General features: G+C 37.9%; 3 protein-coding genes and 1 long non-coding RNA gene across 10 annotated transcripts in view; 2 read left to right on the top strand and 2 right to left on the bottom strand.

Annotated features, from left to right (window-relative positions):
• Positions 1 to 21,806: 21,806 nt before the first annotated feature.
• On the bottom strand, positions 21,807 to 24,740 carry LOC120073025 (thioredoxin reductase 1, mitochondrial-like). 2 transcript variants are annotated; one of them, XM_039025592.2, is made up of 2 exons: positions 23,612 to 24,740; positions 21,807 to 21,983 (listed from the first exon to the last, which is right to left on the bottom strand). In XM_039025592.2, exons 1-2 carry the CDS (start codon positions 24,738 to 24,740, stop codon positions 21,916 to 21,918), a joined length of 1,197 nt encoding a protein of 398 aa, XP_038881520.1. In that variant the 3' UTR covers positions 21,807 to 21,915. The 2 variants fall into 2 exon arrangements, with proteins under 2 accessions (XP_038881520.1, XP_090168500.1); XM_090312374.1 differs by lacking the exon at positions 21,807 to 21,983 and having other exon boundaries at positions 23,513 to 24,740.
• A 64-nt stretch (positions 24,741 to 24,804) lies between these two features.
• Positions 24,805 to 27,945, bottom strand: LOC120073026 (uncharacterized). The gene is made up of 2 exons (XM_039025593.2): positions 27,912 to 27,945; positions 24,805 to 25,526 (listed from the first exon to the last, which is right to left on the bottom strand). Exon 2 carries the CDS (start codon positions 25,500 to 25,502, stop codon positions 25,059 to 25,061), a length of 444 nt encoding a protein of 147 aa, XP_038881521.1. The 5' UTR covers positions 25,503 to 25,526; positions 27,912 to 27,945; the 3' UTR covers positions 24,805 to 25,058.
• Positions 27,946 to 37,375: 9,430 nt separating this feature from the next.
• On the top strand, positions 37,376 to 45,480 carry LOC120072937 (uncharacterized). 5 transcript variants are annotated; one of them, XR_016528305.1, is made up of 6 exons: positions 37,376 to 37,800; positions 37,898 to 37,976; positions 38,135 to 38,242; positions 38,802 to 44,487; positions 44,585 to 44,663; positions 45,170 to 45,480. It is a non-coding gene; the product is annotated as an uncharacterized LOC120072937 (long non-coding RNA). The 5 variants fall into 5 exon arrangements; XR_016528307.1 differs by lacking the exon at positions 38,135 to 38,242; XR_005480635.2 differs by lacking the exon at positions 44,585 to 44,663.
• Positions 45,481 to 64,363: 18,883 nt separating this feature from the next.
• Positions 64,364 to 72,089, top strand: part of LOC120073125 (Phosphoglycerate mutase family protein) — an 11,958-nt gene continuing 4,232 nt past the window's right edge. For both annotated transcript variants that reach the window (XM_090312432.1, XM_039025751.2), the window contains exons 1-4: positions 64,364 to 65,015; positions 65,177 to 65,276; positions 65,518 to 65,697; positions 66,235 to 66,352. In XM_090312432.1, the coding sequence (XP_090168558.1) occupies positions 64,781 to 65,015; positions 65,177 to 65,276; positions 65,518 to 65,697; positions 66,235 to 66,352 (633 nt within the window). In that variant the 5' untranslated portion in view covers positions 64,364 to 64,780. The remainder of the gene's footprint in view (positions 65,016 to 65,176; positions 65,277 to 65,517; positions 65,698 to 66,234; positions 66,353 to 72,089) is intronic.

The following is a 72,089-nucleotide window of genomic DNA, read 5'->3' as shown; positions in this document are numbered from 1 at the left end:
GGGTACTCGATCGTTTAGAAGCGAGTGTTTATCGTATAGCAAAACTCAATACACGATCATTTATGCTCTCAAGCTATTGTATAACTATTTGGTTAATATGCATACAATTATCAATCGCTTATGAAAAATGAAAACGATTTTCATTTTATCCGTCAGTTATCATAACTGATCATAACTTTCCACTAAGTTGGTTATTAGGAGAAAAAAAATCCCATAATTGATTTAATTATAAATAAATGATATATTCATAACATATAATTTTAATACCACATCTCATGCAATATATAAACCATAGTTCTTTTTCTCCTTTATGGCATTTAATATTAATTCTTCTAATTAATGTATCTAATACATCAAGTCAATTATATCACATATAATTGAAGCAATTTAATTATATCATATATAATCAAATTTCCTCTTGTTAATTTAAACACTTCAAACTAACCTAAAAACAGGTTCTCAACATGAATTCATTGAGCTACCAAGGGGACCTTATGGAGCGGTAACTTGAAGCTCTAACGGTAGGTGAGTAACCGATTAAATTTTTTAGTCACAATATCCACCATCTGTTAACTGTCGGGCACTCCACTAAAGACTAACAGCTGCACTATTTGCACTACAGATATATATCTATGCCCATTGGATATAACCAATCAACAGTATGATGACCCTTCACAAATCGCTCGTAAGTATAGCCGAGCCAATTTACCATTTTGCCTCTGTAATTACATCTAACTCCTTAAGTACCACTAATTCCTCTAATGAACAATACATCATAGTTCTACTATGAGTAAACCCTTCTCGGGCCAAGAGAAGGTGTGACGCCACATTGTTCAAGCCCTAAAATCAGCCCTTAAGGGAACAATTTATCTACTTACCCCTGGATTGGGAAAGAAGCGAATTTCATCTTGTGTAACTAAGTTCCCAGCTCCTCAATCAGATGAATCCCCAAAGTGGTAGGTTTGAGTCGGCGATCTGGCCACTCGCACCCATGCAAATCAAAGGGCCGCCCTCATAGGCAGGAGTTTCCAACTCACTCAGGATTAAGGTCATGTTACCTATGGTCATTCTAGAGAAATGAAAGTCTCTATCATGAATGGCATTATGTAACGAGACTAAACATTTCGTGGTCCGGTCTTATACAAACTCCTTTGTATAGAATATCCCCGCTCACATGTTTAATAGACGAATGATCAGGATCGGATCATTTGTATCACTTTACAACATTTGTAACACCTACAAAGCGAGCCATACTCGTAGTGTCACTAGGATATGGAGGATAAGGTATCCCTCCTTATCCATATACTACAGACTATTTAGGTTATCACTTAAAACATGATCCACTTGTATGTCTCCACATACATGTTTAAGTTACAACGATAACCATGGATGTTAGTTTATTGGTTCATCGTTAATGCAACTAAAATATCAAATATTTCATGGACTGAAGTGGATAAAATATCATATATTATAAAATCACAAAAAGTTTGTTCATACAAGTGTTTACAAACTAAAGGACCCTACAAGATTTAAGGCATCAACCCCAACACTGGGAACCTACCTGAAAGGTGAATTAGATAGATTTGTTACATGCATGCAAATTTGATGAAAGTCTGTTAAAGAGTTTAGTAAGACTTGAATCAAAGTTATTTAATCATCAAAAGCAAGTTTTATTTTTTAGAAAATTAAACGATCACTTAGATAAAATCGGTAGCCGGATTTTCTAAGTTAATGAACCCTAGATAAAACATTCAATGGGAGGTAAATGGAGTATATGATACTTCATTTTAACCTCTACATGTTTCTCCCTAAAATTCATACTGTGAGATCTATCCTCGGCCTCGAGGCACCATGTGTATTCCCCTACGGGTGGCACTTGGGTAGGTCAATACCAAGGTGAATGGAAAAAGTGTTCATAGTAAGTGGAAGTAGAACGTGTGACAATATATCCCTCGGTCTCTCTCATTAGGTTGGATAAAGTTTTTATGCATCGCCTCGTGGCATCATGGGTGTCCCCTTAAAGGATGTCAGTTCTGCAAAACTCTTTATTTAATCTCCATAAATGAATAGGTTGCTTTAGTCTCTTGTCCTAATCGGCTTTTCCCTAGGGTTGGCTCATTAGGGCAGGACTCTAGGACCTAAAATGAGAAGTTACACTTACACAGAATTGTTAAGTATGTTAACAAATTCTGGACCGAACAATAGTGACTATTAGATTCAACTATAAGGAGTTGTTTTCGTCTAATGGTTGAGAATGTCTCATTTCAGTGAAGAGGCACTTGATCACCCTACAGTGAATTTTGTCCTGCCTCACTGAAGCATCATTGCAAAATAGATGTCACTTAGGGTACACTAGACTATTTTGCTAAAACTTGATTGGTTTTATAAAACTGGTTTAATTCAAGTAAACTTAATTAAGTTTGTTCTTTTTTCAACAATTTAATTTTGGCTACTGATGACATGCAGAAATGCATGTCATCTTAGGCCTTTTACTTAGAATTGTGAGGGCTGTTAAGCAGAATATGCGGCAATTATGTTAAGAATTCACGAGAAATTGAGCTTGCGGCGTTCAACATTAAGAATCTCAGCTAACCCAATATTATGCGTTATTATGCGTTCAATGTTCTATTTTTGTAGCTAACACAGGAAGTAGACGCAAATGCGGAAACCGAACCACCGCATAGACGACCGCATGCGGAGAAACTCTTCATCGCAAAGGCAAACACGTTCAATCAATGCATGGATGTTACGATAATCAGTCGCATGCGTCCATCACATGGGAATTGCCCTCGTCAAGCGATTGCAACCATCGTGTAGAGTTGCAGCATTAAGTGAATGTGGTCACTACATGATTGCGGCTACACAATAACGCATGGTAAACGGGTCAACACAAGGCTAATGGAATAAACGCATCAACGCATCTACCTCGAGAAAATAAAAAAAATGATGTTGATTTCACCTACCACGCCGTTGGCAGCAGAGGTTCAGAAAAGACTAAACACACCGAATTTCAGAATCAGAGCATTCCATTAATGTTGTCAGTGATCTAGGCTCTATATAAAGAAGCCGATGAGCAGAAATTCAAGTATCCAAGGTTTTCGCCTGAGGTTTACCTAGGGCGGATCCTTATGATCTACACAACTTCATGAGAAGACGCTTGAGAGTTCTTCACCTCCTTCATCCATTTCGAGTGACGACCGAAGCCTTCGATCGGAGCTAGATCTCGAGAGAGTTAGCTCCACCGCCCATCCATGGCACCACCGGCAGCCTTGACGCACATTCGCTGGAAGCAAGTCTTTGTTTCAAGAAGATCATTTCATTTTCACTTATTTTTCTTATATTGTATTGTACTACATTTTGGGATTAAGGAATTAATACATTTTGTGTCCAATACATTCCTATATTTCCTTCGACTCCATCTCCATCTTCTTTACTTAGCATCTTTAACCTTCTTTGCATTACTTAGTGAGATTGCCTGAGTATCGCATACTTAATCATGTGGATTAGAGATATGAAGCATGTAGCAATCCACCGAGAGGTGTGCGTTGCGTGAGTGTGTGAGTAAACCTTATTTGCTTAGTGTGAAGCTGTAGTAATGTCTGTCTATAGGCCAACGCAATGCTTGTCTAGGAGTAAAGCCAACAACAACCTACTGCCCGGGAGGGTAAGTGGTTGGTCGCATTAAGCAATGTATGCATTGTTCACTAGAGATAGGAATAATCTTATGTCAGCAAAGTTCATGCAATTACCTTGTCCTATAAGTGCATCACTCATCATTTAGGCATATTTGAGAGAGTAGTCTAAAATCCAAATCTAAGATTCGAGCGAGCGGATTGGAACGCATAGACAAGAATGGGGAACTTAGAGATAAAGCTTCGTTTGCTGTCACACAGCGTATGCACCCTACGGATAGGATATTGCATGCGTCCAGGAAGTAGGATATGGTGGTTGCATGCGGTCATCTCAACACTTATGCATATCCACCGCATACGTCCTAGAGTTAGGCTCAAGTGTGTGTAGCATGATCGCATGGCTTGCATTTACTAAGGTTGCCCTTGCGGTCACTTTTAAATATTGCAACGAAAGCATCTCCGCATTTTATCTATCTTTCCCATTCATTTGTTTCATATCAAGAGTTGTCGTGTCTCTACCTCTCATTCATATTCACATTGCGTTGTCTGTTAGCTAGGAGTAGGAGTAGTGTTAGTGTAGAAACCCCTCCATCGTTCTTTTATTCAAACCGTCGCATGCACATTACTGCATTCATTTTGCTACAAGTCCCTGAGTTCGACATCGAATCACCCGAAAAACTTGCGTTCGCGTTATACTTGGCGTGAGCGTAAGAAAACTTGTGACAGGATGCATGGTCATTGTATACATTTATTAATGCATAGTCATTTCAACGCATGACCATCGACGCATGACTATCAATGCATACCTTAAGAACATGCATCGCATATTGCATCCAAGGGATTTTAGTTGTCGAGTAAATTGACATCTAATTTCCCGTCATTAAGTTTTTGACACCCACAAACTTAATATCATGTTTGTCCTTAAGCATGCGTTATACTCGAGAAATTCTAACTCACTGATGGCATGTAGAAATGCATGTCATCTTAGGCCTTTTTCTTAGAATTATGAAGGTTGTTAGGCAGAATATGTGTCGATCATGATAGAAATTCACAAGAACATGAGCTTGCATCCATCTTAGGCCTTTTTCTTAGAACTATGAAGGTTGTTAGGCAGAATATGTGTCGATCATGATAGAAATTCACAAGAATATGAGCTTGCATCGATCAACATGTTGAAACTCAGCTAACCCATTACTTTGCGTTAATTATGCGTTCAATGTTCTATCTTTGTAACTAATGCAGGAAATGAATGCAAATGCGGAAACCGAACCACCGCATAGACGACTGCATATGGAGAAACTCTCCATCGCAAGGCAAATGCATTAGAATAACGCATGGGTATTGCGGTGATCGGCCGTATGCGTTCATCGCATGGGAATTGCGCTCGTCAGGCAATTGCGGTCATCGTGTAGAGTTGCGGTATTAAGCGAATGCGGCCATTGAATGATTGCGGCTACGCCACAACACATTCTAATGGGATCAACGCAATGTAGGTGGAATGAACGCATCAACGCATCTACCTCGAGAAAATCCAAAGCTGATGTTAACATTTCACCTACCACGCCGTTAATGGCAGAAGTTCAGAAAAGAACTAACGCCCGAACGTTAGACTCAGAGCAATCCAATTAATGTTGTCGGTGACCCAAGCTCTATAAATTGAGGATGACGAGTTGAAATTCAAGTTATCTAGGGGAGGATCCTTGTAAACCGAGGACTTTCCCCGCGATCCAGACAAATATGAGAAGATGCTTGAGAGTTTTTCACCTCCTTCATCCATTTCGAGTGACGATCGGAGCCTTCGACCGGAGTTAGATCTCAAGAGAGTCAGCTCCTCCGCCCATCCATGGCACCACCGGCAGCCTTGACTCACATCCGCTAGAAGTAAGTCTTTGCTTCCAGCTGATCATTTCCTTTTCTTTTCTTTTCTCATATTGTATTGTATGAAATTTTGGAATTAAGGAATTAATACAATATGTTTTTCAATGTATTGCTCTGTTCCTTCGACTCCATCTCCATCTTTTTTACTTAGCATCATTACTTTCATTGCAACACTTAGTAGGATTTCTTGAGTATTGCATACTTAGTAATGTATATTAGGGACATGAAGCATGTAGCAAACCATCGAGAGGTATGCGTTGCATGAGTGTGTGAGAAAACCTTATTTGCTTAAGTGTGAAGCTGTTGCAACGCCTGTCTATAGGCTAACACATTTCTTGTCTATGAGTAAAGTCAGCAACAATCGACTACTCGGGAGGGTAAGTGGTTGGACGCATTAAGCAAGGTATGCATTGTTCATTAGGGATAGTAACAATCTTGCGTCAACCAAGTTCATGCATTTGTCTTGTATTATGTATGCTTCATTCGTCCATTAGGGATACTTGGGAGGGTAGTCTAAGGACAGGATCTAGGCTTAGGAAGGTCAGGTCAGAATCTAGGCTCGGGAGAGTCAGATTAGAACACATAATACAAGAGATAGGAGCTTAGGAATAAGCCCTGTTTGCTATTAACCCATCGCATGCATCCTAGAGATAAGATACGATTGAATACGGTCATCGCAGCATCGTGTGCATTTCGCATCATCGCATAGGAAAAGAGTAGAGAGTTAGGAATAAATTCTATGAACACTTTTGCATTCAACACATGCATCCTAGATTTAGAAGCACAACATCTCCATTGGAAAATGATTTTCTGTGCATGAGTGTAGCATGAACGCATTGGCTTGCGTTGACTAGGGTTGCCCTCGCAGTCACTCTTAAGTATTGCAATGAAAACATCTCCGCATTTTATCTATTTTCCCATACATTTATTTCATGTCAAGGTTTGTCCCATCTCTACCTTTCATGCATATTCTCTCTGCCCTTACTCTTATACAAGCGCTTCTTGTTAGCTTCGCGCTTCCTCCTCTTCTCAACCAAAAACAGCCTATCCTCTTCTTCCTTCTTCCTTCTCTCTTCTTCTTCTGCCTCTCTCTCTTCTCTCTCAAACTCTTCTTCAAACTGCTCAGAGGCCAGCAATATGTGTTGATCCTTCTCACGCTTCCATATCCCTTCAAGTCGGGAAAGCTTGTTATCGCTTCTCATCTTCTCAAATTCCAATCTTATTCTTCTATTCCCCTTTGCGATGATGAGCTTGCCCCGCTCCATCTTTTCTTGCTTCTCTTCTTCTTCTTTTCTTCTTCTCTCGTCCTCTTTCAATGCTAACATTAAACGTTGAGGGTCGATGTTGGACCCTTGCGGTGCATTCTCCCTGTGACACCGCATTAGGGGGTTCCCTCTGTTTCTTCTCTTTCGTCCATCGCAACCAATTGTGTTGCTTTAGGTTGCAGCAACTCCATCAATTGCGCCATTTCCCCCTATCCTCCCTTACGAAGGTCGATTCTCCATCCTTCTCAGGGCTACAAGCCCTCTGCCTTGCTTTTTCTTCTTCTCTCAGGCGCCACTTCTCCTTTCGGCATAATCTTTTCTCCTCTTTCTCCTTCTTTCTCTTCTTTTTGGCCTCTTCATCTTCGTCATCATCCTTTTTCTCTTTGTTCTTTCTTGACTTGCGATGATGCGAAGACTCTGCCTTTCCAGCCTTCTTTCCTTTACTCTTCTTCTTCTTTTTGTCTTCCTTCTCGGCCTCATCAACCTTCTTCTTATTTTCCTTCTTGGCCTCTGCTGCCTTCTTCAATCTGACCATCTCTTCCTTCTCTGCCTCAACTGCCTTCAACTCTTCCTTCTTGGCCTCTTCTGGCAGCACACCCCCTGCAACCTCCTCCATCGCAATGTCAGGGGTTATTAACGCTAGCTCCGCTTCTCTGGCCTCTTCAACTGCGATCTCATTTTCTTTTCTTTCAATGATCGCAATTTCCTCTTCTTCCATTTGTGGAGGCTCATAAAAAATCTCTGCAATAATGGTGGCCTCCGGGACTAGAACATCATTCCCTTTTTCTTCTTCTTCAACCACCACTTCTTCCACCACCACTACTCCATCCTTTATTGCTTCATCCGCCACAACCACCGTCTCCTCCTCCATAAGCAGTGGCTGGTTTACAACCACTGCCTCGGGCAGTCCACCTTCTTGCTCCAGAGTGATTAGGATGTTGTCAAACACCTCCGTATCGTCTCGCCTCTTCCGTTCACTTTCAGTGGAGACGGACGATGTTGGCGTAGGCATGCTCTCAGTGCTTTCTCCTCTCTTGAACTTCTGCCAAAGGATTTCTCCAGGTTCTTCCGGTGGGTCTAGGGACGGTACGGGCTTGTGCGGCAAGCCTACAACTAGCAGTCAGGAATGCTGCCTCTCGCATGGCTGCTTGGTCAGAGATGGAAGGTGAAACAGATTGGTTTGGTGTTGGTCGGCCATTGAAACGGATTGGACGGTCTGGTAAACTTCGAGCTTTTGGGAGAAGAAAAGGTTTTGAAAGAAAAACGTTTAGGGTTCTGATTTGTTGGTAAAGAATTTCCAAAGACGGGGGAGGGGTATTTATAGGTTGGGTCATGGTGGGGCCCAATGCGATTTGTGCGGCGACTAACCTTGAGCAGCTCAACAGGCGCGTCCACCTCCCGCATTTATGGATTTTTCAGAAAAAGTGTCCTTTCGTCTGCTAAGCCATAATTGCTAGGGATACGAATCGATTGGACTTCTTCTCGAATTACCAGATAAAATTTCTTTAATATTTTATTTGAATGGACACATGATAAGGTATAACGCATTGTGTTCACTTGTGCAACTGTATCTTTGCAGAGGACGGGCAATAACACATATATCCCCGCAACACACCCCTTAACCAACGCATTTCTGGAAGATACCTCAACATAGTGCATTTTGCTAAGGACGAGCAAAGACACATGCGAGCGCAACACACGCCTTAACTCAATACAGTTGAGTTAGGTGAATGCAAGGAATTCCTAGTTAGTTTGGGATGCGCCCATTGTTGTCTTGCTTTGTTAATTGTTTTCTTATCTTTATTTATATTTTGCTCACATTTTTTTTAGCGCAAGTGCTGTGACTTGCGGCATTACATTTTTTTCTTTATTACTCAATCATTCACAATTTAAAGCATACGCACTGATTACAAAAAAAGTCAAAGAATTAAAGGCGGGAACAAATTAAATGCACAGAAGTAAATGAAGAAATAAATTCAAAGAGTCAAAATTTGAATTAAATGAGTCATTAAAATAGGATTCAGAAATTAAAGAGATGGAATTCAATAAAGCAGATTAAACATAGTATTGAGATATGGACCGAAAATTGCATTGTCTTTGATGATTGCAATCCACATCTCCGCAGGCGGTCATGCTTGCCTGCTCAATGTCTTCACGGACATTTCTTCTTCCCTGTTGATCTTGGGGCTTCAGAATTGCTGGGCAGTGTTCCAGGTGTTTGACTTCTCAGCTCAAAGGCCAGCTGGCCTACTTGGATCTCCAAATTTCTTATAAAGGACGTCTGTGCTTGCATTACTGCATCATTCTTGTCCATGTACTATTTCAGCAGCGTCTCTAACGATCCTCTCGAGGCATTGGATGATGATGATGGTTGCTGGTTATACGGTCTTGATTGCCCCTCATTGTGTTGAAATAGAGGATTTCCTCTGCTGCCCGTTGATGGTTCATTGGCCCCCCTAGGTTGGGATTGCCGCCCTTCCAAAGTTATAATGGCTCATCTAGCCCAGATTGTAGGTGTTGCTGAAGGGGTTGTTCTAGATAGCACATACTTGCTGAAGATTCAATGGGCATCCTTCAGCTCCGTGAGCCCCTCCACAGTTGACGCAACCAATTGTGACCACTTGAGTCGGCGCAGCAGGTTGCATTGATTGTGGAGCAATGACTCCTTGATTAATTGCCATTGACTGGAGGATTGAGGTTACCGTGGCCATCTGGGCAGCCAATGTAGTCATTGTCTCCACAGGGACAATGGCTATTTCAGCTTTTCTTCTATCGGCACCTCGACCTCCATATCCGTCATCTATCCAGTCATCCATATTCCGCGAGATGCAGTCAAGGATGACTTTGGCTTCCGTGTATATCTTGTCCATAAAACCTCCTGCTGCGGAGGCATCGGCAAAAGCCTACATTGCTCTGTTCAGGCCATTATAGAATGTTTCCATCAAGACGCAATTGGGAATCCGATATACGGGCAGTTTTTCACCAATCTTCTGAATCGCACCCAGGCGGTGCTCAGGGTCTCATTATCTTTTTGTTCAAAGTTCAACACATTCTTTTGTCTTCTTGCATTGATAGCGGCGGGAAGAACTTCTTCATAAATCGCTCAACCAATTGTTCCCATGAAGTGATTTCGTTGGGCTCCAGTGAATAAGCCCACTTCTTAGCCTCATCCCTCAAGATGTAAGGGAATAGATATAGCCTAATATTCTCCAGGGTCAGGCCAGGTAGGGAGAAATTTCCGCACATCTCGACGAAGCTGGTCAGGTGGGCATGTGGGTCTTCACCTTGCAGACCCCAAAACTGCCCTGCATTCTGAATCATCTGTAACATGACTAGCTTGATCTCAAAGCGCGCATTCTCCTCGACAGTTGGCCTTGAGATTCTAGGCGAAAAATCGTACAGGTTGGGTGCCGTATAATTTCGCATCGAGATGTTGCAATCGGCCACTAGGAATACGGGATCCTAGGCCGGTTGAACAACCCCTAGGTTTACCATTGGCACTGCATCATCGTGATTATCTGCCATGTTGGCTTCCTTTTTTTGCCGATTTCTGTTCTGGAGTATCCTCGCGCAGAAGGTTTGCTCGATCTCAGGGTCAGCTACGAATTCCGATTCAGCACCATGACTCATAACCGTCAAGTTGCTCTCCACGTTAAATAGCCAGTACAATGAGATCTGTCCTGCAAAATACCAAAAACCACTCAAACAATAAACTGTTAACCATCCCCGGAAATGGCGCCATAAACTTGTATTGCATTTGGGATGTATGATATTAAGTGCTCATAATGATGCGACACTACTTCTATTTATATGTTAATTGTGGATGTTTATATAGTATGCTCTGCGTTGTCACAAGTTTCCTTACGATGGAACCAAGTGTAATTCCACTGCAAGTTTTTCAGTGTGATCCAAGGTCGAACATGGGGAGATGGTTTTGGTTATTGTGGTATGTTCATGGTATATGCGACCAGGTTTTCAATCTTTTAAAAGGAGTTTGTATAAGTATGTAATTGCGATAAAGTAATGGAAAGCAGTAAAGATGCGATAAAACATAAAAATACAATAAACCTAAGCTAGATGTTACAAGATATAGACTTCATGTACAAGATGCTAGGATTAAGGCTAGCTGTGAAGGTTGTGCAAAGACGTGGAATGCGGCGACAAGTCATATGAACAGAATAGAAAGAGAAAGACAAATCAACGCAAGTTCTTAATTAGATTGAAGGTACAAATACTGTTCTGCTCTTCTCTTGGCGTACACCTCTCAGTGATCGGTCGCGTTCCCCACATATCTGTGGTGAAACAGAGTCTAACGTAATGAACCCAAGTTTGCTTCCATGTCTGGAAGTACTACTCACTTTAGTTAACACACTCTGCTGACCTTCTCTCAATAGATCAGAATGACATCTTCACTTCTGCTCTCATAGGTGAAGATGTCGTTTAGCATGCTTTAGCTAAACATATTTTATAACTTTAATATAGATTAAGTTCTTGGTGATTCATATTGCTCATCGGGAGATTAAGAAAACACCATGAAGAAAGTGACTAATGGGTGAACGGAAATAGATAGAAATTGGTAAATGGAATCTATCGAAACATTTAATATTTCGCGTTTGATACATGATGTGTGAATGAAGAGATAAAGAAAACATGAAATACAATGAAAGAGAGATAGAACAGATACAAACAAGTGTCAATGTCTTGGCATAGATTTGATGGAGATCTGCTTGTTGGATAGGATGGTTTCGATGGCAAGAAGAGCTTCCCTCTCAGGCTTGCTCCACCGATAGCAGAGATCTTTACACAAAGATTCGATCGAGTATATGGCAGGTCGGATCTGAGATTCACCTCTCGGCCTTATCTCGTTCTCTTCCCGGATTTTTTTCTCTTTAGCACTCAGCTCAGCCTTTTTTCTCTAAAATCTTACTCCGGCCTTGTGGTTCCCACTTGATTGTTATGGTAATTCCGGAGATGAAGGGATATGATTCCTTCTGTTATGCAATCAGACCATGAATTCTGCACAACCGTTAGTTGTACACGTGTCAATGTGCTTGTATTTCTACAAGTTATCAAGAATGCCCAGGAAATTCGCAGTCAGTGTGCTTCATAAAGAATAATTCCTATTCTGATACATATAACCCCCGGTGGAGAAACCACCAAAATTTTGCGTGGAAAATCAACAACAAAGCTTTCAACCAGTGGCGCATAAAGAAGGGCCACCCGGATTTTTCTCACAAAATGACGGTCAGACAAGCAATCATGCCAGTAGTTCACAACCACCGCAATCTTCGTCCTTACAGAGTTTGTTGAAGCAGTACATTGAGAAGAACGAATCAGTGCTTCAGAATCAAGCAATGTACATTCGAAATATTGAAATTCGGATGGGACAAATTGCGAGCGAGCTAAAAAATAGACCGCAAGAAGCGTTGTTGAGCTCAATTGAGCTTCCTCGCAATGTTGGGGGTACCGGGGAGGAACAATTCTTAGCAGTCTCCGTGCTAAGTGACAAAATGACTACGGAAGTAAGGGAAGAGCCCATCGCGACCAACTTGAATGCGGTGACAACCGAGGACCCGTTGACTTATAATTCGAAAAAGCCCGAGAAGATGAACCCCGAAGTTGCGCCCACCCTCAAGCCTTCAAAACATGAGACAAAAGAAGTCCAACTAGCACCAGCTCCGCAAAGATTGAAAGAGAAACAAAATGATGAAGACAAGATCACAACAGTGGCGGTAACACAAAATACTATGATCCCACAAAAAATGTGCAACCCAGGAATCTTCATGATACCATGCTCCATTGGAAGGGTCTACAGTGGCCCAGCGCTATGTGATCTTGAGGCGAATATAAACATAATGTCGCTATCAATCTTCAAATGGTTGAATATTAGCACACTCACGCCCACGACAGAGACTCTCCTACTTGTGGACAAATCCCAAATACATCCTGAAGGAAAGTTGAAAAATGTCGCAATCTCAATTGATAAATTCATCTTGTCGGCAGACTTTCTCATTTTGGATTATAAAGCGGGCGAAGATGCACCCATCATATTGGAACGACCATTCCTTTCGACCGGTCGCGCTCAAATTGACGTGTGCAAAGGGGAGATTGTGATGAACATTAATAGGCAAAAGCACCGGATTAAGGCAGTCAAGATCCCAGAGGACAAAGAAAAGAAGAAAAATCCATCGTGGACGTGAAAAGCCCAGCTTGGAATAAGCGGTCCCTGAGTTAACTTAACCTTATCAGGGACACAATCCTTTTGAATATCCTTTTTCCTGCATCAATACTTCATGAACTTTCATCATCTTGTTATTATCTATTATCGCATATCTACTTCTGTTCTTTATCTTAAAAAAAAAAACAGCGATCGTGCTAAACGATTGCAGTGAGCAATTTTGTTAACATTGTTTTTTTTTAATATTCAACCCTCTTGACGTTTTTCTTGCAATGATCGAGGTGAACGATTGCGGAGGCGCCATACGAAGATGAAACTACTTTATTCTGTCACCGCAATCTAAAAGAAGCAGATCGCCGCAAAGTAGGATGCGTCAACAAACAATGCGGGCGACAACGCAAATTTGGGGGTTGTATTCTTCCTTGACTTTATTCTAAATTTTTCACTATCACATCACATTTTAATTTTGAAAATTTTATCACCACATCCTCTTTGTTTACCAGAATCATTTAACATCGATAAATTTAGTAAGTCACTACATGTTGTCTCTTTGCCAATTATGATTTCAATGATGAAACACATACTTCTATTTTTTCGTATATACTAGAGTCAACTTAATTTTAGGACAAGTTACCTCATGAAATATTTCTAAAAGTTAGTGGTCTGCTAGCTTTCTTTCAAACTGATTCTTTATGTAGCTTCCTAAAAACATCACGCAATGAGGACATTGTTGCATTTTTAAATTTAGGGATGATGTATTTATTTTTTGACCTTGCTATTTTTAGCTTTACAAAATATATATATATATATATATATATATATATGTTTTGAGAATAACAACTCCACTGTCAACGCAATGGGGAAACTTATGTTGATAAGAGTTAAGTTGTGAAGGGCACTTACCCGTAGTTGGATGTCTGCATGACACACGTGGAGGCAAGCCAAAATGAAAGTAAGTCGCCAGGATCAACGCATAAATAAATGACCGCAACTCCACTACCAAGTAGGTATGAGTTTAGTCTAAGAAATGGCGCCTTGCTCGTAGTTGGATGTCCACATGACACACATGGGGGCAAGCCAAAATGAACGCGAGGCACTTGGATCAACGCAAGGTCAGAGAAAAATAACAATGTCAATTAACACCCCAGGGAAAAAGTTTTTTTGAAATAAATCATGCGATTTCCTGGAATCTAGTAAAGTCCTTTTGAAGGTTAAACTTGCAGTCCCTAGATCTTAGAAATATTTTAAGAAGAGACGAATAAAAATTAAGGAAATTTTGGTGTATAGGATTTGAATGAAGTATCCTTGAGAAATCTAGGAAAAGATATTAGGGTCGACTTTCTAAAGGAAATCTTTAGCTTATGCTTGAGGACAAGCATTGTTTAAATTTGGGAAAATGATAACGGGCAGAAATGCACGTTATTATAGTGCTAATTATTAAACAATACAGATTTACGTTGATAAAATATGTTAGATTGCGTCCAAAAAGCATTAAGTTCATTACATTGCGGTCGCATGCGTTCATCGCATAAAAACAGTTAACTTTTGTATTTTTATGCGGAATATGCGTTGACGCAAGGTGGAAAGTGCGATCACAAGAAATCAACAGTCGAGCGCAGTGTTACCGCAAGACTTTGCGGTGATTTGTGCTCGCAAACAGCTGCTCAAAAAAGATTATCACATAGAGCCGGCGCAACTTGGTGGGCGCATCTGGGTGAAAAGCATAATTAATCACGATGGGACAGAAAGCTGATGACGGTCGAATCCAAATTAAGTTGACAAGCCACTAATAATAACAAGTACACTCAGCTTTTCGGTGACAAATATTCGGTGCATCAGTCAGAGAATTAAAGTCATCCCATCTGTGCAATCATAAGAGAGAAGCCGTCCTTCACCCCGGAGCTCTATAAATACCGAAGGCAACCTTCAGAAAAGGAGTTCAGCTAGTTCAGCAAGTTCGAAGAGTTAGAGAATTTTCCCTTAGATAGTTTAGCCTTGTTCTTATATTTTCTTTTATTTTAAGGCGGAAGCGAGAGAAGCGAGATTGGGCCGATAGATTGTTCCGGTGAACTTGGGAGAGTGTCGGAAGCTTCAAGATCAGAGAAAGAGCCAGCTTCTGCGGAAGTAGGAATATCTTTTGAACAGAATAGAGTTGACAGTGTAAAGGCCTTGGGAAGAAAAGAATTGCTACCATGCTCTCTATCCTTAACTTCCATTGTCATTTTGTACTCAAACTTATCTATAGAAATGGAATTTATTTCTTTATATTTGTTCACTCTCTGTTTATCACACATGAGTAGCTAAATCTATCGAATGAGTTGAGAAGTACTTAGCTAGCTTAACTGGGGATATTCACTCTATGCGATTATCTTGTATTATGTATGCTTCATTCGTCCATTAGAGATACTCGGGAGGGTAGTCTAAGGACAGGATCTAGGCTTGAAAAATTCAGGTTAGAATCTAGGCTCGGGAAAGTCAGATTAGAACGCATAATCAAGAAATAGGAGCTTAGGAATAAGTATTGTTTGCTACTAATGCATCGCATGCATCCTAAAGATAGGATATGATTGTGTGCAGTCACCTTATCTTACATCTTGTATCATCGCATAGGAAAAGAGTAGAGACTTAAGAATAAACTATATGGACATTGTTGGATTCAACACATGCGTCCTAGAACTAGGAGCATCGCATTTGCATTGGAAAATGATCTGTTGTCGCATGAGTGTAGCATGATCGCATAGTCTGATGCATTTCCAAGAAACACTAGCTAAAGACTTTCTCAACCCGTTCCTCCGCATACTCAATGTATCTACCGCATAATCAAACTTTTCTCAAATCCACCACATTTATTTATTTTATTACCGCAAACAACAAACCAAAACACTTATTTGATTTCTTTGTTACCACAAAGTCTTATGAGAAATTACCATCGCATATCGTTTTTCCAAGTCTCTAAGTTCGATCCTGGACTTACCAGGAAACTCAGTAGGGTTTATACTTGGATTCCACTGAGAAAACTTGTTGCTCAACGCATTTCCATCACCGCATCTCATTCCATAAATTCATCACATAAAGCAACGCATCAGTAAGCACTGAAGAGCAACCCCAATGACACTTCAATTGCATGAAGTTATTGAGCAATGTGTGTTAATTTTGGAGAAACATCTCCTCACTTCACCAAAATGTGGAAAAGTTCACTACCAGGTTTCAAAATTCCAATTTCCATTTTCAATCTTTAATTTTAATTAATTCAAAATTAATTAAAATCAAAACCAATATTTCAATTTCTGAATTGAAATAAAAATGAAAATTAATTTTGACTTTTAATTAATAAATAAATTTAATTAATTAAATAGTAATTTAATATCAAATATTAAATTAATCATATATCTAACTTTAAACATGAATCATATTCATGTAATTAATATTTAAATCTAATTAGATTATATATTCCCTCTCAACCTCTCCAAATTCTTGATTTTGAGTTTCATTTCTCTCTCCCCCACTCTCTCTCTCTATATATAACCCCAAATTTGTATATCTCTCTTCCACATATTCAATTCGTCCTCTCTCTCTTCCACATATTCAATTCGTCCTCTCTATCTTCCACATATTCATAAAAAAAATAAAAAAAATAAATTGAATGATCCATTATAAAAACATATTTTCCTTCCTTTATAGTTTGTTCATCTACAATCTTCATGCACGTAATTTTTAATAAACATATATAATTTTAAAAAAATAACAAGCCTCGCACACATTTAACAAGGGAGTTTTTTTTTTTTTTTTTTTAAATATTGTGGTTAGGAAAAGAATTTAGGAAAATATTGTGGTTGTGAAACTATTTAGAGATTTAGGATTGTTTTGGTATTTTCGAGGGCTTTTATCGAGGGTTCAACCCTCGACCTCCTTTAAGCTGCGGAAGAATCAAAGAAGAGGTCGAGGGTGACCCTCGACCTCCTTTAACCTTTTCAAATCTCTACAGTGTCTCGTCCCATCAATTTAATATTCCCAATGCCCCTCTGCTGACCGTGGGTCGAGTTTTGAAAACTCAACCTTTAAGGTTTTAACCCCGACCTCCTTTAAACCTTTTCGAATATCTGCAGCATCTCATCCCATCAATTAATATTCTCAACACCCCTCTGCCGACCGTGGGTTGAGTTTTGAAAACTCGGCCTTTAAGGTTTTAATCCCCTCCTCCTTTCCTCTCATTTCTCACAGCTTCCTTCATTCTCTCATTTCTCACAGAAGTTCTGCCTTCTTCATTTCATCGTTTTTTCATTTCTTCGTTTCTTCACTTCTTCAAATCATTTTGCCTTCTTCTTCGAACCTAATTAAAACTCTTCAAATTTGCCTCTGCCTTCTTCATTTCTTCATTGGCAAATCTTCTTCTTCTTCCATATTCATCCATTAAATTGTGAGGTTTGTAACTTTACTATACAAAATTTCATTTTTTTTTAAATAACTATAAAATTTGTTTCTATTCTCATACTATTATATTTTTTTTTTATATAGTTTTTGTTGCTGTTTAGGAAACAAAGAACAAAAAAGGTAACGTTAGCAAAAAATCCTATATTCTCATAATATTTTTTTCATAGTTTTTGTTGTCGATCCATATTCTCATAATATTTTGTTTTTTTCATAGTTTTTGTTGTCGGATAACAAAGAAAAGAGAGATCATTGTCACTTTGGGGGGAAAAAGTAAAAAACCATTATTAAATTTGTGAGTTTACTATTTATTTATTATTTATTTATTACTAGTTTATATATAGTAGGTCTATCATATTAATTTTTTAGTAGTTGTTGAATTCACTAATTTTTACATATTGATGTTAGTAGTTCTTTCTCTATTAGTGTTAATCTTAGTAGCTATTATTAGTGTTAATCTCATTTATATTATGTTATACCAACATGTTAATCTTATTTATATTTTGTTTGTTTTTGTTTGTATTTAAGTATAGTTTATTGTTATGTTTAAAAAGTTGATGTTTATGCTTTAATATTTTTAGTTTAATACAAAATTATTATGATTTTTTGAAATATATTTCTTATGATATTTGATTTTTTTAGTATTAACTTTGAAAATATAGTTTATTTTATTTGTTTATATTAAATTTGAAAAAAAAATAGTTTAAAAAGGTTTACCTCATTGTAATGTTTAAAAAGTTGATGTTTATAGTTTAAAAACTTTAATATTTTTAGTTTAATACAAAATTTTGTGATTTTTTGTATAAATTTCTTATGATATTTAAAAAGTTTAATTTGTTGTTAGGTTTAAAAATAGTTATAAAAAGTTTAATTTATTGTTATGTTTAAATAATAGTTTTAAAAAGTTTACCTTATTGTGATTTTTTAAATATATTTCTTATATATTTTTCTTATTGTGATCTCTATTGTGGTTTGTTTTTGTTTAAGTTTGATAATTAGTAGAACAATTAGTAATGTATTATTTGTCTTTTTTTTTTTTAGAAAATGGCGGATAATGTTTGGGATTTATGTTACAAATGGTAATATGATTGATGGTATTGATGGAGTTGACTATGACTAATCACCAAGTGGAGGTTTTAACATAAATGTGAACAGTTAAATTGTATTTGAACAATTCATTGAAATGGTTGGGATGTCACTTAGTGTAGATATAGGAACAAATCAGTTAAAAATAATGTATAGACATCCTAACCTAGAACCATTAGGATTAATAAGGTATATGTCATTCCCTATTCCGAATGCACAAATTATGAACTTGATGTTCTCAATTGCGATGTCACTGCCGAATTTAGTGCATTTGTATGTAAATGTAGATAGGATAGGGTTGGATATAAGCTTGAATGCACCATTTAGTCAATTTAAAGATCCAACTGAATGTATTGATCCTATCCGGAGTCAGTTGTATCGTCATGTGATAATGAAGATATAGCGGCTAACAACCAGTATAGAGATTTCAGAACTTAAACGGACGATGAATTTGAAGAGTTGGATTTCGATGGTCGTGAACATGAGTTACCTTTAGATACATTCAACAATTTGGATATGAATGTACTAAATAACATTCGAGAACATAACCCAATTGTAGCCTCTGTGGACGTTGACAATACTCAAGTTGTATAAAGGGATGATTTGTCAAGAAAAATAAATGTTATAACAAGCGGTCAAATATTTTGCTATTAAATATCATGCACCATATGAGGTTGTAGAATCGCACCAAGTGAAGACTTCGTGCAATAAAGAAAAAATCGCATGACTTGTTCGAGATCACTAAGTACGAAGACCAACGTACATGTTTTTATTCAGAACTGAGTCAAAGTCATGTGCAAAATTGGATTCATCAATGATTGCACTAGAGTTCTGTGATGCCGTAAGAGAAAAACCATCTATCAGCATGGCACAGTTGCAATCTGATATCAAATCAAAGTTTGGATATCATGTTCCTGATCATAGTGTACGGGAGGGCAAAAGAAAAGCGTTACTAAAGTGTTCGGTGATTGGGATTGGTCTTACAAATTGTTACCCAAGTGGTTGTATATGGTTAAGTAGGCCAATCCTGAAACACGTGCAGAGTGGAGAGTGAAAGAAACGCTTACTGGAGGCCATGTTATCCTAACTTATGTATTTGGTTAGGGACACAATTTCGTGAGCTCGCAGATGATGCAGACGAGGAAACCGTCATAAGATTATATGCGAGCATATATACTACAAATGATGGGTGGAAGTCTGTTTTCCGACAAATCAAGTCATTTTGTTTATTTGATGTTCCTGCCACTATTAGCTAACCTCTATGATGTGGGGCGTATTCGTGGGGTGAAGCCTGTTTGGCATGATTGTATAGACAACTATGCAAAGCAACAAGACCTGAGGTTCGTGAGATAGCTGGGACTCTCATACTTTTGCAACTATGGGTTTGGGAGCGATTTCCAACAATGGCTCCATAGATACAACATGTCAATGACGCTCAGTTAGCTGGACGAGCCTACGGTTCTCGAAATGTTATTTTAATTCAATTTAATGTTTATATCACTGATTTAGTTAATTTAGAATCTAAATTATCAATTTAAAAATTTAGGTGGAGAGACAAATTTTGTGTGACTAGGACAGCTACACATGTAGTCAGCCAGTACAGATACATGTTTGATCTGCTTCAACCTGATCAAGTACATTAACACTGAACCAAATTGACTATTTTATACTCATTGTCTTGTAATACTAAACCCCTATTGCATGATATCGACTTAAGAACTGTAGATTGGTCCGAAAAAGTTGCACATTTGGTAGTGTGATGACAATCGTGCACTATCGTGCAAGGTTTATTGCAGTGGGGGTTTCTATTGAACAGTTTGACAAGGATGTCACTCAAGACTACATTCATTGGTATAATAATATCACAAGGCACTACGTCACTCGTCCGGGAGTAGCTGTGGATCATCTGGTAAATGAATGAATATTATCTAATTATTTTTAATTTAAATTTATTTTAAATATTATCTAATTGTTTTATAATTCAAAGAGATCGAACAATAGTAGACTCCGTGATGTTGCAAATGATCTGAATTAGGTTCTTGTTATATGCAGTGACAACCAAAGCTATATGAAGGAGATACATTATATGTACAATATACTTATTGTTCCTCTTGCCCCTGTGATGCAGACGTAGAGTCAAACTAATTATGTTAGTCTGATGATGATGATGCCAGCATTTAGTTCAAGACATTATGACTCAGAAGCTGGTCCTTCATCTTCATATGTGTATGGACATGGTCGATGTTGTGGAGAGCATAATAAATAATTATATTATGAAACGCCTGCAGAGGTACCAGAGCAATATCAGGAAGAACCAGAGCACCCTCAAGTTCGAAGTTGACGATGACAACCAGCTCGAAATTGATGATATGCGCCTTTTGTGACACATTGATTTTTGTAATTATTTTTATAAAAATGAGATATTTTAATTTACATTTTTTAATTTTTATGAGATATTATTTTCTTTTAATTTGTTCTTTTTAGAGTTAAGTTAAATAAAATAAGAAAATAAGAAAATGTCGAATTAATAGAAAATTAAAAAAAAATATATGAAGGTCGAATCTTTAAAATTTGACCTAGGTTGGTCGAATTTTGAAGACTTGACACATTAGAAAAAACCCATATTTTTATATATAGTTTGAAAATAACCATATTTTTATAAATAGTTTTATAACAATTTTATTTCAATTTTCCCTTTTAACAAGCCTCACACACATTCCTGTTTTCTAGTAAATTTATTAGATCCCTAGAGTTATTTATTTATTTTTATTGATGTGAGCTTTGATAATATTTAGCAGGCAACTCAAATACTATTTTATATTTTCGAATTCATTAAGTTCAATAAACATACATTTAATTGACAATCTGAATTCTATTTTTGAAAACTGTTTTACGATGATGTGATTCAAATAATGCGAATTTTGAAAGCTAACTTTTTATATTTTAATGCATCCAACTCTTGAATTCAACATCTTAAAATACAAGATTATATTTAAAATAATAAAAACAATAACAAAATATAGCATTTCATGTTATGAACTCAATTATTTTTGTTAAATTAAAATATGTATAATATATATGTTAATGATATTACAAAAAATTATAAAAAAAATTAACATGAACGAGTTCATAAACTAATTGGTAATAGTTTATATTTAACCCAGTATTTAGTAAGTAACTAAATATATTTTTAAATATATTTTGAAAAATGGTTCAAATTGGAATTTAATTTCTGAATCTGCTACCAAACATATATCTGAAAACATGAAATATAACTCTATTATGTTTTTCTAGATTGTCTACTAAACAACACCTTCAATACCATATAAATCAAATCCATCAAAAGAACCATTAAGGATTGTACCTATGAAATAATACTTAAATGGGGTTTAGTGTTTGAATTATTGAGGATCCATTAATGCAAAAATCTCAGCTACATGATCAAAATTTAGAGTTTACTCTTTTCAGAAGCAATCTCTTGCAGGTAATGTTCTGCATCCAAAGCAGCCATGCAACCTGCATCATTTCAACATCTTGAATCAGCCCCAAACAATAACCATAGCCAATGCACTAGACATTACTTCCAATGAGAAACTGACTACAAAGACAAATGAGAATACGAATCCGAAGGAAGACGACAAAATCCAAACGTAGAAAGACTTGTAGAAGAAAACACAGACCGTGAAATCTAAGACACCATTGGATAACTATTTAATTTTTAAGTATTTGTTTTCTTACCACTTTTTCCAATGGTTGGATCATCCTTTCGTATTGAACTCTTAACCATTTTTTTTAGTTTTCAAAATTTGGTTTGAATTTTAAAAAATCCTTAAAAATCAGTTGACAGCAAAATATTCATAGATAGAAATAGTGTTTAAAAGCTTATTTATAAAAAGCAAAGGCTTATTTGATAATCATTTGATTTTTCACTCAGATTTATTTTGAAAATTAGGCTTATGAAAACTACTTCCAGCTATAAATTTCTTTGTTTTATTATCTACTTTCCACTCAACTTTAAAAGTTTGCTTTTGTTTTTAAAATTTGACCAAGAATTCAAATATTTCTTCAATAAATGTGAAAAATCATATAATAGAATTTAGAGAAACAAGCATAAATTAAAAAAACGTGAAAACTAAAAACAAAATTGTTACAAAACGAGACTCAAATGATTATCAAATAGGACCGAAACCGAATTTTAGTTCAATTTGAAAGTAAGTAATTGGCCTAGTAAGAATAATAGACCAAAGCCAAGTCATTAAACACAAAATGCAAAACCCTAAAGAATAGAGTTAAAGAACGCAATAAACCAGTTCATCCGGAGCACTTTATAACATAAAACTGCTATCAGATAGGGCCATCCTAATCAAGTCTATTCATACATGCCAAATTTATGTCAAGATATGGCCCCTGTTTTGCAAATATCATTTTCAAGATTAGAGGTTGTGTTCTCTCTAAAATATCTGAACTCTAAAGTACCAAATAAGTATAACTTCACTCTCGTTCGATATTGATTACAATCTTTTTTCCTAATATTCGCGAGTGTCTAGGTCAGCAACTTATACACATCCCGATTACAATCTTTCTTCCTGATATTCGTGAGTGTCTAGGTCAACTTAAGTATACATCTTGATTACAATCTTTTTTCCTGATATTCGTGAGTGTCTAGGTCAACTTATACACATCCTGATTACAATCTTTGTTCTTGGTATTCGTGAGTGTCTAGGTAAACTTATACACATCCTGATTACAATCTTTTTTTCTAATATTTGTGGGTGTCTAAGTCAACTTATACACATCCTTATTGTTCTCAAGAAAAATCACCAAACACTACTATATTTGATTGCATGCCTTAAACTCATTTTCTCCTTAAAAGCCCTTCCTTACTTCCATGAACCTCATTGATCACCGAGCCTAACCTCAACGACTCCTCACGACAAGTACATGATTGTCCTAGAAATTAAGGATCGGGCAAAGTTCTAAAGAGAAAAAAGCAAAGAGACTTTCTTTACTTGTCCTTATATCCATACCGTACCAATAACCTTTTTATCAACACCAAACTAGATTTGAGAAGTTTTGGATATTCAAATGCAAGAATAGGGAACAACAAGCAAGTCATAGGAAAAAGGGAGAGTGAAACCACTAACCAGTTCCAGCAGCAGTAACGGCCTGTCTATATCTCTTGTCCTGTACATCCCCGGCTGCAAAAACTCCACGAACGCTGGTCCGAGTCGACCCCGGATCCGTCACGATGTACCCATCAGAATCCAGTTGAAGCTGCCCATCCAAGAACTTGGTTGCTGGTTCATGCCCAATTGCAAAGAATAACCCAGAAACCTTCAAATCGGATACCTCTCCACTAACAACGTTTTTCACTTTCAGACCTCCCAAAACTCCCTTGTCTCCGTCGCCATAGGCCTCAACCACCACAGAGTTCCAAACCACCTCGATTTTCGGATTGCTCAGGGCTCGCTGCTGCATGATTTTTGAAGCTCTAAATGCGTCTCGTCTATGGATGATATGCACTTTAGAGCCGTATTTGGTGAGGAAAATCGCTTCCTCCATGGCTGAATCGCCACCTCCGACCACCGCCAACGGCTTATCCCTGAAAATGGGGGCGGCGCCGTCGCAAACTGCACAAGCCGATATGCCCCGATTCCAAAATCCTCCCGGTGCATCGCCGGAGCCTGGGAACGACAAACGCTTCGCAACAGCTCCTGTGGCGACAACTACAGAGTCGGCGAGTACGGCTTTTGAATCAGTGAAAATCTTGAAAGGATTAGTGGAGAAATCGACTTTGCTAACAGTCTCGGTGAAAATCTGCGTTCCGAAACGGATAGATTGATTGCGGCACCGGTCCATGAGATCCATTCCGAGGATGCCGTTTGAGAAGCCGGGGAAATTCTCAACTTCGGTAGTGGTAGTGAGCTGTCCGCCCGGCGCAATATCGTTGGCCATCCATCCTTCGAAAAGGATTGGCCTCAGCTCCGCCCGGGCGGCGTATATGGCGGCGGTGTGGGCGGCTGGGCCACTTCCGATGATGCAGAGCTTGGTCCTCAGGTTTTGAAGACCAAGATCGTCCATAGCCGCGATTTTGGAACCGGAACTCGCAGAGCTGGAAGAAAGCAACGCCGCCGCAACTGTGGTGGACGCTACGCCGATTAAATTTCGGGCTCTTCCGAGAAAACCCAAGAGCCTCTTTCCATTATTATAAGAGTTACCAAATTTCATCATGCTATGCTTTTCTTCTCCACTCGTTTTCAACCTATCTATCATAAGACTGAGAGTTTATTCGTTTCCTCAGACTCTCTTCTTGCTGCAGACTTAAAAAGGCACAAAATAGAAAAACTACCACATATCTTATAAAAATTAACCCATTTAATCATGAAACTTAAGATTACAGAAATGGCATTTTCAGAAGGGGGAGGAAAAATTATATTAAAGGAGCTTCCTTTCTTGTCTTGTTAACCTCCAGCCTACAATGGCTTAAAAGGTTAAACAGTCTTTCTTATATCCATAGCAGCTCCTAACAAAACTATACATGTTTTTCCAGCTCTACTTATCACAAAAGGTAGAAAATTAGCAACAAGGGAGCTAAAGTTGTGGTAAATTTGACTGGGCAAGCTGCAATTCTGAACGATCGATTAGTCCTTCTAAAACAAGAAGTTCATCCAACAGACTAAGCTTTTCTTCTTCAAGGGTCTTCACTTCATCTTCAACTTCTTTCAATTCTGTTCCCAGAGTAAAGCTCTCTTCCTCCAGGAGTAAATATTTTCTTCTTAAAGCACGGTACTCATTCCCAGATGCAGATGAATCAGGCAAAGAATCTGAATTCGACCTTTCGGGCTGCTGAAATGTTAGGGATGGTTCATTCTTCAAACTTCTTTTGGAGGCCTTCTGTGCTGTTTGTGCTGAAAAAGACCCCTTAATTCGATCGTTGGGATCTTTCGCTTGTAAATGAGATGCTGCGGAAGCTTTTTGGTGCAAAGCTTTCTGTTTTGGTGGCTTAGAATATGGTAAATCGTCAATCCGAGACATGGCTGTGCGGTTGTGCAGCAGATGCTATGTTAAAAGATTAAAAGTACACAATAACAGATAATTAGTCATTGTTTATTGTAGGGGTTGAGGGCCGCACATAAGTATAGCAATAAAGTTCATCACAGTGAGGTGCAAGGTGCGAGAGAACGTTCATCATAAACAACAAATATCATAGCAGGCCATGCACCTTCTCTTGAAAATTACTTCAGAGCATTAACTTTTAACATTAAGAAAAATAAATTCGCAATAAAATATCACAACGCTTTTGAAATTAAATGCGCAACAACAAAAAGTACCAACAGTCAATAAAGAACACGTTGAAGATACAATCATGAACATTCTGAATTTCATCATCACTAAGAATCATCTGGATCACTTTCACATAAAAGACAGTTTACAAATACTTAAGCTTAAAAGTTGTATCGAAGTCATTACCACTTGGTATAGGTCAACTTAGACTGTTTTAACTATATGTCCAGCTGATAAATAAGAAAGTACTCCACTTGTTCAAGTGATCGGAAAAAGATAGCAATACTAAAACTTCTAGAATAAGCTAACCAGGGTATCACTCAACTAGTTAAAGCATATATGATTACCCCAATCAAGAAGTTGGAGTTTTGAAACCACCACCCCACATGTTGAACTCCCAGAAAAAATCAAGAATAAAAACTAGAAGGAAATAAATAATGTTAACCATCAAGATGGGCAATGAAATAAACAAGACCAACAACTACAAGAAAAAATAGATAGAAAAAGGAAAACAGAAACCAAAATTAGCATTAGACAAGCTCATGCTGATTATGAAGTAGAGGAGTAAATTGAAAGGAACAAACAAAGAATAGCAATCAAACCATCACCAGAATGGTCTTCTCTAAAAAACCAATGACCAGAATGGATAGTGGCTGCCACCAAGAGGGTGAAACTTCTTAGAACTCAAAGACAGTTGTACAACCTTCAGAACATATCCTATTCAAGTAAGGTTATACCAAAGGGTGAAACTTCTGTATTGATCTTTGCCTTTTTACTCTGATCCTGTTTTGTGTTATATCTTACATCATTCATAGCCACACAATCAATTACTGTATTTTCACTCTTGTGCTACATATATCTCTCATTCAAGATACAATTCTGGTAGGCAATACACACCCATCAAACTCTCCTACCATACAATTCTTTCCAACTGATCCATCTTCTCTTCTTCTAGCCACAGAATCCTCAACAAGCATTATCTTCTCTTTGACCTCATTTGGATTGTGAAGAAAGGAAAATCAACTAAGATGAAAATGTGGCAGAATCCTAAGAAAAGGATATGTCTAGACGGGAGGCACAGTAGTTTGTCAATTTTGAAAGGCATATACACAAACAAAAACGCAGGTCACAACCATATTATCTAGGTCAATTACATAAAACAAAACAATAGAGTATCGCCGATGGAAGAAATCAAAATAGAAAATTATGCCTTAAATATCCAGTATTTAATTTTCAAAATGGAAACCTTAGTTTTCCATCCCCCCCCCCCCCCCCCCCCCCCCAAAAAAAAAGCTCTTAACATACAAAGGCTCAACCTCAAAAAAATCAGGATCCACCCCAAAATCAATGAATAATCCTATGAGATAACCATACATACTACATCAGACTGCAGTCCTGAATCCAAGAGCCCCCGCAACTATACAGAGAATTAGAAACAGTGCAAACGGTCAATTCCACTTTTCACACTGATCTTTTGAACGAACTTGAGACTTCTAATGGGGAAGGGAGGGAATTATAATATGGATGAAAAATACACTATCATACCAAATAATGGAAGTACAGAACAAAAAAAGAGAGACCACCAAAAATTACATATACAGCTGAACAGGGTTAATTTCCGATCAAAACACAGATGAAAATTATAATCATCAAAGATCAAACTATCAGTGTAGAATGTCCAATTACAGGATATTATTAAAACAATCTCCAAAATTTAGAAGAGAAAGAGAATCGAGACCATGTACAAGTAATTACTCAGTTAGATTAGATTCTAATTCAACAAAGCTCATAGTAAAAATTTATAAGAATTAACTACTCGTTCACCCTAAATACCAAAGGCTGATAAAGAAAACGTAATGGTTAAAAGATCCACAACCAAGAAAACTTTCGTCCATAAACTAGATACTCTCCAAAGTCAGAAAACCGTAAGAAATCAAAACCGACAATGCCATAAGAACAGGAAGTACATTAGACGTTTAACCCTGAATCCCAAGCTAAGCATAGGGATTGGATTGAAGGGAAATCCCACCATAAAGTCAAAATACATCAAACAACGAACATTAAACCTAGAATATAAAATCGTTGCTTCTAATAAAATTCGAAATCAAAGGTAAGACGGACAGACCAATCACTAAATCCTACTTAAATTGAAGAGTATACCCTGCTGGAGAAAATAACAAACAATAACAGAGATAGCCATAAAGAAATCCAATCTTACCTCAAAGAAATAGCGATTAGCCCCTTCCGGATTGAGGGACCCACAAAGGGTAATAGACGAGTGAGATTGAAAAGGGGCAAGTTAGATCTTTTCAAGGGAGAGAAAATGGATAGTAGCAAACTTGTGGTTAGGGATGAAATTGGGCGACGGTTGCTGTCGCTCTTGCCCGCCGGAAAAGCGCTGTAGACGACCGTCAAGCGTCAACGATGAACTGGAACAAACTTCTCGACCGCTGTTGCAGATTAGAGAATGAGAAGCGGAAAGGGAAAGAATTGCACGTCTCTTTCTTCCTACGAACAATGACGGAAGAAATTATTCATTGCTGCCACATACTGGCGGGCACTTCTTCGGTATGAGAGAGAAACGCATCATATATTGGGTAGTTATCAAGGGAGGGTGTATTGGGAAATTTGTATGGATGACTCAATTGTTTTTTCCAAAATATCAAATGACATATTTTTAAAAAATAATGTTAATTGATCCTCTGCTTACGTCATCACGAGATGAGATTACAAAATCTCCCTTTAGTCTATACGAGTGTGCTTAAACTCAACGGTCGTCCCACTCCGCTCAAAATTATCGTGCAAGTGTCGTTCAATCTCGTTCTACAAAACCATCATCCATCTACTGTCGTAATTGAAGTTCTCTACTGCCGTAATCGAAGTTCTCTATTGGATTAGTGAATTTAATTCTTGTTTTCCATGTTGTGTTGCGTCTGTTTAGGTTTGTTTCCTTTGATCGGTCGTCACGTTCATAACTGGTTTCGGGGTTTAATTGGTCGCGTCTGTTTTTTATTTTGGGTTTCGATGTGTTCTACATTGGTTGAGGACGAAGAAGATATAGTTAGAGTCAGACAAGATAGTGGACGAGTTTTGCGAGAGCGAGATTAACGAGATTAGCAAGACTTTAACAGTATGTTTTGTTAGTGATTTTTTAGTACGAACCTGTTAACTGATAAATTGAATGTTCATACAATGCAGAAGTAATTTAAGATGTCAAAATCTTTGAAAATTCGTGAAATTGATAGGTTTCCCGGGCAAGTAACTTGCCTGGCCCACGTTGCCAATGCCAACAAGACTGTAAAGCAGAAGCATACCGGAAGGCAGTTAGAGATATTCAAGAAAACAGTTTTTGGTCGCTTTCTAGATATTGAACTTGTATTCAACATCCCACTAATCTACCATATGTTATTGAAGGAAGTGAAGAAATCAAGAATGGACTCAATTAGTTTCTTTGTCCGAGGAAAGATCGTCACATTTTCGAAGGACGACTTTTTATTGATCATTGGTTTGTGGCGGTCTCCTATGCGAGTTGGACGGAGTGATGAGTCCTCACAAGAACTTCTTACGAGGTACTTTGGCAGTCAGTCGACCTCAGACGCATTCCACTTGAGTTTGCTTGAAGAAGAATACAAAAAATTGATATTTGAAAATGACGATGATGCTGTGAAAATTACCCTAGTATATTACACAGATGTTGCAATGATGGATAAAAACAAGCAAAAACATGTTGTAGATCATACTCTATTTAACGATGTTGAAGACATAGACTACTAAAGCAATCTTGATTGGGGTACAATTATTTGGCAGAGGACACTCGACGCCCTAAAGACTGCACTTAACGACAAGGTTGGTTTATACAAGGAGAGGGTGAGGGGAAATAAAAATTATGTTGTGAAGTACTCGCTCCGTGGATTTCCCCAAGCATTCCAGGTAGATGTTCCTTAACTTAACTTTATCTTTGGTTTAACATTAACATAGTTATAAATTTGAGTTGTTTGGATTTAGGTGTGGACGTACGAGATCCTTTCGTCAATAGTAGGGAACATTGCCACTCAAAAGAGTAAGGTACCCATTCCTCATATATTACAGTGGTCATGCTCCCACTCGGTGTCATTCAAAGCACTCGAAAGAGACATCTTTGAGTCTCAAAATGTAAGTGTAATCTATGTAGCCACAGTATGTTTATTCGGTAGTTAAATGTACACTAACCACCTTATTAGGTTCCTTAATGCAGACAAAAGTCAAAGAAGGTCTTGTTATGTCCGATGTTGAGAAAGAGTTTCGGGACACCCCAATTGATAGACAGGTCGTAAGACAAGCACACTCCGACACCGAGAGTTCAGGGAGCTCTAGTAGTTCAAATAGTGGCAGTAGTTCAGATAATGATAGTTCAGAAGGTGGGGAAGGTGAACAGCAGTGTAATTCAAAAGGTGGAGTGAGGGATGACGAATCTAATGGGGACCAAAACATCCACCAGCCTACTTACACCCCTAACGAGGATACTTTCATGATGTGTTGGTGGGTGACGTATGTCCTGAGCCTGAGGAAAAGTGTTCTGTCCCGGAGGTTTCAGGCCACAGGGAGGGAGGCAATGTTGATCCTGGTGTATATGCATACTTACGAAGCATTGACAGCTCAATATCGAGCTTGGATGCCCGTGTATCGAACCTAGAGACGGACACGAGAGACAAGAAAGCATTATTGTCAATCATTTTGTCTCTATTACAGTCTATGAAGGGTTCCATGGTGTTTAAGGCGACGAGGACTCCCACTCCACAAACAGGCCATGATGCCACTATATCCCTCATCCCGACTGTACGTAGGTCACCTACCCCACTTGTACATAGGTCACCTACCCCACCTCCATCTAAGTCACCTACACCACCTCCATCTAAGTCACCTAACCCACCTCCACCTAAGTCACCTAACCCACCTCCACCTAAGTCACCTACACCACCTCCACCTACGTCACCTACCCCACCTCCACTTAAGTCACCTACCCCACCTCCATCTCTCAATTCATCTGTACAGCTTGATATCACGACCTCCTCTACCACCTTACATCTCGATTCACAGGTATGATCATTATGTGATTCGAAATTTCTTTCTTCATATTTGTTATTCAACATGTTCAACATTTTGTTATATTTCTGTAGGTTATGGTCAAGAGTAGAAAAATAATACGTAAGAGGAAGGCCGTTGATAAGTACACACCTCCCGTTGAACCAAAAATGAAAATAAAAAAAGAGAAGAAAATTAAGGTTCAACTTCCTTTGGATCATCCAAATATTAAGTACCCTCTCCCTGAGGTACCTACGATACAGTTTAAAGCGACGATCCAATACTTCTTAGAGCATGAGATTCCAACGGCTATATTGAAGGAAATGGAGAATTGGATTGCCATAAGAATACGGACAATGAGTTCGAGAAAATGTAATTCGGCCATTATCCAAAACCTTTTTCCAGGAGTTGACTGAACCGAGTTCATGAGTTGAGTGTGACGTAAGTTTACGATCCTTGTCCTTTTTACCAAGTACATATAGTTATAAACCTCTCTTAACATATATCTTCTTCTGGATGCAGACCCTAAATATCCTATTTGAGTTCATGAAAGATAAACTCTATAGGCGATCAGACATGTGTATGGCTCGCTTCACCATCCTACAAATTGGAATAATGGTAACCATTTACTACATTTTTTAATAGGAATACATTGGTTGACTATTATGTGTTGTAATGTTCTTTTCGCCGTGTGGAGTCACCTAAATTCTCGAGATGGGGTCTACAAACATATTAAGAACAAGTCGACCTTGGATGTTGCCATAGCATGGGCGGATGAGACGTTACCAGATTATGTCATGGGTAAATTTGTTGTCAAGTGGTCAGATGTGGACTTCGTATACACGAAAACAAATATTAATCAGTATTGGATGTTGATAACATTCGATCTAAATAGAGGTCGGTTGTTCGTATTTGATTCATTACCATCCATGACATCGAAGAAGAAGCTGGAGTCTTTCCTTGAACCGTTGACTTACACCCTACCATCGCTTCTCCACTATTGTGACTTGAAATGTTGGAAGTCGGATATCGAAATGTCTCATTGGAAGATATCCCGACCTACCTCTACAAATACACAGCACGGGTCGTTAGATTGTGGAATATTTATTGTAAAATTCTTAGAACATTTAGTTACTGGTAGTGCCCCATATATAATAACTCAAGATAAGATGAAAGACTATAGGATGCAATTGGCATGTCAATTGTGGACGAACACACCATATTATTGACGTACATGTATATTATGTATATTATTGATGTAATTTTACCAACATGTTATTTAAATTGTTAGTGTAGAACTACCATGAATATAGAAGATTCATTCATGAATAGCTAACAAGTTAAATTAAACTTATAAAAGGGAGAGCGAGATATCTGAAGGGATTCATGTATAGACAAACTAGACGATCGTTTATAGTCTCTATAAAAGAGAGAGCGAGATACGGGAGATGGGCTTACAAAATACTCCGCAATCGCTTACAAACCCCTACACGATCGCTTATAATTTATTACATGATCGCTTATAGATTACAACACGATCACTTACAGATTACAACATGAATGCTTACCAACTACTACACGATCACAAGGCTCTGCTACACGATCGCTTAGAAGAACTAAACGATAATCATTAATTACACTTATAAAAGGGAGAGTGAGATACGTGAGATGGCCTTTTTTATCCAAATAAAAATGCTAATTTTATTTTATTAATTTTTTTTTTTACAACCATTCAATTTTGATTCGGAAACTTCTTTTTAAAAATCTATTTTAGGCTCTAAAGTTTAAACATGAACATGAAAATTATAATTTAAGTCAATTAACTTTCAAAAATATTTATTTTAAATTTTAAATTCTTAATTTTTTTTAAAGAAAATAGCAAAAACCACCCCTCATGTATGGTAGTTGCAATTATACCCTTGAACTTTTAATAAAATTGAATCCTCAAAATTATATAAATGTTAAAATTGGGTCAAATTAGACCTTCAAACTTACATAATTTTATAAATTTTAACGTTTATATAAGTATAAGAGTTCAATTTTTAACATGTTTGGTTAATTTTCTACGCTTACAAATTATAACACGATCGCTTATCAACTACTACACAATCATAGGGCTCCGCTACACGATCACTTAAAAGAAGTAAAGGATAATCATTAATTACACTTATAAAAGGGAGAGCGAGATACGCGAGATGGGCTTACAAAATATTTCGCGATCGCTTACAATCCCCTACACGATCGCTTACAGATTACAACACGATCGCTTACAAATTACAACACGATTGCTTAGCAACTACTACACGATCACTTAGAAGAAGTAAATGATAATCATTAATTACACTTATAAAAGGGAGAGCGAGATGGGCGATAGCGAGATACGCTAGAGCGAGATATTTCCAGAATGGTTCACGAATAGCCAACAATTTAATTACACTTATAAAAGGGAGAGCGAGATATCTGAAGAGATTCATGAATAGACAAACTCTAGTAATCAAACTTATAAGCGAGAAATTTTAAAAGGGATTATAAGTGATAGCGAGATTAGCGATGGCAAGATTAGTAAGAACGAGATTCGCGAGAGTGAGACGTTTCCCGAATGGTTCGCGAATAACCAACAATTTAATAAACATTTGAAGAGATTTATGAATAGACAAGTGACACATAGAAAATTACAGTTTTGAGGATTAAAGTGGCACATAGAATGTTACAATTTTGAGGATTCGTGAATAGACAAGTGACATATAGACAATTACAAAGACAAATGGCACATAGACAATTACAATCGACCGACATTTGAATCATTTGTATTAGAATCAATAGGTCGCCCAAACGTCAGTGGTCCACTGTAATTTTGTCGATTATGCCCCTAGTTCCCACACCTGCCATATTTTATTTGTTTATGTTGTTCTCCTCTTGATGGTTTTCTTTGTACTATTTGTCGCCCGACCTGTACCACTATTCTAGGAGGTGCAATATGCTTTTCCACATATCTCGGAGGTCTCTTCCATTCAGATATGTGACCAAGTGGATTTACAGGCTTTGCATAAGCAACCATGAGGGAGTCAATGCTATAGAATGGACTGCACAAACCATGGATGGGGATGTTTGGTTCTCGCGCAGCCACAATCGCATACGAACATGGGATACCGAGTGAGTTAAATTCCTTGCATGTGGATTCCTTCGTATGGAGGTTCACAATACCGTTCAATCGATTATCCCGCACATGGATCCTATAACAATCAATCACTCAACTCGATATCGTCTTCCTTTGTCACAATTAGTTGCTAATCGATTTTCACAGTAGTCCAAGTGTGACGTCGTTCGAGATGCCCAATAATTTCTCCATTCATAAAACCATGACTGAATGAGGCCTCGAACGTGTTCCAACAATCACATTATGGGACAGTTGTCTATATTCTTTGGTCAATGAATTGAAACACTCTGCACTATTGGACGTCATGTTATCGTATTTTCGTTCTGTTTGGTAAACACGCGCCCACCTTTCAAGACCAATATCCTCCAAATATTTCGATATTGCACCGTTCGAAAAGTACATAGTTGGTCCCAGTGTGCTTGGAACTCTGACATGCGAAATGCCCTAGCTGCATCCTTGAACATCCCAACAATCGTGTTGTCCTTAAAATTGGAAGAATATTATTTTCAAGGTGGTAGGTGCACAATCCATGAAATGTTGTGGAAAAAACTGTACGAATGGGATTGTCAATAGATACCACTCAATCGAACACAAACATCAAGTTAGGGGGTTCTCCAATGGCACACTTCAAGTTCGACATAAACCACTTCCAAGCTCGATTAGTTTCATTGTCCACTATGACACATGCTGGTGGGTAAACTTAGTTGTTACCATCCGTGGAGACGCCGACCAACATGGTCTCTTTGTATTTTCCTTTCAGATGCGATCCATCAACAATTATCACATGCCGACAACTTGAAAAACCTCTAATACAAGGTCCTAATGCCATAAACATGTACTTGAAATGGACATCATTTTCAAGTTCGATTTCAAACTTGTACCTGGATTCTCCATCTTTAACGCTTCACCATATGCATGTAAAACAGTGTACGACTTTTCTGGAGTACCCCTGGCGAGAGCATAAGTGGTTTCCCTTGCATACCATGCCTTATCGTAATTTATGTTTACGTCGTATTCTTTCCTCATATCCTCGACGATGTGACGAGGTTTATAAACACATCATATGCCTGTAAACTTGTCTTTGATTAGTTCACCAACTACCGCAGTCGTTGCTTGTCTATGGTCATGATTTAAAATTCCAATAAAACATGTGTGCGACCGCATATACTTCGTGATCTTAAATATATCACACCCTAGAATTTTAACTGCATGAAGGCTCCACTTACAATTATCCTCTATACATTTAATAGTAAACAAAGACTTAGTTGACTTCCTTACCTTATATTCAAAATTATTGTTTATGCACAGAATAGACAATCTCATTTTTAAATCACTCTTACTAAAAAAAAATCTGACCAACTTCAACATCTGTCTCGGATGAAGAGGTGCCAAGCACAATCAATTCCCCTCTACGACATGAAGACATGGAATTCAATCTTGTTGATCTCTCAGTAACAACCATGCAGGTTTATGCACCTCAGGACCACAGTCCATAGAATTTAATCCTACTGATCCTTCATTATTGACTACGAAAGGATTACGCTCTTCTGAAGGACCACAATCCATAAAATTCAAACCTGTTGATCTCTTATTACCAGACAAGGCCTGTTACATTGAGTTTCTCTTTCCAAGTTCACTGCATGAATGTTGTCATTGTCTATTGATAATGTTGATGATTGAGTATTCATAGACAATGGAATATCACCCTCTTCTCGATTAAGCTCATATGATGCCTCGTATTGTCTGTCTACACCTATACCATCATCACTCATATTCACATCTTCATCGTGGTATGATTTTAGTGTTACATATAGTTGAATTGTAGAAATATCGTCCTGGAAAAGAAGGAAGTAAACATCACCGTCATTCCGTATGTACTGTGGAGGGGCTTCAAAATCAAGCTTATATTTAACTCTCATAACAACATCAAACTCTGAGCAACTTACATTTGCAATCCTGTAAATGTGAGCTTTAAGTTCTTCGTACTTCAAAGTAATAGACACAACGATTTCTGTTAGCTCGCCTTCAACATACAAATTTTGGTTCTCATCCCAATGGCCTCCGTATCAAATTAGTACACACTTTTGTGTCATCCTACAAAGCAAGAGAACATTTTTTATTAAGCAGATAGTAATACACATGGATCTCTCTCGCTGTCACTCCCACGTGTTCTCGCTCTCGCGGCTCTCACTCCCAATTTCTCTCACGTCTCTCGCTCTCGTGCTTCTCGCTGTCGCTCAATCTCACTCTCTCATTGTCGCTCAATGTCGCTCTCTCCACCTTTCTCTTTGTCCCTCTTTCTCACACCTCTTTCGTTATGCTATTTAAATGTCCATTTACATACCTGTTTTGAGACCATGTTTCTACAAACATCAATGAGACCAAGTTTAAGAAAAGTCTGTTCCGTTCTGAAAACTCTGTTTGGTTTCGAAAAACTCCGCTATGGAAAACCTCGTTCAATAAATCTCCGTTCAACAAAATGACAGTTCAAATGAAGTTTAGATTTTAAAGAATACACAATTTTGCTATGTGTTGACGATTTTAAGTTGTAGACAAATTTCGTGAAAATTGTCAAATCAATTGTACATTGACAAACAATCACATCACGATGGCAAGATTAGTGAAGCGAGAGCGAGACGGTTATCAGGGGCAATTTTTGTAATCTCATCCAGTGATGACGTAAGCAGCGGGTCAATTGACATTATTTTTTTAAAAATGGGTCATTTGATATTTTGGACCAAAAAATTGGATCATCCATACAAAATTTCCGGTGTATTTCTTAGTAAATTAAAAATTTAAAGAAAGTAAGAATTTTATGTCGAGACGAGAATACGGATATGGATAAAATTATATAACTAAAATTATATAAATAGGATAATATGAAAATTCAAAGTGAAAATTTTGTGTTTTCAATATCCACTAAATGCTGACAAAGTGACAAGTAGGATGAGGTCTTACGTGCACACCAAACATGAATAACTACAAGCCATATGGACAACATGAAGATTGAAACATGGGTATTAGGACACTAAGCATTGGACATCTATTATTATAATAGTTATAATATTCTCTCTTAAATGCCCATATATATATAAAACATGTCTCATTAAAATCTTACTGTGACGTCAAAGAGTTTCAAAGTAATTTCAATTTGTTAATTTGAAATATTATTGTTGGATATTAAAGAAAAAAATAGAATTAGATTTTTGGGAATTAATTAAAAATATATATTTAAAGATTTGGAGTGGTTTTTTGTTTTATTGTGGGGGTTATTAGGGAGTTTTAGAATATATATAGTTATATATATTTATTTAAGGAAAACAAAAGGGAGTTAGTGTTTGTTTGGGAGAGTAATTATTTATAAATTAGGATTAAAGTGGCTTCGTTTTGCGTGTAAATAAAAATAAGAGAATTTTTTTCCTTCTTCTCTCTTCTTCCTTTCGTGACCGTCGACAGACCTCTCTGTCTCTTTTTCATCTCCTCACGTGAGCATCGATCGGGCTTCTCCTCCCAGATGCCAGTTGTCGTTGCCGCCCTCGCGTCGTCGGAGAGCTGCGCCCGACGCCAAGCATTCGATTGGTTTCACGTTCGACAGCTTTAGTCTATCGCCCCAGCCATGCAAGTTGCGCCTTTGCCCAGCGCCGTCTTCAGCCACTTTTCCAGCCAGTCGCGTTGCACGAGTCTAGCGACACGTTCCCCTAGTCGTGCGACTCTTTGACCACCGTTCACCACTGTGATTCGTCAGCCTTGCAGGTCCGTGCGCGAATCATTGTGAAGCTGCCACTGCCATTTGTTCAGTGGCTCCGTTAGCCGGAATCTTAGATTTCTGGGGTGAGATTTAAGATTTATTTGGTTTTTCTTGAATGGATTTTGAATGCTCATTGGATTGCTCTGATTTAAGTTATACTCATGATGTGTTGATGTTCAGATCGGAGTTTCGAGGCATTTTGTGGCACTGTCTAGCAACTTCGATGGTGAAATCGGGGCATTTTCGGTGCACTTTGTGGGTAAGATTGTGATTTTTGGGTTGTTGGAAATTATGTTTTAACCCTTGGAATTAAGTGTCACGCATAAGGTTGAGTTTATTGTTTGACAATTGGAAGTACTTGGGGGTCACTACATACTGGGTAGTTGAATTGAGGATTTTTGGATATTTCTTTTGTAGGGGTTTTAGCCTGAAAATTTAAATTGATTTTGGTTCAAATAGTAGTTCTTGTCTCGAGGTCTTTCAAAGCAAAGAGGGGATATCAAATTATTTACGCTAAATTTTGAGGTAAGTTACTTACTACCGGTTCGTCTCCGAACTCAAGTTGGAGTAAAGTATGAAATTGTATTTTGTATGTTAGATTGAAATATTATGCTACGCCTATTAGGATGTTGGTGGAATTATGAAAGCCTATGTTTATGCCATGGAAATTTAGGTATCGTGTTGTGGTGATGTTTGATTGGTAGATGGATTTTGAGACTTTTTTTGAAACCTTTAAAGCATGATTTAGGACAATGACGGTATGTTTATGATTATGTTAGACTGATAGTGATTGTTAGCTTTTTTTTCGGGCTATGCACATCGCATGTTGTGAACGTTCGAGTTTACACCTTATGTCTACGTTGTAGTGCTCCCTTGGGATCAACACTTATACTTATGACTGTGTCCCTCCATGGTCACTACCTATAAAAGCATGCCTTTGGGTTCTCCGCTTATGCTTATGCCTATGCCTACGCCTACGATGTGTAATGTGCACTTGGGTCTCGATAGGAAGGTCAACACTTCAAATAGTGGGTCGTTTACTGAGTATATTTCATACTCATTCTTTTCTTTTCATGTTTTTTAGGCAAAGGTAAGGACCAGATGAAGAATGATAAGAAGAATCGTACTCGGTCGTTGGGACATGACGTCGCTTTCGCATTAGTTCATCTCTTTAATTTGACATGATTTGGTTTAGGAGTCTGTTTTTTTTTTTTTTAAACTCTTGGTTCTTTCATTTGTTCATTTATTTAATTGTTTATTTGATTGATTTAATCTTAATAAGAGACAGTGGTACCTCGAATAGTATTTTATGATTTTATTAGAGCTTCCTTTATTAAAATAAAAGTTTAGTTTTTTTCCCTTTAAGAACTATCTCGTCAAAATTTATGCATGTGTGTAGTAGTGTCCTGAAAGTATAGTAGAAAACCGGGTCGTTACAATTGGTATCAGAACCTAAGTTTTAAGTTCTATAGATTGACTTACTAGTGAGTCCAAATTGTCCCATTGGCCATAAGTGGATTCTTCGTCATTGCTAGGTATGTCCCTCGAGGGAAGTTCTTTAAGATTTTATTTACAAAAATTTACCTGAATTATAGCTGTTATTGACAAGATTTCTTGCAAGGGTTTTGTTAAAGTTGATTATGTGTAGTTATCAGGAGATGACACCATGGATAAGGAGGGGCGGTCGAGGTAAGAATGTTAGTAGGGAGCAGGACCCTGATGTACAGGACCCTGGGGTGCAAAACCCAAAAATGTAGCACTTTCCGCCTCTTGACCCTTCTGGGTCAACTTGGCAAAGGGTCAGAACAAGAAGCGGGCCTCAAAATCCAATCGTACCCCCACAAGTTCAGACACCCCCAAAGATCCCGACCAAGTATACCACCATGGTTGTAGCAATTGGAGAAGTTGTTACGAAGGTTGTAGTGGGACAACTAAAGGACATTAAGGCGGAATAGATATCCTGGGCATGTTTAGTTGCAATAGGTATCTCCTCTGCAGGTTTCAATGTTGCAACTGTAGAATCAAGACTAGGCTTTGGACAAAATTGTGGCAAGCATTTCAAAGGTGGCTAGGCACTTGCGAGACTTTAAAAAGTATGACCACCTGACATTCGATGGGTCGCTGAAGGACCAGGCAGAGTTGTGGTTGTCTTCCATAGAAGGTATCTTCCAGTACATGAGGTTCTTAGAAGAATAGAAATTACAGTGTGTCATATTTGTGCTCGTTGATAATGCCAAGCGTTGGTGGCACTTAGCAGAGTGAACGATAGATGCCAGTGGAGGGCAAACAATGTAGGACCAATTCAAAGAACGATTCTACGAAAAATACTTCTCTGCCCACGTGAGGTACAACAAACAGACTGAGTTTATGAACCTAAAGTAGGGGACCATGAAGTTGGAAGAGTATGAGGAGAAGCTTGACAGGTTGTTTTGTTTCGCCCCCGACTTTGTGTCCACTTAAGCAAAAAGAGTTGAAAGATTTGTTCAGAGACTTCGAGATAGGGTAAAAGGCATTGTGCAAGCATTTGAGCCTACCACCTATGCAACAGCATTTCGTGTGGCAACACGAGTAGGCTGTCCAGGGCTAGAGTTTCTAAAATCCTTGGTAGTAGAACTCAAATCGGCCAAAAGAGAAAAGCATACCAAAGAGCTTCAGAGCCTCCACCAAAAAGCTAGAACACAAACAGACTTCTAGGGCACATCATGCCCCTGTAATATTTGACTATGGTTTAACGCATTCATTCATATCGTTTGTGTTTGTGAAGCATGCTAGTATAGAAGTAGAGTCATTCTGTTATGTATTGTCAGTTTCTACTCCATCCGAAGATATCATTCATGAGATACAGAGGGTAAAAGCATGTCAGTTTGTGACAGCAGAGCAACATCAAATGTGACCTTGTTAGTCATAGATATGGCAGATTTTGATGTGATTTTAGGCACGTATAGGTTGGCTACCAACCATGCCATCACAGGTTGTTTTCGTAAAGAGGTTGTCTTTAGCCCGCTTGCGAGAGCTAGCTTCAAGTTCAGATGGGCTAAGACTAAGGCTTTGCCTAGGGTAGTTTCAACTATAAGGGTTAGGAGGATGGTTAGCCAGGGTGCTTGGGGCCTATTGGCCAGTGTAGTTGATACCGGAGATCCTGAAGTCACCTTGTCGCTTGAGTCAATTGTGAGGGATTATCCAGAAGTTTTTTAGAGGATCTCCTAGGGTTTCCACCATATAGAGAGAGAGATTTCACCATTGAATTGGAACCAGGCACTACCTCGATCTCTAAAGCCCCTTATAGAATGGCTCCAGCAAACTAAAGAAGCTTAAGGCCCAGTTACAAGAGCTGGTTGACAAGGCTTTCATACGTCCAAGTGTGTCATCCTAGGGTGCGCCAGTGTTGTTTTTGAAGAAAACAGATGGTTCATTGCATATACTACAGGGAGTTGAATAAGGTAACCATAAAAAACAAGTATCCACTCCCTAGAATTGAAGATTTGTTTGATCAACTGCAGAGAGCTACAATATTCTCCAAAATTGACCTCAGGTTAGGTTACCACCAACTGAGGATAAGAGACAATAACATCCCTAAGACTATGTTTCGTTCTAGATATGGACATTACGAGTTCATTATAATGTTGTTTGGTTTCACTAATGCTCCTACGGTATTTATGGACTTGATGAACAGAGTGTACAAGGATTTTCTTGACACTTTTATGGAAGTTTTTATTGACAATATTTTGGTCTATTCTAAGACAGAGGCAGAGCATGAGGAACATCTTAGGAAGGCCTTGGGAACCTAAAGGAGAATGAGTTGTATGCCAAAATCTCCAAGCATGAATTCTGGTTACGTAAAGTGACCTTCTTGGGCATGTGATGTCGAAGGATGGCATATCTGTGGACCCAGCTAAGATTGAGGCGATTAGGACTTGGCCTCACCCCACGAAAGTTAGAGAGGTGCATAGTTTCATGGGGTTGGCAAGTTAATACCATCAATTTGTAGGGAATTTCTCTTGCATAGCCACTCTTTTGACTCAGTTGACCAGAAAGGGAGCATCATTTGTTTGAGCAGGGCTTATGAGGACAATTTTCAGAACCTCAGGTAGAAGCTAGTCTTTGCACTGGTTCTTACAGTACTAGATGGTTCTGAAAGTTTTGTGATTTACAGTGATGCTTTTGAGAAGGGGCTAGGTTGCATGTTTATGCAACACGGTAAAGTGGTTGTCCATGCCTCCCGCTAGTTGAAGAACCATGAGCGGAACTATCCTACGTATGACTTAGACCTGATGGCAATAGTTTTTGCCTTGAAGATTTGGAGACACTATCTTAAGGGGAAAATATACAGATTTTCATCGATTATAAGAGTTTGACATATTTCTTCACTTAGAAGGAGTTGAATATGAGGCTATGTCGGTGGCTCGAGTTGGTTAAAGATTATGATTGTGAGATTCTGTATCACCCTAGCAAAGTAATTATGGTGGTCGACGCTTTCAGTAGGAAGATGACTCACTCAGCAACCTTAGTCACCACACAGGCTCAATTATGTAAGGATTTTGAGTAAGTTGGGATCACAATAGCAGTAGGGGAAGTCATCTTACAACTAGCACACTTGAGAGTGCAACCGACATTGAGGTAGAGAATTATAAATGCACAACAGGGAGATTTATACCTTGTGCAGAAGCTCCATCAGGTGGACTTAGGACAGGACAACGAATTTTTGGTGTCCTTGGATCATGCTCTTCTTTATCAGGGACGTTTGTATGCACTTACAGATAGTGTTCTTAAGACCTAATTGTTGGCAGAAGCTCATAGCTTCCCATTCTCGATATACCTAGTAGTACCAAGATGTATCAAGACTTGAAATAGTACTATTGGTGGTTTGATATGAAAATGGAGATAGTTGATTATGTCAGTAAATGTTTGGTCTATCAGCAGGTGAAGACCTTGAGATAGAAGCTAACATGTTTGTTACAGCCTTTGAACGTACCAAAATGGAAGTGGGACAGTGTTTCCATGGATTTCATTGTGGGTTTATCAAAAACAACGAAAGGTTATACAGTAATTTGGGTGTTAATAACAGGCTCACTAAAGTGACACATTTCATTTCGAGGAAGCCCATGTATCCAGTGAGTAGAGGGCGCACCTGTATATGAAAGAGATAGTGAGGTTACATGGGGTGTCAGTGTCAATTATGTTCAACAAAGATCCTCGCTTTACTTCCAACTTTTGGAAGAGCCTTTAGGAAGCGTTGGGACTCAATTGAATTTCAGTACAGCCCCCACCCTTAGACTCACGGGCAAATGGAGCACTTGAATAAGATCTTGGAAGACATGTTATGCACCTGTGCTTTGGAGTTTTCAAGGAGTTGGGATACTCATCTGCATTTGTAGAGTTTGCATATAATAATAGTTATTATTAGGCTACTATTGGCATGTCACCATTTGAGGCTCTGTATGGCAAGGGTTGCAGGTCTCTTGCTTTATGGGGTGAGGTTAGTGAGCGGAAGTTGATGGGAACTAAGCTCGTAGGGTCAGATGACAAATGAAGCCATGCATAAGATTAGGGCCTGAATGCTAACAGTGCAGAGCAGACAGGAGAGTTACACTGATGTTAGGCGTAGTGATGTTGAGTTCAAGGCGGGGGATAAAATGTTCTTGAAGGTAGCACTTATGAAAAGTGTTCTAAGGTTTGGAAGGAAGGGAAAGCTAAGTCAGTGTTTTATTGAGTCATTCAAGGTCTTGAAGCGAATTGACCCTATGGCTTACCGGTTGGCTTTGCCACTGTCTCTCTGCAGTCCATAACATTTTCCATGTCTCCATCATGAGGAAGTATATGACAGATCCATCCCACATGGTGAACTTCAAGCCTTTGCAACTGAAGGAGAACCTGAGTTATCAGGAGAAACCTATCCAAATCCTAGCTAGAGAAGTGAAGACTCTGCGTAACCATGAAATGGCATTGGTGAAAGTTTTATGGCGGAATCATCAGTTTAAGTAAGCAACTTGGAAACGGGAGGACGAGATGAGGACTTAGTGCCAATAGCTCTTCTAGGATTAAAAAGGGAAGAATGTGACGTCAATAAGTTTCAAGGTAAATTTCAATTTGTTAATTTGGAATGTTATTGTTGGATATTAAAGAAAAAAATGGAATTTATTTTTGGGATTTAATTAAAAATATATATTTGGAGATTTGGGCTTATTTTTAATTGTTTCATTATGGGGGTTAGAATATATATACATATATATATATAAAGTTATATATATTTGTTTAAGGAAAAAAGGGAGTTACAGTTTGTTTGGTAGAGTAATTGTTTATAAATTAGGGTTAAAGTGGTCTCATTTTACGTGCAAAGAAAAAATAAAAGAAATTTTTTTTTCCTTCTCTATTCTTCCCTTCGTGGCTGCTGGCAGACCCCCCTGTCTCTTTTTCTTCTCCTCGCGTGAGCATCAATTGTGCTTCTTCTCCCAGTCTCCAGTTGTTGTCATCGCCTTCGTATCGTAGAAAAGCCACATCTGTGCCAAGCGTTCAATTGGTTCCACGTTCGACAGCTTCAGTCAATGGCTCAAGTTGTGCAAGTCGCGCCTCGCTCGACACTGTCTCCAACCACTCTTCCAACCAACCGTGTCGCATGAGTTTACTAGTGGCATGCTTCTTTAGCCACGTGAATCCTTCGAGCGCCTTCACTGCTGCGGTTTGTCAGCTATATAGGTCCATGTATGAATCATTGTGAAACCGCCACTACCATTTGTCAATGTCGCCGTTCGCCAAAATCTTGGATTTTTGGGGTGAGATTTAAGGGTTATTTAGCTTTTCTTGAATCGATTTTGAATGCCCATTGGGTTAGTCTGATTTAAGTTATACCCATGATGTGTTGATGTCTAGATCGGAGTTTTGAGAATTTTTTCAGCAATGTCCAGTAGCTTTGATGGTGAAATCAGGGCATTTTTGGTGCACTTTGTGGGTAAGATTGTGATTTTTTTAGTTGCTGAAAATTATGTTTTAACCCCTAGAATTAAGTATCACACATAAGGTCAGGTTTATTGTTTGATAATTGAAAGTACTTGGGGTTCACTACATATTGGGTAGTTGATTTGAGGATTTTTTTAATATTTCTTTTGTAGAGGTTTTAGCCTCAAAATTTAAATTGATTTTGGTTCAGGGTAGTGTTTGTCTTGAGGTCTCTTAAAGCAAGGAAGGAAGATTAAATTACTTAGTAAGCTACTTACTACCGGTTCCCCCTCGAACCCAAGTTGGAGTTAAATATGAAATTGCATTTTGTATGTTAGATTGAAATGTTATGCCATGCTTGTTGAGCTCTTGGTGGAATTATGGAAACCAGTGCATATGCCATGGAAATTTAGATATTGTGTTGTGGCGATGTTTGATTGATGGATGGATTTTGAGACTTTTTTTCTTTTGAAACCTCAAAAGGATGATTATATTTTATACTCATTCTTTTCTTTCTAGGTGAGGGTAAGGACCAGGCGGTGAATGACAAGAAGAATTCGTGATTCAGTCGTTGGGACATGGTGTCACTTCCGCATTCGTTCACCTCTTTAATTTGATATGATTTGGTCTGGGAGTCTAGTTTCTTTAAAACTTTTGGTACCTTTTCATTTGTTAAATTGTTTATTTGATTGATTCAATCTCGATAAGAGACAAGAGTACCCCAAATAGTATTTTATAATTTTTGTTGGAAAATGTCCTAGAACTCGCAATTCATAATCATGAAAACATATTCTATTTATCAATAAAAATATTGTTTAAACATTTATTTAATAAAAGTGTTATTTAAATTTCATTATGTAATAAAAATCCAATAAACGATTCCATGGCTATAATATGAATATTGTAACTTTATGTAGAGACATAAAAGATGATCAAGTTATAGTATATAACCAAAAAGGTCTATAAGTATATGGATGAGATTAGATACCTCGTCCTGGGACATTATGGATGCGGCCTACTTTGTATAATGATACAAATAACATGATCTTGAAATCGTTCATGTAGAGACATGCGAGTAGGGGCATCCTATGCAAAAGAGTTTTGCATAAGACTGGATCACAAAATAGTCACTTTTTCTTTATAATGACTGTTTACTGTTAAAACTTACTATTTCAATTCGATGACCTGGGGTAACTCGATCTTAATCCTGAGCTAACTATGGACTTCTGTTTATTCGGGATTATCCTTTGATCTGCATAGGTGAGAGTAGTTCAACAACAATGCTTAACAAACCTCCCATTTTGAGGATAAGACCGGATAGATAGTTGGGGACATAGTCTTGCAAGATGGAATTCACTCTTACTCGTTTTAGAGTTAGTAGATAGGTTGTTCCTTTAAGCACTTATTCTTGGTCTTGAACAAATGGGCCCATATAAAACCTGAACCCTATTTACTTAAAAAGTATATGTAACTTATGTGATGTCTTCCAATGAGTTATAATGAGATTATGTTTTGATTAGGAGTGATGGAGGAAGGAAGCAAACTAAAGAACAAGAGAGCTCTCGGGTGGCTACGTAAGAAAGGATGGTCAAATTTTGGCTAGGTATGGGAAACCAAGAGGAGGCATTGGCGATGAGAAGTGTGGGCGGTAGTGTGCAATTAGATAGCAAGCCAAGCATAAGGTGGAATGCTGAATTAACACTATGAGTGGAGTTAGGAAAGGAAAATTGGTTAATCCTAGCCCTTCATCACATTAGTGGGCAAGGTGGCACAAGGAGTTTTCATGCAGGATTTTGGGCGGTGATATAAGCAGGAAGGTTGACTTCATTTGGTTGGTTTGCATGACCACTCATGTTATTCATGTAATTTCAATGGCATTCGAAATCCTTCTGTGTCTACTTTATGTGGTCGGGCTTTTGGAGGAAAAACTCATCGGAATAAAGCTGGAGGAGCAAGATATGGACGAAGGGTTTGTTTTTCGGGTGAATCAGGGCCATCGGTGAAGATTTGAAGCTCCAGGACGTCACAAAGATTTTTTAGCTGAAAATTTGTGGTAATATTGTTAACTCAATTATAAACAATTTTGTAGAAGGAAATTTCTTAAGATGAGTCTCGAATTCGATTTAAATATTTTTGAAGTTTAAACAAGAAATTATTGAATAAGCAGGCAGCTGCTTGAATTGGGGCCAATGATGAAGGTTTGAATCTCCAAATCAAATGACGAGCAATTTTGAGCAGAAATTTTAAGGTAATATTGTTAATACAATTATAAACGACTTTGGAGAAGAAAGTTTCTTGAGATAAGTTCTGAAAATTTAAGTATGAATTTTTGAAGTTGAATATGAAATTTGATGAACAAGTAGGCAATGCTTGGTATGAGTAAGCAAGTAGCTTGATGGGAATGAGCTTGGTGAGCAGGCTGAGCAAGGACCACGTGAGCGAAGTAGCAATCGCCAAGTCTAGGCGAGAGGGTCGGTTGATTACGTGAGGGAGGCTGTTGAGCGAGGCAAGCTGAGCGATTAGCATTGTACGAGAACAGTCGTGCGATTAAGAATCATGTCGGGGCTAAGGGACACTTTGCAAATTGCCTAAGTGCTTGAAAATTGGCGATGAAATGCGATCGCCTAGGAGCCAATCCTCTAAATTTTGGCAAAGTGTCCGAATCTCAAGGTGAGGGTAGGATGCACCATGCAATGGTTTGGCATAAGGGCTTGATTTATATAATGAGTCTCAAAAGGAAGGCTAATGAGAAAGCTAAAAGGTACCTTTATATGTGTAGGTGCAACCCCAATTCACCAAACCCTAAAAAAGCAAACTTGAAGGACCTGTGAGTGACTAAATATTCTCAAATGTTTTCAATGTTTTTAAAAATGATAAACCATGTGATTTCAATGCTATTTGATGATAAGTTCATATGTTTTCAAGCAACTAAGTTTCATGAGATTGCTTAGCATTTTCCTCAAGTATATACTTGTTTTATCGCATGCCAAGATGATATGTTAGTTTTATTTCAAATTAAGTATTTTATGTTGAAGCATGTGTTTTAAAAACTATAGCTAAGTTTCTATAAAATGCTAAGCTAAAAGCTATGTTAAGAAAGATTCTTAATGTGTATGATTTAAAGCATGATATGTTTTTAGTAAGTCGGATTACTGAAGGTATGGAAGGTATCCAGGAAGTACCTAAGGTGTTGACGGTATTTAGTAACTCCACGTGCACGTAGGTAGTTCTGAATGAAAGGCCCAAATAAGGGTCTCTTCGTGGTATTGAGCATTCATTCATAACAATAGCATATAATTCAACATATGCTACTCACCGCGATTTGTTGGGACTGTTCTCTCCTCCCAAGTTCACCTGCTTTCCTCTGGCCTCCTATCGAACCCTATTTCAGATTCATTTTGAAGCTCAGATTTCTCATTATTCTAGACCTTATTGCAAGACACTTCATTCTACAATTTTGTTTAAAAATGCCTTAACTTGCTTACCTTAAAATTTAGCCTTGAAACTCCCACTCGAGACTTCTGAATCTCAAGTTTTCTTCACTGGCCCAACTGTCACTTAGAATTTCCTTATAGTAGCTCTCATATAGAAACTACATTCAATTTAAGAGGTTTTAGTCCAAGAATCATCTGATTTGCACGAGTTGTTTGAGAGAACTCTTCGTTTGAACTTGGTGTTGTTGTCTGCCCGCACAACCCTTGCATCTTCTGCCTTGATTAACACAAAGATTCCTACTATCAACGCAACCTCCCTTCTAATTAATGCAAGGTTTCTTCCAATTTGCTCTCAAACTCTCTTTTTAAGTGACTCTTGAAGTGGATGTGTTGTTAATTGAACTGAAGTCCTCAGGCGTTATTTATAAGCACTTCAATTCCTCCTGGTGTCGACACCTCTTGCTGTCTGCATGCGCAAGTGTTCCCTACCTAGGCTGCCAATGCAAAACTTAGCCACGTCCAGCCTGAAGTGTCTGCACCTCCTTCATCCAATGCAACACCTTCAGCTTGCATGTTCTCTCATGCGCCCACCTCAAATTGCATGAACTCTAAGACATCCCTTTGGTCGCCATATGTCCGGATAAGTTCTCAGCTCCATCTTACTCTCTTATCATCATATACCCTTCATGGTCATATGTCATTTCACACAATTTACCTTTGGCGCATGCGTTCATTAAGATTTCACGTCCCTTATCACATGCCTCTCATACTAACCTTGTCCTATGCGCCTACATGCCCTTCCTAACCTCGAGTGTCCTTGGCACATAATTAGTCATAGTGTGTAGCATATCATCATTGTATGGCCAAGCTTGTTAACGCATTATTAGGTCTTTCAGCACATAACCAATCTCGGATATAACTCTTAGCCAACAACTCCATGCGCCCAACATGTTTCTCATGCTTCGCCTAGTCATATGCGTTCAACTAGCTTCCCAAGGCACATGCTTAGTCCAAATGACTGTACTCTTCTTCCCATGCCCAACCTTATGATTAGCGCATCCCTCATAGACCATAACAAAGCACCTTCAATGCATGGTCCTTCAAGCCTTGCCATCGCATGAACATTGCACAACCTTGTCACGCTCATCACATAGCTTCAGCGCCCATCGTCTTGCTTCATTGTGTAATCCTAGTGCACATCGCATGCCCATCGTCGCATGCCTCATCGCCTACTCCCTCGCTCCATCGCATAGCTCTAGCGCATATTGAGTACCCAACGCCTTGCGCTCATTGCCCCACACTGGTCCGCACATATGCCTAGCCTTAGTCGCTCAGCTTTGCGCTTATCACTTATCGTCTAGCGTTATTGTGCAATCCCACAAGTAGCTATGTGGTCACCCACGCGCAACGCCCCAACGCCTAGTGCTCACGCCTTGCGCCAATCGTCCTACTCGCGCGTGTCTACCGTGCCTTCCCTATACTTGTTGTTCGATGGTCTTTCCTCGCTGCTCGATCGCGTTAGCCTCTTGCTAACGCATGGCCATTTGACATGTCCCTCGCCTATGCTTGGGCAACCCCTTCATGCATCACTCGACTAACATGCGTCCTTCACTTAGTGAACAAGACATTAATGTCTGCCTAACCTCTAAATCCAAGACCAACGCCTAATAATGCCACACATTAACGTTCCCATGTCTTAGCCTCACATCATGCATCATGGAAGTTTAACCTATATGTCAAAGCCTGCATTTTAACGCCTAGTCTGTCCTTCGATTCAATACAACCTTATACATCCTTTACAAGTCTTAGTCGCTCCATACATTAAGCCCCATGCGTCCAAGCTTCCTAACACCAATGCATGTCTACTTTGTGTTGGATTTTATGTCCTAAAACTCATGGTATGTAAACAATAGAACTTATTCTGATAATTCAATAAAGGTGTTATTGAATAAATCTATTGCTTGAATAGAAATCCAATAAACCTAAAAGTCCCTTGACTATTGGATGAGTACTCAAACTTTATGTAGAGATATAAAGGTGGATCAGGTTCGAGTAAATAGTCAAAATGATCTATAATATATGGATAAGGTTAGGTACCTTATTCTGATAACACTATTGGATGCGACCTGCTCTGTAGTTGTTACAAGGAGTTGTAAAGTGCTACAAACGAAGTGATCCTAATTCGTTCACGTTGGACATGAGGAGTGGGGGTTTCCTTGTGCAAAAGAGTTTGTACAAGATCGGACCATGAAATGAATCATTCATACTTTATAACTATCACACCCCCTCCCTGATCTTAATCCCTAAGACTGGGAAGGGAGCGTGAGGGTAAACCAGTAGTATTCCAAGACAACATTTATATTTAACATTCCCCTCATATCCATTAAAGACTTTGGTATGTTTACAACACTCTATCTATCTTTCATACATATGGTTTAATTTTCTCTTATTCTTTGTTACATAGTCTGAGCCATGCCCTGAGAATTTACCAAATCCTGGTGTGATAATGGGTAGTGGACTCCTCCTTGACCGTTCCGCTTTGCTACCTAGGGGGGAGGGGGGGATATAAGAAAACATTTGGAAGAGTGTGAGCTACTAAGCCCAGTGAGTTGTTCTTTTTAAAATAGAAATCACTTCGCAAATCATAATTTTTGGGAAATCAATCACATAATAATTTCAGTATAACTTATGCATGATCATGTATATGTTCATTCAATCAACATCCTTTATCTCATGCTACACGTGGCATGCTCATATCATTATCAATCATCACAACCACTTATGGAAACCTCCTATAACCCACTTTCCGCCAATGTGCACATCGACTATTTCTTTATCTCGTTATGCTTAGGTACTTGACTATATTTCCCGCCGGTCGTCACCGACTATTATTTTTCGTTGACCGAGGTCAACTATATTTTCCCGCCAAGCACCTTTTGTTAAGCATGCTAACTATGTAATCAGATATAATCTCAGTTTTCATAGCAATTCTATAAATAATATCATGGCAATCATCATAACATCATAAGCATGTATTTTGCACCTACATATGCATATATTCACATATCAAAGCATAAAGCTAAGTAAACACTCACTATCAGCACGTTTTCCACTAAAATCACCTTTGGACTACTTTCCTGTGAATTTCTCCATATTAATGGAAATTCCTTAGTTAATATTTGTTATATAAATATGTAATGTTAAACTTAGCCAAAATATCATCATTTATTGAAAATGCCAACTTACCCTACTCAAAATCTGCCAAAATACCAAAGTTGGCCATTTTAGAGGTTATTTGATCCAAAATGGGCAGTTGGGTGTTGAGTAGTAAGCAGGATGGGCGTGGGGTGCTGCACAGGCGTGTGCTGTGCGTTGAGTGTGCACGCTGGGCGTGCTGCACGCTGAGCGTGCGCGTTGGGGATGCGTTTTCACGCTGGGCGTGCCCACTGGGGCTGGGCGCTGCGCGCTGGGGATGCGTTGCACGGGGAGGCAGAGGCGCCAGCTGGCGCACGAGATGGGCGATACGTGTGTACAGACGAGCTGCTGGTTGGACACAGCGTTGCGTGTGTGCAAGGTTGTGCGTTCGGCTGCCTTAGGCTGGCTTATGCGTCTAGCTGCCTCACTCTCTCACCAACACAACCCTATTTCTTTTGCTCTCAATTTAGCCTAATAACTCAACTTCACTTTCTAAAATGCTCTCAACACACGACTTTGAGGTTGGTATGAACGAATTTCCCTTGCCTAACTCCCCTATTTATAGCCATTTCAAACTCACCCCATGTTGACAACACAACCTCCATTTGTCTAACTTTGAATCTCTTAACATGAAATCTACCCAGCCTACCCCTAGACTAGCCTTGAGTTGTTTTCCCTTTAGCTTGCCAGCCAAAACCCCTTAGTTGCATGAAATCTCCTTCACCCATTTCATGCTTGGTGAACCGCATGAAATTTCCCTTAGCCACCTTCTACTTGAGTTTTATGTGATCCACCTTTTGCCACCTAAATCCTTTAAATACCTCACATATTTTCCTACTAAAAAATATTTAAGTATTTTATTCGTAACCCTTGGCATTCTCCCTTGTAGTTTTCCATCAATTAGCCTAACTTTGGATCCTTAACGCCTAGCAACTCACCTTTCTTCAAGCTTCATCTTAGCCAACGCATGAGTTGGTCTTTACCAATGCATAGGGTGGCCCTTCACCTTCAACGCATGGGCTTGTTAGGTGTGCTTGCTCGGCCTACTAGGCATGAACGCATGTGCTTGACCATCAACGCGTGGTGTGCTGCTTAGGTGCTTGCATTGGTTGGTCGCATGGCATGCTTGGCCGCATAGGCACTCTTGGCCGCATGGGCGTACGTTTGGCCTGGTGCATCGACGCATGGTCGCTCGGCAGTGCATAGGATGGCTCGCTCGCTCGACGCATAGACAGGCGCTCATCAACGCATAGGCTGTGCGTCCTCTGTCAACGCATGGGCGTGCGCTATTGGCGCATAGGCACGCATTTTGCATACCCATCGACGCATAGGCGCGCGCTTGGCGCACGACCTACACTTTTCCTCGTCGCATGGCCTATGCGTTGGGCCTTGACGCATGGCCGGTGCACGGCTTGTGCGCTTGGCCTCAACGCATGGCTGACGCGCCTAGCATGCTCCTTCGACGCATGCTTGCTGCCTTGTCCACATGGCTCTTATATTCGTTTGCTTGGTGGTTTGCAACCCTTAGCTAATTTTTTCCAAGTTTTCTTGCCTTATTTCTCCTTGCGTCCACATATGTGTTAAGTTTTTCCTAGGCGTTTGGACCCTTAGCCACTTTTCTTTGGAAAAATTTGGATGTTTTCCTCCTACTTGATATTTTTTTTCTCTATTTAACTTTAGTTTTGGTGTTAGGGTCTTACAATAACGTTGTTTACTGTTTAAGACTGGCTATTTCAAAGCAATGACTTAGGTAACTTGACCTTAATCCTGAACTAATTATGAACCCCTGTTTATTCCTTAATCCTGAACTAATTATGAACCCCTGTTTATTTGGGATTGCCCTTAGATTTGCATAGGTGAGGGTTGACTCAACAGTGCCAGTTCAATAAGACTGCCATTTCAAGGGTAAGATCAGATAGATAGCTGGGGACATAGGGTGCAAGAGGAAATTCACTCCTACCCGCTTTAGGGATAGTAGAGAGGTTGTTCCTTTAAGTGCTGATTCTGGGGCTTGAACAAGGGATCCCGCCCTATCATTTGGCATGAGAAAGACTCGGTCTTATGATTGGATCACAAAACAATTTTTCATCAGGGGATCAATGGGGATTTAAGAAACAATAGGTAATTTCGGGGGTAAAACAGAGATTTGACCCAGCCATTATTGCGTACAACCTGTGAAAAGTTAACTTACTAATCATGGTTATATTGAGTGGACATAATATATCTATAGTGAGGGGAGTTCAACTATGAGCTTTAGTGGAGTGACCCATTAGTTAACGAATGGGGGTTAGATCGATCTAATGAGTTTAGCCGATTAATCTCGGATCGTTGAAGCCCATGATCTGTAGGTCCATGAGGTCCCCCTACTAGCTCGGAAATGGATTAGTTCTAGAGTAACATGATAAGTTAATTTGAAACGTTCAATTTAAAATCAAACGGAATTGGAGAAAATATGATTTAAATATATGAAGATGAATTTGTGTAAAATAAATTTAATATTGGATATTAAATTAATTATGATTATTTAAATTGTTTAAATAATTATTTATTAATTTTATTAGAAAATTAATTTATGAAATTAATTTGTAAAATTATTAAATTTTGATTTAAAAATAAAATATGATTTTAAAATCAATTTTAGATTTTTGGAAATTGAAAAATTACACAAACTTGAAAAATGGGTTTTTCAAGTTCATCTTCAACTAGCTTACAATGAACCCACCTCTTCCTTGATTTACTCTAAGCATGAGCTACATCCTATGCAGTACATCTCTTTATATGATAGCTTGCAATATATTGAAGAGATTGGAATGAAGAAATGATTGATGAACCGATTGAATTTTTGCTGAAAAATTTGAATGAAGAATGTGTTATTCATTGGGTTGGTTCAGTGATCTTTCTCCATATTCCCTTTGATTCCAACTTATTTTGAGTCCTATCTAGAGCATCAAGAGGATAGTAGGGAAGATCTTGTGGTGGTCTACACAAGGATTTGGAGGATTTTGCAGCGGGAAATAGAGATTTCAACGGTTCGACCAAGGTATGTTCTTGAAACCTATTAAACGCTCTTTTAACATGTTTCTTGTCAGCTAAAATTAATCAATTAGAGTGTTTATGGATCCTGATGTCTTCTGATGTGTGCTGGTGTTGATCCAACACTTTGTACTTAGCCAATTTTACTATTATACTTAATCATCCTTTCCAATGCATATCTTAACAAATTTTCCCCCTTTACGTGTACTCTAAGCTACTTCCTATATCTTAAGTATCATTAATAAGGGGAGGGTGTCACATTAGCAGAACAAATATCGATACCATTTTTGTGAATAAAACACTTTATTTACATTAAACGACAAAGTATAATTTTGTTCAAGTAAACACTTTACAGAAATTAAGTTCTTCTTTAATTCAGGAACGCCATATATATTTTCCAATAAAACATAACTATTATGCAAATTAATATGGAATCCTTCCACTATTGAAGCTAAGACAACGTGCTCAGTTCTAACACACATCGTCATCTCCCCAACCTCTAATTGTCGTCAGGAGCTAATTCCCTTAAATGAAGAATAAAAATGATTAATGACGTCTGAATCTATTATCCAGGTTGAATCATCATTCTCCACTAAACAAGTCTCCAAAACAAGTAATTATTTACATTACTTGGTCTTCTTCTTTTCTGCCAAGTACTTAGGACATTTCTTCTTCCAATGTCCCTCTTGGTTGCAATGGAAATAGACCCCTTTGCAACTTGGCCTTCTTGCTCTTCTAGGCAGTAGTTGGTGGGTTAGCTTTCTCCTTTCCACCTTTCTTCTTCTTCTTCCACTTTTTGGTATCGGAAGAGGAAGGAACAAACTTAGTTTTAGAGGTCGAACCTATGAAGAACTTCTTAGAGGATGAGGTAACATTTGCCTCTCCTTTCTATTCCTTGATTTTCATCAAGGACTGGAAAGTCTGCAGCTCGTTGAGCAAGGTGGTCAAGTTGTAGTCAATTCTGTTCATAACATCATTACGACAGAATTGCAGGACACTTTCAAGTAAAGTTTACATGAGGAAGCTAACCTAACTGGCCGCATCGATGACAGACTCATTCATCTCCACCACGTTAAAGTAGACCATCATATTGAGAACGTCTTCTCGAACAGATGCCCCTTCTTGCATACAAGCATTGAAAATATATTTTAGAGCGTCATGCATAAGCTGAGCAGATGGTTGTCCGAAAATTCCCCGCCGAGACTCCATGATCTCACAGGCAGTGAGCATGGGCTCGTGCTTCTTGGCTAAGACTTCAGAAAAACTTGTCAAGATATACGCTCAGGCCTTTTCATTTACCCATACCCAACGCTCTTATGGCTTTCAAATGTTTCGAGCGACATTTGGAGCTGGGACTAGAGGACATTCCTCCACCAAGACAAATCTCATCAATGATTAGAATTATGTTGATCGTATTTTTCCAGGTGATGTAATTATCGTCTGTTAACTTATCAGCGACGAGCAGGTTTAAAATAGCGAAAGTCATATTGAAATTTGCTGAAACATACAATTTATTATTAGTATTCAAGCATTACCATTTGGAAAGACCAACCAAATTGAGCATATCTATTTTACAATGATGTTTAAGTGAGGTAGGGTAAAAGCTACCATAGAATGATTAGGTATCCCTTCACTAAAATGAGACGATCTCAACCAATATACAAAACAATTCCTTATTACTATAAATATTAGTCACCATTGTTTGATAGAAACTGTTAACTAGCTTAACATTGTCTTGTAAGTGTAACTCCTTACTTTAGATTCTAGAGTTCTACCCTAATGAGCCAACTGTAGGGAATATTTTATTGGGGCAAAAACTAAAGCAATCCTATCCATTTATGGAGTTTGAGTAAAGAGTCATGAAAATGCAATCCGTAGGGGGACACAAGCAAAGGCGCCTTGAGGTTGAGCATGAAAATTTACTACAAATTAATAAGAAAGATCGAGGGATGTGTTGACACATGTCCCGCTCCCACTTACTATAAACACTCTCTCCATTCACCTTGGTATTGACTTAAACAAACACTACCGTAGGGAGACATAAGCAAAGGTGCCTCGAGGTCGAGTATAAATCTCACAGTGTGAACTTTGAGGGAGAAACGTGATAAACAAAAATGAAGTATCATATACCCCATTTTCCCCTTACTAAGTGTTTTACCTAGGGTTATTTAACTTAGAAAAATATGGCTACTTATTTTTACTAAGTGATTGTTTAAATTTGTCCAAAAGTAACGCTTACTTTAGATAGTTAAACAACTTTGATTAATGTTCATTAAACATTTTAATAAACTTTAATCAGACAATTGCATGCTTATAGCAGATCTATCTAATCCACCTTTCCAAGTCAGTTCCCAGGTAGGGATATTCCGTTTCCGTCAACTTAAATACCCCAACCTAGATAGAACTATCCTTAGACAAAAGGTCCCTTATAGATACATTTGTTACAAATTTAATCTTTTAATTAAAACCAACTTAATCTTATTAAAATGATTAAAAGATCAAACTAATTTCTCATCTCATTAGAAATTTGTGATCTTAGGTCTACATGAATCATATTTTAAAAACAATTTTGAAAATGATTTGAACTTAAGTTTGCATGTAATTCTAAATTATTAAATTTATTTTCTAATTTCATTTAATTATAACAATTATAAAGTAAATTAAACAAATTAAAACCATGCATTGCATTGAATGACATACTTAATAAAATTATCTAAAGTAGTGTTATGCTTCATGCAATTCTCATTTCATTACTTAATATACATAACTAAAGTAATGAAATACTAAAATAACATTCATACATACATCCAACTATATATTATAACTCTTATAATATACATGATGCATGATAATGTTACTATGCATGAAAGTATATGTTATAACACTTATATTATATGATGCATAAGCATGCTACAAAATTAACTCATGCAACTATATATTATAACATTTATAATATAAATGATGCATGAATAATACATAATCTATGGTGGAATTTTACTATATGGCATACATTATGACATATAATTAAAAAAAAAAACTACATCAAATGCATAATTTAAACAACAATTTATGGATTGGGATTGGACTCCTAAACAATTAATTAAATTAATATAACAATTATATTGATTTAATTAATAAAAAATAACTATTAAATAAATAATAGCTTAATCGGTTCAACATAGACGAACTAGACCTTGAACTGCACGAACCGGATCGGCCAGCACCCGAACCACCCACGAATTGCTCGAATCAAGCGAATCAGACGCTAACCAGTTGAACCACGAAACAAATCGCGTGCGAACCAAAAAAAATCTTTCTATCTCGAAACGTTGCAATGCTACGAAGAATTTTTCTGTTTCGCCTTTCACAACATTGCAACACTAAGGCACACGTTGCAATGCTACTATAAAAACGTGAAATCCTTTGATTTTTCTCCGATTTGGTCCTTGTTTTTTCTAGAAAAATGTTGAAATCATCACGAACGACACAGGACTATGAATTTATAGACTCTTTACAATTAAATGCCCAAAACAACGAACCCTTATAAATCAAATTTGTAAAAATAAAGCTATAAATCTAACAAATCAATCCTGAAACATCCAAAAATTGCAAACCATTCACAACTATTTATTTATACGAACAATACAAAATATAAACCCACAAATTCTATAAAAGCAATTCTGGAAAAAATAAATTGGGTTAAGAACCTGTCTCTGATACCAATTGAAGGAACCGTGAGGTCTAATGCAGAAGCGAAATCGATCCCGATGTCGTTTTTCATAGTTACAAAATTACATAACAACAAATTTATGCATTAAACATAAAATTACAACATGCAAAATAAAAGAGGAGGAAGGGGTTAGGGATTAACTTACCCTTGAAGAACAAGTTCTTCACGAAATCCTCCTTTCTGAATTGACCACGATCAAACATGAACCAAGAACCAACCATGAGGATACCACCATAAAAGCGACCTCCGTATTCTCCTTAGGATGAGAATTCTCATGAGTGTGTGGGCTCTGAGTTTTGGAATGGAGAGAGTTTGAGAGAGAGGAAGAATAAACTCTACTAGAAGATTTTTTTTAGCAGAGTAGTAGATGAGACACAGCCCCAGAGAGGCTATCTAAATCTTTTGTGAAGAAGATTATTGTCTCGTGGAACTACCCCTCATCACGATAGAGATTGAGAGAGAATTAAGGGAAGGGAAATTATTTCCCTTCCTTTAATTTTGAATATATATATATATATATAACTATATGTTATATCATATATAACACACAACCTATACTTTTTATATTGTTTCAAATACATTATATTAATTATATCATATATAATTAATTTAAATTAATTATATTACATAATTAATTCCCTCAATTAACTTGAGCAATTCAAATCATTCTACCTTTTTAAGCTATAAAGGAGACCTTATAGACCTGTAGATTGAAGCTCTAATGGTACTTAAATAATTAATGAAACTCCTTTAATTAAATTATTCAACATCCATTAATTGCCGGTCACTCCACAAAAAATCGAAAGCAGCACTCTTCGCACTACAGATATATTTTTTTGTCCATTGGATATAATCAGTCAACAATGCGATGATCCTTCACAAATTGCTCATAAGTACAGTTAGACCAAAATTACCGTTTGCCCCTGTAGTTACATCACACTCCTTAAGTATCACTGATACCTTAAATGAATAATAATTCATAGTCAAACTATGACCAAACCCCTCTCGGGCCAAGAGAGTGTGTGGTGCCATATTGTTCAAGCCTCAGAATCAACCCCTTAAGAGAGCAATTTCTCTACTTACCTCGAAATTAGGGAAAGAGTGAATTTCGTCTTGTGTAGTTGTGTTCTCAGCTCCCCAATAAAACGAATCCCCAAAATGGTAGGCTTATTGAGTCGGCAATTTCACTACTCTCACCTATACAAATCAAAGGACCACCTTCATAGGTAGATTACAACTCACTCAAGATTCAGGTCATGTCACCTATAGTCATCTTGATGAAATGTAAGTCTCTATTTATTAACGACGTTATATAATGAGACTATTCATTTTGTGGTCCGGTCTTATACAAACCTCTTTGTATAGAATACTTCCGCTCACATGTCTCTACATGAATGATCAAGATTAGATCATTTATAGCACTTTACAACAATTGTAACATCTACAAACTGGACAATATTTGTAGTGTCACAAGGATAAGGTATCCAGTCTTATCTATTTACTATAAACCATTTAGTTTATCACTTAAACATGATCTACTTGTATGTCTCTACATACATGTTTAAGCTACAAAAGATAACCCTGGAAGTTAGTTTGTTGGTTTTATGGGTTAGTGCTACTAAATGTTGAATAAAATATTGTATATTTTATTAAATAAACAAAATTGTTTGTATATTACAATTACAAACTACAAGACCCATGAAATTTAGGGCATCAACTCCAAAACTTATGACACTTATTGCCTAACCTACTCCTAAAAACTGTCTCCATTGCACCTGATAAATAGTTAATGCACCCATATATAACTCTTGTTCAATATCCTTAACCAACTTATATACACAACCAAGAACAACTTTACATAGGTTTATCCCCCATTAGTGCTATCTAGGGTTCTACCCATTTTTATCTATACTATGTACATGATGGTTTTATACTAAAACAAAATATGATAGATCACCTAAACTTCTTCAACTTCTCTGGGATCTTTGAGTATATGGCATACTGCTAGACCAGCTAGTCTCTGGAGAATTAACTGCTACTTGGAAAAATGAAAACATTTAAAAAGGGTAAGCTAAAACGCCTAGTGAGTGACCTCCTTGTAAAACATACTTACATATTGAACATGATATGAAAACATAATTTGTTGAATAAGCATGTAACTCTATGTCTGAGGGTTGAGGAGTAGTTTAAAAGCCATAGAAGAATATAACATCTCTATGAATATTTTCAAAACCCTAGAAAACTCAAGCATTACCAACCTCCTTTGAAAAACATCATCCTCTTGCCTTGTCTTAGTTGAAGGAGAGCCCTTTTGCTCGATCGCTCAACGTCCATAATCTTAGTTGATGTAGAGTAATCTTAATATAATCAATGTCGATGGTACTTATCATACGTGCACTATACAAGTCCCAAAGGCTACTAGTATAGACATACACCTTGAATACTGTCATCCCTTAGGTATCAAGGGACTCGAATACCTTCATTCCCTTCAGTATCAAGTTTTCTCAATAAAAACATTATAAACATAGTTTATGACTAAAAACTTAATGTTTCAAGCATGAAGCATCCCATTGAGAGGCACATCATAAAAATAATGATGGAGTTAGTATGTAATTAGTGGAAGCAATCAGAATCATTAGCACTATAATTCCTTCAATTTTAGCAAAGAAACATGCATGTTCATGACATAAAATAGGGTTTTGAAGATATACTTTTGAAGAACTTCTTCAATCTTCAAATCCAGCTTGAAATACCTCTCCAAAAGCTTATAGACCACCACTTGATCTTCCCTACTATTCTCTAGGACCTTAGATTGGGTGGTAGAACCCAAAATGAGGTTGAATGGAAGGGAAAAGGAGAATTTTAGGTGTCTTTTCCTTTTTTTTTTGAAGAACAAGAGAAAAACTATTTTTTCTCTTTCTAAAATTCAACATGCAAGCACCAAAATCTCAGACATCTCCACTCCATTTTATTTAACATTATCATGCCAAGTGATTTCATGTGGAAATGATACCAAGTAGATCAAAATGGAAGTGGAATTTTGGATGTTAAAAGTGGGAAAACCCCACTAAATTGATTTTCAAATTTAAATTGAATTAAATGAAGTTTTTATTGAATTTATAATAAAATTCAATTTTAATTTAATTTTTCAAAAATTAAATTAAAACAAAATTTGATTTAAATATTTGAATTTTCATAAAAATAAAAAATTCAATTTAATATGAAATCAAATAATTAATTAAAAATAATTTAATATATGATATTAAATTATTAAATCACCAATTCTACAAATACGAATCTCTATTCATATAATTTGATATTTAAATCATATTTAAATATTATTCAATTCTCCAATTTCGTTTAATTCGATATCATGTAATTATATCGTATATAATTACTGGTTTCCTTGATTTGAATTTGAATGTTTCAAATTTTCTCATCACACTATTCTAAGGTTTAATCCATTTGTGAGCTAGTAGGGGACCTTATGGACCTACAGATCATGAGCTCTAACGATCCGAGATTAATTGGCTAAACTCTTTAAACCAAATTAATCAACATTCGTTAACTACTGGGTCACTCCACTAAAGCCCAGTAGTTGCACTCCGTTCATCGTAGATATATTTTTGTCCATTTGAAAGACCAGAGAGAGTCTCCTTCTTCCACAATTTGTTCATCGATTTTTTACAGTGGAAAATAACATAAGAGTTCTATGTGCGAGTTTTGAGTTGTTTGTGAACAATTTCAAACCTTCATTCTTACTACTAAAATTCTCTCATTCCAAAATAGACAGAGCCTACCACTACTGGGTTCTCTACCTGAGAATACCAAGAAAGCCTTTGTGGTAGTGTTCGTGTATTTGATCGAGGTTTTCTTGAAGAAAGTATTCAAGGTGTTCGTATATTGTTCGAGAGATTCTTGAGGAAAAGTCTTCGAAGGTAAGGTTTCTAAAACCTATTTATATAGCATGCTGGAATTTATGTTAATGCATATCTTGTTCATGTTTTATTGTAAAATTTACATTCAATGAAAAATGGAATTTGGGACGATCTTTCTTCCGCTCACGGTTCCCTTCAATTTGGGATCCTTCAATGCGACATGAGCTCGTGCTGATAATGTGTTGTAAAATCGAAGAGCACAATGGGAATATGAATATGGATAAATATGATAAAATAATAAAATAACTGAAATTATGAAATAACTAAAATTATAAAAATAGGATAATATGGAAATTCAAAGTGAGATTTTTAAGTGTGTATTTTCAAGATCCACTAAATGTCACTATTTATATACAAAGTGGCAAGTAGAATGTGGTCTTACATGGACACAAGCATGAATAACTACAAGGCATATGGACAACATGAAAATTGACACATGACTTTTAGGACATTAAACATTGGACATCTATATTATAAAATTCATAATAGTGTTAAATTTTTAAAAATTATAATTTTTATTAGTATAACTACATGGTGGAGGATTGAACCTCCAATATTTAGAGATGGAGATCATGCCAGTACAAGCCAAGCTCACTTTAGCTTAAAAAATATAATTTAGTCTATATGATTTGATAAAATCTCATAAATAGGTAGAATTTCCATAAATAGTGTTAGCCAAACTATAAGAACTAAATTATAATTATAAATCTTTCCTTTTATACCAAACTTAGGAAAATAAAATTAAGGGAACATGTCTTTTTGGTCCTAGGTTTTGAGTTTATTGTCTGTATAATGTGATAAAATCTCATATAGTATCTCTGAGTTTGTCGAACTATAGAAATTAAATTCTAATTATAAATATTTGTTTTTACCAGATGTAGGAAAATAAAAATAGAGGAACATGTCTTTTTAGTCATAGGTTTTGAGTTTACTTTCCATTTGGTCCATAGGTTACAAAATGTCGCATTTTTTAGAACAACTTTTAAGTTTGATTTCAATTTAGTTCTTACGTTTCAAAATGTTAAAATTTATTTTTGAGGTTTGAATTTTGATTCAATTGGTCTATAGATTTCAAGATTTACACCTTTTAATATCTATTTTCACCAAATTCTCACTTTCATGGCCTATTTGGAATCTCATGATTTTGAGGGATTTCAAATGATAATGGATTTTAAATGATTTTTTTGTTGTTTATTATTGCAAGAAGATGATTTTAAAAGATAAATTATTTTAAATGGCAAAACTACTGAAAATATTTACAAATAATAACAAATATCATGGTCTACAATAGACTATGATAGATCACTATTTGTGTCCATCATGACATAATAGACACAGATATTAATCCATTGTAGTCTATCGCAGATAGACAGTAAAATTTTGATATACTTATACATATTTTGATCTATTTTCCTATATTTGAAAAAATCCATTTTAAAATTTGGAATAATTTCAAATACTATTTTTACCTTAAAAACTTCCCTGACTAGAATGGTTGGATTTTGCCAAATTTTATAGAATTCAGAAGTAAATTACTAATTTAAACTCGACATACTCTAATTTTCAAGTAACAGATCATAGACAAAAACCTATATTAGTAAATTCTTAACTTCGTCTTTTTCGATCACCATCCAAACACGAAACTTTAAATATATTCATTTCAAATATTTCTCATTCCAAACGAAATAATTAATTTAAGATCATTTATTGGATTTCAAATTAATAGATTTAAAATCATTTCCAAAACTTTCTTGAATCCAAAAGGTTCAAGTGTTAATCTCTATTAATTAATTTTAAAAAATCAAAAGAATTATAATTAATTAAGTGTTCCTATTTTTTTTCTTCATTATTAAAATTATTTTTAAAATTTCACTTAATATCATTTTCATATTAATCTATAGATATTAACGCAAAAGTTACAAGTGAATTTTGTAAAAAAAAATCGACATTAAATTTATAAATTTTGAATCTTACCGACCAAATTGAAACAAAATTGAAAATTTAATAGACTAAAAATATAACATTTTGAAACTTAAAAAGACTAAATTAAAATCAAGCTAAAAAATAATAACTAAACGTGATGACCATGTCCTATGGCAATTTCATTTTTTTATTGTGTTTTCTTCAATTTTTTTTTTCTCAAAGTTTATGTGTTTTTGAGCGAGAAAAATAATATCGCAATAGAGATTGATTATGTTAGGGCTACACATAATCATTCTTAAGCGATGTTAGTATGTTTGTTGTATTTTTCTTAATTTTCTCACAAAGTTGTGTTTGGATAAACAAATTAGAGACATTATCAAAAGTAGAATTTTCATCAATTATAAACATACTTGAAAAAAGGATCATCGGTACAAAAACCTCTTAGGCAAAATCTTAGGTTAATTTTGTTATGGTCTAATATTTGTGTATAAGCTCACTAGAAACTTCTCTTGAATGTACAAAATGATTTATTCAGTGAATAGCAAAACAAATAATAAAAATAAAAATGATTAGGAAGCCTCGAAGCCTTATCTGCTCGTCGTCGTCGTCTTCTTCTTCTTCGAGCTCATCTTCTACCATTCACGTTCTCTACGAGGTGCAGGATAGGAACTCTCAACTTGTTCCTTGAGGTTGAGTACGATTCTTAACAATCTTAGCATGGCAATGCATTCGCATTGAGCAAGCCAAGTATGTAACAGGTATTCGATTAAGAAGAATCAACCACCGATTATCAGTGCTGTTTCAAGCTTTAAGCTCGCCATCGATTCTCCGAGCTCACTCGGCTCTGTCGCCTTTCTGGTTGGGTCGATTCTGTACAATGAATGCTTCATTTTGCTGTAATCATATTCAACAACACCCACAACTCTTTAAAACTCAACATCCAAGCTCCTCCCTGAGGGCGAGAAACCCTATTCAATGGCCATCTGCAGTTATTCAGACGGCGGAGAGCCAAGTGGCGACTGAGGAAGCTACCTCCCAATCGGAATCTGTTGCTCGTCGCCTTATTCTGCTTCGTCATGCTAGGAGTTCACGGCAAAAGCTTTCATTGCGAGGTGACATTCTAAAATTTCTCAGATTATTGCACTGTCTATGTAGCTATGAACAACTTGCATTCTCTGATACTCTTTCATTGTGCAATTTCACCGTATTCTATTATCGTCCTGTCATGGTTAAATATGAATTTCGTTTGTTCTCCTTAATTATTGTTCTCTAGATCATGATCGCCCCTTGAGTAAAGATGGAAAAGTTGATGCTATTAAAATTGCTCATAAACTCCAAGAATTGAGTTGGATCCCTGAACTTATTTTATCCAGGTTAGGTATTCCTTCAACTGATTATACACTTTCACGATGTCTTTTTCTCCCCCTCATTCGAACGACCCTGTTTGAACTTAGAATGCCCTGCAATACATGATCATAGGTATGATGTTTTATTTTTCTGTAGCTTTACATATTTCCAATAATCAATTCTTTGTATTAAATAGGGTATTCAGGAAAAGAATTAAAGAATCTAACTGTCTGTCTTTTGGGGTTCGACTTGAATTTACTGGAGCAGTGATGCCAAGCGAACCAGAGAAACACTTAAGATAATGCAGGATCAAGTTAGTGGTTTTTCGGAAGCAGAGGTTCATTTCATTTCCAGTTTTTATTCCATTGCTGCCATGGATGGTCAGACTGCGGAGCACCTTCAGCAGGTTATCTGTAATTATTCAAGGAACGAGATAATTACAGTCATGTAAGTGTCACTGATTCTTTATTCAAAAGGTGTGCACACATTCCTTGGTTTGGTCAAACAGTTTCACTAGAAAAAGAGCAACTACAAAGGGCAATGAGGAACTGTTTTCAGTATCATCTTTAATTTTGAGAACATTGTTGTCAATTAATTACTACTTTCTAGTGGATAATTTTGTAAAAGCTCAGGCCACAACATGTTTACCATACTGCATTCATGAATCGGTTGTTTTGTATACACTGCAATACTACATGTTTTAATCTCCTCTCATGTCAGGACTCCTTCCATTTTGTAGCCAGCTCCATTACGAAGGCATAATATAACTCTATTGATTGAGTAAACTCAATTTTAGCCATATTTTCTCATTTTATTAATGAAATTTAGTATAACAACCTTCCAACAGAATCAACATTTTTTTTTTGTTTTAAACAACCAGTACATATGCATTGTGGTTTCTTACAAGGAATTGTGAAATAATAATTTGATATGGACCATAACATAAAATGGGGAAATGGTAAGACAACAATGGTTTTTATGCAGGTGTATGGGACATAATAAAGGGTGGGAAGAGGCAGCCTCAATGTTTAGTGGTTCCTCCATAAAACTGAAGACATGCAATGCTGCTTTGCTTGAGGCTTCAGGAAAATCATGGGATGAGGTTAGACCTTAATCATTTTGATGCATGTTATTGGTTTGAATTTGAACTTTTTGCATGGCTGAATGGGCATGTATTATGATTGTACACGTACATACAGTGAGAACATATGTGCTCTTTGTTGAGGTTTCACATTACTTTCCCTCAGTTAACTTCGAGACTGACTTTCTTAAGAAACAATCTGGATACTCATATTTTATTTCTTAAAATAAAACTATTGCTTGGGTATTTTCTATTGGTTAGGGTCGAACTAAATTGATTTAATCTGAGAGAGATTTTGTTAGACCCCGGTCATTCATGCATACAAGAGGAGGGGTAAGAGGGGAATTACTCCTAGGATAGTGGGGAAAGGTTATAACCGTCTATATAAGAGAATCACAGGGGAAGGGGACCACGAGGCTGAGCTTTACAAGGGAATGAAGGGAGGCATAGGGAGGTAGGAAATGTTTCGAGGAATAGCAGCCATAAGCTGAAAAGAGAGAAAGCTAGCCCTCTCGAATTGGCTAGTATTGTTGGGTTCTTCTTTTCTTCTTTATCTTGATCTTGTTTCTTTTCTCTTGTTGGTGTTTGAATCTTTGTGTTCTTTGTAAACACTCATCTGGAAATATAAATAATATTAGAACAGAGGTGAATATCCTGTTTTTTGGTGGATTTCTTTGTTCCTTTTGTGTGGTTTAAGCTAAGAGCAGGAATCGGAACTTAACAAATTGGTATTAGAGCCGTTACAATCCTGGGGCGAACAAGGCAAATGGCACAGAAGCAGATCAAAGAGAGAATTGAAGCAATGGAGAAGGAGATTTCAACTATGAAGGATCTGATTTTGGGCCTCTGTAAAAGCGTGGAGAAACTCTCAGAGGACATAAGAGAGAATAGCTCGATGAACGAAGAATCGAGGATTGTTGAAGGGCCATGCATCAAAAACAAGGGAAAAATGGAGGAAGTCGAGTCTACTCACCATCTAGGAAGTGGAGGCATTGATAAAAGTAAGTACAAGTGACCAGAGATGCCTGTCTTCAATGGTGAGAATCTGGAATTGTGGGTATATCACGCCGAGTACTATTTTGAGATCCATGAACTCAATGATCAGGGGAAGGTGAAAGTAGTTGTGGTGAGTTTCGTTCCAGACGAGGTGGACTGGTTTAGGTGGAGCCATAACTGGAGAGCTATTGGGACGTGGGAGGAGCTTAAGCGGAGGTTGTTCAAACACTATTGACCCTCAACGGAGGGGAGCCTTGGAGCTCGATAGCTGAGAATTAAGCAAGATGGCAGCTATGCTGATTACATGAAAAAGTTCGTGACCTACTCTGCACCACTACCGGAGATGGTAGAAGAGGTACTTGTTGACGCCTTCTTGAACGGGTTGGATTTGGCCATATGTGCGGAGGTTATCAGTAGACACCCGGTTGGCTTAGACGCCAATATGCACGAGGCCCAACTGATTAGTGACCGCAACATGGCGCTTAAGTTGGCATTATCTTAGCTGGGTATTAGTGGGCTGGGAAAGGAGGCCCAAACTGAAAACAAAAGTAGTAGCCCAACCATAAAATCGAACGTGACGGCTACTGAGATGGGGGCTACCAAACAGGTTACTATCCCCATCAAAGGGAACTTCATGAAGAAAGAATCCTTGGTCAAACGACTGTCTGACGTCGAGTATTAAGAATGGTTGCCGAAGGGTCTTTGTTTTTGTTGTAACGAGAAATACTCAGCCGATCATCGTAGCAAAACGAGGGAGAATCGTGAGTTGATGTTATTCATCACCACAGAAGATGACGTAGCTGAGGAAACCGGGGAAGAAGAGACAGAAGAAGCACCGAAACTAAAAACGATTGAAGTGGTAGAAGATGTAGAGATGTCCCTGCGCTCCATGATGGGTATTTCAAAGCGTGGAACGATGAAAGTGAGAGGAACCATTGGGAGAAGAGAGGTAATCATTCTTGTAGACTGTGGAGCGACTCATAATTTTATTCACCAGAAGCTGATCAACGAGTTGAAGCTTACCATAACGACCACCGGAAATTATGGCGTGGTGATAGACAATGGGGAAGCGCTTCAGGGTAAAGGGGTATGTAAATATATTACTTTACATTACAGGAACTGATGATTACAACTGATTTTCTTCCAATAGACCTGGGAAAGATGGATGTGGTCCTAGGAATGCAGTGGCTCTACACTACAGGATTCATGGGGGTGCATTGGCCCTTGCTAACTATGTGCTTCATGGAGGGGTATCGAGTAGTAACACTTAAGGTGGATCTGATGCTAACTCACCCGGAAATATCAATGAAGGCCCTAGCCAAAGTCTGGGATGAGGAAGATCTTGGGTTTCTAATCGAGTTCCAAAATGAAATAGTAGATAATTGAGATGGGGCTGAAGAGGATGCTGACCAAGGGATAGAAAAGCTACCTGTGATGATTCAATGTCTGCTTGAAGAGAATGAAGACATATTTGGGGCTCCAACAGAACTCCCACCTAGAAGAGAGATAGATCATCAAATCAACACCTTGGAAGGACGACCACTGGTTAATGTAAGACCATACAAATATGGGCACAAGCAAAAGGAAGAAATAGAGAAACTCGTGGGGGAAATGCTTGAAGTGGGGATTATCAGACTGAGTCTAAGCCCTTATTCTAGCCCTGTAGTAATAGTGAAGAAGAAAGATGGGAGTTGGAGATTTTGTGTGGATAATTGGAAATTGAACCAAATAACTATTGCTGACAAATTCCCTATCCTAGTGATCGAGGAATTCCTCGATGAGCTCCATGGATCTGCTGTTTACTCCAAACTAGATGTAAGGTCAGGCTATCACCAAATCCGTATGAGGGAAGAAGATGTTGAGAAGACAGCCTTCCAGACTCACGAAGGCCATTACGAGTTCCTTGTCTTGCCTTTTGGATTGACTAATGCTCCGGCAACATTCCAGTCATTAATGAACCAAATTTTTAAGCCATTTCTTTGGAGGTTCATCTTGGTTTTTTTTCTATGATATCCTAGTCTACAGTCCTGACTCCACCCATGAAACACACCTAGCTGTGGTTTTTAATCTTCTGAAAGATCATAAACTATTCACAAATAAGAAGTGCATATTTTGTCAGCCTAGAATTCAATATCTTGGTCATTGGGTGTCACAAGAAGGGGTAGAAGCGGATGGGGATAAGGTAAAAGTAATGCTGCAATGGCCGGGACCTACTACGGTGACATAACTGAGAGGATTTTTAGGTCTCACGAGATACTATCGACGGTTTGTGTAGAAGTATGGACACATAGCAGCCCCCTTGATTCGTTTACTGTAGAAAAACGCCTTTCATTGGGACGAGCAAGCGAATCATGCTTTTGAGGAACTAAAGCAAGCCATGTCCTCGCTTCTCGTGTTGGCGTTTCTAGACTTCTCAATTCCTTTTTTGATAGAGACGGGTGCTTTGGGACACAGGCTGGGAGCAGTGCTTACTCAAAATTCGAGGCCAATTGTGTATTTCAGTCAGAAGCTGTCTCCACGAGCACAAGGGAAGTCATCTATGAGTGCGAACTGATGGCAGTAGTGTTGGCCTCCAAAAATGGAGGCATTACCTCTTGGAAAGCAATTTTGCATTGGTGTCGGACCAAAAAACATTGAAATTTTTTATTGAGCAGAGGGAAGTGCAACCTCAGTTCCAAAGGTGGTTAACCAAATTGTTGGGATATGATTTTGAGATTTTGTATCAGCCTGGCCTCACAAACAAAGCCGCGGATGCCCTCTCCCGAATACCCCCTACTGAAGAACTTATGTTAATGTCTGCACCAGCCTTACTCGATGTTGACAGGGTACTCGATGAGGTCCGATAGGATGATGAGCTGCAGGCCATAACAGCTAAACTGAAAGAAGATCCTAAAGGAAAGGCAAATTATCAGCTGTGCCGTGGGAAACTGCTATATAAAGGGAGATTGGTGCTGTCCAAGAAATCCTTGATGATACCCTCACTGTTGCATACCTTCCATGACTCGGTGTTAGGTGGACATTCGGGTTTTCTTCGAACATACAAGAGGATGTCTGGGGAAGTTTATCGGCAAGGAACGAAGGCTGGTATTAAGAGATATGTACAACAATGTGACACGTATCAGCGGAATAAGGCAAAATCCTTGAAATTGGCTGGATTGTTACAACCCTTACCTATACCGGAGCAAATTTGGGATGACTTAAAGATGGATTTTGTGGAAGGGCTGCCCAAATCAGAAGGATTTGATGTTATCATGGTGGTTGTGGACAGACTTAGTAAGTATGCTCATTTCATGCGATTAAAACGCCCCTTCACTGCTGAACAAGTGGCCGAAACTTTCATTCAGGAGGTTGTGCGACATCATGGAGTCCCTAAATCCATAGTGACCGATCGGGACAAAATCTTCCTTAGTCACTTTTGGAAGGAATTATTCTCAATGATGGGGACAGTTTTAAAGAGGAGCACGACTTTTCATCCTCAAACGGATGGCCAGACGAAACGGGTGAATCGTTGTTTAGAGATGTATCTAAGATGCTTTTGTAATGAACAGTCGTTGAAGTGGAGCAAGTGGATTCCTTGGGCCGAACTCTGGTACAATACCACATTCCATTCTTCAATCAAAACTATCAAGCTGTATTCGGGAGGAAACCACCACCATTAATATCCTATGGTGAGAAGAAGACTTCAAATGATCTAGTGGAGCAACAGTTGATAGCCCGAGATCATCTCTTTGAGGGCTTTAAAAGAGCATTTAGTGCTTGCAAGGGATAGAATGAAGAAACAAGCAGACTTAAATAGAAGGGGGTTACAATTTGAGGTGGGTGAGGAGGTATTCTTGAAGCTCAGACGCTATAGACAACAATCATTGGCAAGGAAGCGATGTGAAAAACTGGCTCCAAAATTCTATGGTCCATACAAGGTGAAGGAACGGGTTGGGGAAGTTGCATACAAGCTGGAGTTACCTCCAGAAGCAAATATTCACGATGTGTTCCATGTATCCCAGCTGAAAAAGAAGTTGGGGGAACAAATCAGGGTACAACAACACCATCCAGCTTTGACCGAGGAATTCGAACTGCAAATAGTTCCGGAATTCATTTTGGGTATTCGTTGGAATAGGGAAGTGGCTGCAAATGAATGGTTGGAAAAATGGAAAGGGTTGCCAGAAAGTGAAGCTACTTGGGAGGCAGTGCATCTGATGAAAGAACAATTTCCCCAGCTACACCTCGAGGACAAAGTGCACTTCGAAGGGAGCGGTATTGTTAGACCCCCGATCATTCATTCATACATATAAGAGGAGGGGTAAAAGGGGAATTATTCCTAAGATAGTGGGGAAAGGTTATAACCGTCTGGATAAGGGAATCAAGGGGAAGGGGACCACGAGGCTGAGCTTTATAAAGGAATGGAGGGAGGCATGGGGAGGCAGGAAATGTTTTGAGGAATAGTAGCCATAAGCTGAAGGAGAGAAAGCTAGCCCTCTCGAATTGGCTAGTATTGTTGGGTTCTTCTTTTCTTTTTTATCTTGATCTTGTTTCTTTTCTCTTGTTGGTGTTTGAATCTTTGTGTTCTTTGTCAATACTCATCTGGAAATATAAATAATATTAGAACAGAGGTGAATACCCTGTTGTCTGGTGGATTTCTTTCTTCCTTTTGTGTGGTTTAAGCTGAGAGCAGGAACCGGAACCTAACAGATTTCTTCAGATGCTGAAGTTGAGACAACCCCCACTCCACATGGCAGGGTCGAGGTTTTAATGAAGATCAAATTTA

This window comes from Benincasa hispida, chromosome 3 (assembly GCF_027475165.1).
Source record: "Benincasa hispida cultivar pf3 chromosome 3, pf3_genome.v1.1, whole genome shotgun sequence".
Taxonomy (NCBI): Eukaryota; Viridiplantae; Streptophyta; class Magnoliopsida; order Cucurbitales; family Cucurbitaceae; genus Benincasa; species Benincasa hispida.
This window is presented reverse-complemented; position numbering and strand designations above follow the sequence as displayed.

Bases quoted from the DNA above. Each gene is read 5' to 3' on its own strand.
- LOC120073025 (XM_039025592.2), bottom strand. From the start codon at position 24,740: ATGATAGATAGGTTGAAAACGAGTGGAGAAGAAAAGCATAGCATGATG. The intron at 21,984-23,611 runs GTTAGTGGTTTC...GAAATGATGCAG, and splicing joins CGTTACTGCTGCTGGAACTG to GTTGCATGGCTGCTTTGGAT.
- LOC120073026 (XM_039025593.2), bottom strand. From the start codon at position 25,502: ATGTCTCGGATTGACGATTTACCATATTCTAAGCCACCAAAACAGAAA.